Source organism: Solanum lycopersicum, chromosome 6, assembly GCF_036512215.1.
Source record: "Solanum lycopersicum chromosome 6, SLM_r2.1".
NCBI lineage: Eukaryota > Viridiplantae > Streptophyta > Magnoliopsida > Solanales > Solanaceae > Solanum > Solanum lycopersicum.
This window is the reverse complement of record NC_090805.1, coordinates 1,083,350-1,155,438: the sequence shown is the minus strand read 5'-3', so window position 1 is coordinate 1,155,438 and position 72,089 is coordinate 1,083,350. Positions and strand designations below refer to the sequence as shown.

The window sequence follows — 72,089 nt, the reverse complement described above, 5'->3', positions numbered from 1 at the left end:
GGATAGATTATAGAGATTGTCCATTCCAGCTACTTAAAGCAAGTTCAATGCTCCTGGCATGAGACACTAACTACAAAGATAACGAGGAGCATTTACTAGATTTGTCCACAGTGAAGCAGCAGATGATTCATTGACTCAAGCTACATTAGTATAAATGCTAATAAACTCAAGCAGTTGAAGTATAATTTATTACCACAAAATGCTTCAGGAAGCTCATTTATGCATTGAGGTTTCCATTTTTCCATAATCCTACGAGGAATGCTCATTGGATCTTCCTCAAATTCCTCTGTTCTGCTTCCTTCAAGGTGATCCATAATTGTCACCATGTTCTCTTTTGCAACAATTTCCATTGTTGGCTGGGCCCCAATCACACTGTATCGACCCTAGCATAATTAACTCATCAACAAACATAGCAAGGTGTAATCAAGCAAGTACATTTTTTGATTGTTCAGAGTTGTGCCAACACAGGTAGTGCAGGTAATGAGAATACAAACATCAATAACTCCCTATGTGCTCTTTGTAAATCTCACCACTCCCTCCTTCCTGAAGAGGACTTCAGTATCACTATTTTGGAACAAAAGAAGTTTCAAGATTTGGCAACTGAAACAATTTGAACTATTTTTAAATATATTAAGTTGTGAGTTATAGTACTTATACATGATTTCTGAATATATTAATTTCATTTCAAACCCATCATTCATTTAAAGTTGGAGCAATATAATTTCCTTTGACTATTCCAGCTTCAATCAAGGAACTAAATGGAGGTAGAACAAAGAGCTTACAACATTAGAAGCTTTCAAACCAGGCTCTACAGACTCGAACAAGAAGCTCGGAGCTTCCCTATCATCTTCCTTCACTAGACAGCGGTAAGCAAGGACCGGAGTTAAGTGATCGGAGAATATAGACCTGTAGAGGGGGATCAAATTCCCATGCTTGGCAGCCTCCTTGAACTTCACTGAGTCGTCCACTACACAAAGTAATCCATTTCAGAACCAGAAGGCAGCCAAAAGTTACCATCATGAAATTAATGTCCAGCAAATAAAGTAAGTGAATAGATATGCACTGTTGACAGTAGTGCAAACACAATAAATGCCCTCGACTCTGTCTATATATATTACTTCATATTTTTTTAATTCAACTCCTAAATGGGGCAGTCAAATCTTGAGGTAAGATCCTTTCTTGGTCGATTCCAAAAGTAAATGCACTCATTTAGAGGAGAGGGGTGGCAACTTTATATTCTATGCTGTCAATGATAAGTTCAAGTTGATTGCCACATAGGATCAAGAAACACATCGCTTATCTGTCCCCAAGGGCGGATCTACATGGAGTTCAGGGGTTCTGATAAAAATCACACTGTGTATATAGGATCAAATCTGTAGTTTATTAAAATATTTAACATTAACCCCCTCAACAAAGTAAGGGGCTTGGTTCAGCGGCTATGGGGGTTCAGAGCTTAATAGGCGTGTGGGTTCGAATCTGGCTAGTAACATTTTTTAATGTTTTAGCTTCAGCGTTAATTGTTTTCTCTAAATAAATGAAACGGCTTCTTCTTTGTTACAGTGCTAATCATGTTTTATTTTTATTTATTCATTAAGCTGATCATTAATTGCTTGATTAAATTAGTGATTGAAATCTGGTACAATGAAGAGCTAAGCTATATATCTTGGTTCCTTGCTTGTTTAATTCTTCTAAGTTCCAACTAACTTTTTACTTTACCATTCAATAGAAATCAAGTGTAGCCTCTCATATGTGATCTAACATGCTTATCAATCAGCACTATTTAGCATTCTTTTTAAACCCCCCTCAATGGAAATCCTGGATCCGCTACTCTCTGCACTAAAAAATCTTGAATCCACCTCTAAATTAAATGGAAGGAAGCCAAACTTTTCAGCAGTTGAAAGTAAAGTTTTTGTACATATTAATGCTAAAGTTCCAGAGAAGCAGAAAAGGCAATGACTTAAACTTTTGGATTCATTTCAAAATCAAATATATACAGTTAAGATTTATTTATTTATTTGAGAGAAAAAAACATTAATGCCGCATATATAGCTGAGTAAGCAATGCAGCAGAATCCAAACTAGCCGAATTAAAATGCTAGAACTATCTCTAGATTAAATAGACATAGAGGATACCAAATGAAGGTGGCGAAACTAATTCAATAACTGAGATTTCAACAAATTAAATATCTAGGTAAGTAACTACAGTCATAAATTCTGGATCCAACAACTGAATTAAACAAACACAAAGATTACCTAATGAAGGAGGAGAAATAGCAGCGGAGCATTTGAGAATCCGAAGTCGAGCAGCCGATACAGGGGACCTAGAGAAAGAGAGCGAAGTAGCCCTGTGACCGGAGAAAATGGAGGAGCGGTGACCGGTGCCGGAGATAACCGGTCGGTGATGAGATACGGCTAGGGTTTTCATGAGTGTTTACAGCATTTGAGCTTTGAAAAAATGGTGAAAGAAATGGAATTTGACGGTTATATGTTGCAGAGGTGGGTTGGGAATGCAGTATCAGTTTGTAGGTTTTAGATATTTGGTGAATTAAATGCGAATTTTTTTGGCAAATATAGATAGACCCCACCTACTAAATATTAGTCAAATGTACATATAATTATTCATTCACTCCGCTCCAAAAACCACATACGAGAGATAACCCGTATTAGGTAAGCCTGATGCGACGAGCTCGATCCAAAAGACATATCCCTTACTTTTGATGGCAAAGGATTTCGAACTTGAGACCTCTGACATAAAAGTCCCAAGCTCAAACCACTGAGTCACCCTGAAAATAAAAAAAAAAAATATTAAAGTGTTTGTCATTTCCTAAAATTACAAAATAATTAGAACACTCATTCGTAGTTTTAGAATGTGAAGAGTCCCATTGGAACAATATTTTCCTTCAATTGCAATAGCCATTTTTAATAATCCATCCCACAAATCGAGAAAAAAAAAATTGAAAGAAGAATTAAAATAGAACATTATTGTGAGAGAATTAAAGAAGAGACGTGGAATATTTGCTAATTCTTAGTTAGGGGAGAGTTATATAGATTTTTAGAAATGACTTCGAACGATAATTTTTTTGAAATTAAATTATTTATGTATAAATAACTTATACATTAAATTAAATTATATATATAATTATTTTTTAATATAATTTGTAGAATATTGTGACAACGATAACTCAAAATACATTAGACCTGATAAATATATGTACTGGAGTATCTAATTAAAGTAACTAATATATGATGATCACTATAATTAAAATATAAATAAATAATTTTCTACGAATAGTGGCTCAAAATGTAGAAATTGAAAACTGAAGTAATGTGGGTATACATCGAATTTATATAGGGTGAGCCGATCAAAAAAATACTACTAAGATTTTAATGTTGGGATTCAAATTTATATGGTAAAGAAATATATATGTAAAATTTTGTTTATTTGTCATGAGCCCATATTTACATGGCATATAAAATAATTTATTTTGTCATGTTAAATTTATTTTAATTTTGAGTGATTTTTAAAAGCTTTAAATTAAGTGATTTCATTGATATAAAATAAAGTTTAATGATTTTGTTAGATAATTTCTCATAAGATATTAACTCGTATTAAAGCTACTGTGATATATTAATTCAATCTTAAAGATTAATTTATTTTTCGATTGTTAAAGATGGTCCTCTTGTTATTTTGAGTTCTCATTGATTTTAATCTATGTAATATGATCATTTAACTATTTTTAGATGTATTTTCTAAAGTATTTTGCCTTTTTACTTTATACTCTTCTTCTTGATGTTATCATATGATTTGGTAGTGTAAATTGAGAACCCGTGAAGAACCAAAGCGTTTGATCACTTCTTATCCTCTATATTACGTTGATTTGATAAATTGTGAATAATTATTTACATTTATTACTAAAATGACCTTCAATTAAGTATTTTTTTAATTATTGTGTATAAATAAAAATTAAACCACATATTTAAATAATTTAAAAGTAATTTGTAATTTTGAGATGAAGACATTTCAAAATACATTAAACATAGTGAATATAGATAATTATAGAAACCATGCATAAAATTCATTTGTGTCGAATCAAGAGAGTCAGACATAGGTAAAATTTATAGTACATAGGATTCCGTAGTACATAATTGATTAGGATTTCTTAGTACATATGTTGGAAACATGATAGGAGAATGGATTTTCCCAAAGTAATGTTATATACATTAACAAGTTTTGTATTAAGAAGAGATATATCAAAAAATAGTTTTAAAATTATCGTGAATATATTCGCTTCATTTTATTTTACTTGACTCATATACTAAAAATATATGTTTCAATCTATTCGTCATTTTCATAAATCAAGAGATTTTATTATATATTTATCATACTATCCTTAGTGTTAAATATCTATAAAAGTAATAAAAATTGAATCTAAAACTTCAAAGCATCATTAATAAAATTAATTTAGTAAAATAAGCATTTTGTTATTAAAAAAAAATGGGTGCTCAAGTCAATAGGGCTATGTAAGAAAAAGATATGGAGTAATTAATTAACTTGTATTGGAGCTTATATAATATTTTCGGTATAAAATGCTAAAATTTATGTGAAAATTATGTTTTAGTTTACTTAGTTAAAAAAAATTGAAAAAAGACTCAACGTTAAATGACTTTTAAGTGCCAAAATAACTTTTAAAGTGGTTAAGAAAAACACTCTAAAAAAATTGTGTGATAATTTTTGAAATAGAGTTACTTTTATATAATAATAATAATAATAATTATAATTATAATAATAATAATAATTAATAATAATAATTACAACAACAACAACAATAACAATAACAACAACAATAATAACAATAATATTTATAAAAATATCGTATGTTAAATTCAGAATTAGATTAACACTCCAAGAATTTATCTTAAAATATCTTAATATGATAGGTATTTGATGGATGATAGAAGAAAAACAAAGAAAAAAACGAATGGTTTAGGAGATTGAAAAGATAGTTATATTTAAAACTAGTCAATTCAGTATTTCTTTGACTGTAAATTTTTGTATGTTTTAAAGATATTTTTAATCATTAATATTGTAATTTATAATATTTTTTGTATAAATTTTAAATATATAAATGATTATTTTTATATTTTTTAAAATTATTTTTAATCATTAATTTATAATATTTATCATTAAATTTTAATTCAAATTAAGTAATAAAGATGTTAAATTAATCAATTTTGATTCGGTTGGAGAAATAGCAAAAAGTTATGGCATTTATTAATATAAAAATTTGGAGGGAAAGCTTATTAAGGAAAATTTTATAAAATCCAAGAAGGTTATATAAGTCTTTTTAACAATTATGACAATTTTGTGGCCACATAATTATGTTTGACTTTTATTACAAATAAATAATATATATTTATCCATTAACTATGCTAGTCAATTATTGATATAGTTGATGAATGCAAGCTTCCATTTTTGAATGAGTCATGTAGACATCCTACAATAGATGTTTAGATCATGACATCAAGTTTGTAATATAGTCAAAAAAAAAAAGAAAAGAAAAATATATTGTATTGATATATATATATATATATATCTTCGTCCTATACACTTATAATTATACAATACAAATATTTTCTTATTTTGCCTTTCTTTCTTTCTCGCTTTATACAAACACAGATTATACAAAATACACTGTATAATTTATGTTTGTATAAAGCGAGAGAGTATATAAACGATTTATTTCGATTCAATTATATATAAATTCAAATTTTATACATATATACAAACACATAAAATTGAATTGAGAGGATGCCAACGATTTATACAAACGAGAGATTGACAGCAATTTATACAAATGGCCAGCGAAATTATACAAATCTGAAGAGAGCCAACGAATTATACAATTGTTTCTTTTGTATATAAGTATAGCGAAATAATGACTGTCTTTTGTATATATGTATAACGAAAATAGCATAGCAAAGTTTGCTATAGAATGCAATTATGCAAACTATAATTATAGCATACAAATATGATTTTTATGTTTGCTATATATAAAAAATTCCGAAGAAAGTTGGCCTACTATGCACCAATTATCTGCATCAATGAGACACATAAATTTCTATGATATCAACCATGATCTATAACATTCTTATTCCTAAAGTCTTTCATTTTCACTAGAATTCAAAAAGTCATGAATTCTAACTTTATGAGTTTTCTTGAAAGCAATGCTATCTTATGAAATCTTACTTCAAAAGTATGAAACTTATAACAAAATTTACCTGATTTTAAAGCATGAATTATAATTTATAAACTTCTAAGGTTTTTGCAATTTAGAAGTTTTATACATGGTCATTTAGTATATTCGTATGACATGCATTCTAGTTTAATCTTTATGTGACTTCATGAATTTAAAATTGTAATTTATCAAAAGTACTTTGTTTACGAGACTTATTATTCTTCTTACGTTTTTATTTAAATCATGCATCCCTCTCATGTTTAGATGCATGACCTAAAGCTTGTTCAGACTCTCAATCTATGGTGTAAGTTCAAGACGAGTAAAAAATTTAATATTAAAATTTTAAATTAAGTGTTCTTGAGAGCTTATAAAACTTCGAAGAAATATTACACTTTGAGTAAGTCTTGAGAGTTGATTCATGGTAACTTCCATGAACAATACATTTTACATTCAAAATTTGAGAGGTCCACAATCAATCATTTAAACTGTCATTATTTGGTAAATAGTGGTTATTGATCATTTTATTATATCATATGGAATACAAAGTTCAATAAAATGCTAATAATAAGGTAGTTAAATGTTTGCCACGTGTTAACTCCTCATTTAATTATTCCAGGATGAGCTCTCATCCATTTTCTTCTTTTTCCAACTTAGAGGTAAATAGCAAAACATGTTTCCATCCTATTTTTTGGTCAACTTTTGTTATTTAAATGATACACGTAATTGTTAAAAAAGAACAGTGATAAAAGTTGAAAATAAAAATTTGGTAATTGGCGAATTGGTAAGATTTGTAGCTCTTTTTTGACTTTGCTATTTTACCTATGTCATTAGTGATATAGGTATGATTTTCTCCTTCTATAAATAGAACATTCTTGATCATTTGTAGAACACACCAAGTTAAAGAGAGAGAGAAAAACCATTTTGAGAGTAAAGTGAGGTATTTTATAGACTATAGAAGAAAAATAGTCTGTGAAGAAAACTAGAGTGCGACCGATATTTTAGTAAGGTGAAAATCAAAAGAGTGTTGTTCATTTTGAGTGTATAGTAGTCAATTTGAGTATTCTATTCGTGACTATACAGTGTAAAGTTCTTTACTATAGTAATATCAGTTGCTCTTCTTGGCCCGTGATTTTTCCCTTATTTAGAAGGATTTCCACGCAAAATTCTTGATGTCATTATTTTTCCATTTTATTTCTATTACTTTTACCATATATATTTTTATGTTTGTTCGTCAATCTCCTAACAAAACAAGGCTCTTATAAATTGAAGCAAAAATTGGAAGTCAACAAAAGAAAAATAGGAGATCAAGTGGTAGTACAGTCAAAATTACAATTGTCATTCTCTTAAGTGTATGTTTAGTTTTAACCTCTTATGAGGACTCATTTCTTTATTTAAGTTATTATAACAATTCGCTCTGAAATTACAGTTTTTAGTTAACGATGAATTTATTATAATTATTTTTTCATTTGAATATGAAATTGATAACATAATTGAGTACATGCTATATATTAAAAAAAACACTAGTTTCTCATTGAAATTCTCAACTGAAAAATGTGTAGTGTCAATTTCTACTTATATTTTTGATTGAATCGGTTAAAAAAAAAGTAATGGTATTTTCATAGGAAAAATTAATGAATTTGGTTTAACTTGTTGTAGCTAAAGCTAAAGATTGAGAGGGAAAAACGAAGTAGGTCTTGTCACAATTATATTAAAGGGTGTTTGGGATTTGGTTTGAATTGATTTTTGTTTATTAGGTCAAAGGTCAATCAATCAAGTCTGTTTTCTAAAAATTTGAACCAAATTAAATCAAACATAATATTAATATATCGACATCTTTTTTGTAGGTTTTAATCATTTTAATTTGTTTATCTTATTTTTTATTTTGATCCATTTCAATAAGAAGGAATTTTTTTCTTTTTTGGCAACTTTTGTATTTTTGAAATAGCGTATTTAAAATCACAATATCAAAAAATATTTTGATACATTATATATATATTTAATTGAAAAGCACAAGATTAAAAAAAATATTATTTTTTAAACTCAGTGACAGCTAGAAACTAGACAAATAAATTAATGGGGAAGTTACATGAATTTCACTAGTTAATTACTTAGATACGCTTTGATTTGTAATATTACGTATTTTATCATATTTTTGTCTTTTCAGATACATTCAAATACGTTCAGATATATGTATCTCAAGATACATGTGATCAAATTTGTTCCAAGTACATTATATCCAAGTGGATTCACATGTATCTGGGACACATAACAAATCTCGTTTGCCTCTCTCAACTCTCTCTCGTCTTGCTCGCCACTCTCACATATATCTGATAGCTCAGATATATGCGAATCACACTAGATACATACATATACGTGTACCTAGTGTGTATCTAAAGTGATTCACTTATAGTTGGGATATATAGAATCTCGCTCGTCTCTATCTCTCTATTTTAGTGTATTTGGCAGCAAAAGAATTAGTGATAAGATATGTAGTACTTCAAACGTAATAGTAAATGTAATAGTGAAATATGTGTGATTATGTATTTTTTTTCCTAAATTAAAATGGGAAAATTGTATATAATAGCAAACTATTATTTCAAATTAAATGCTATAAATATAGTTTGATTAATTGTACCCCATAGCAAACTGTTCCTATTTCGTAAATCTCTCTTGCCATTCTCGTTCTCTCCTTATCCTCTCTCGCTTTTTATACAAAAGCAAATGTATAAAATGTGTTTCTGTTTATATAAAGCGAGAGAAAATTGTATATATACATATATTTACGTTCCCCTCTCTCCCCTCTCCCCTCTACCAGATCTCGCCGCTCACTCGCTTCTCTCACATTATACAAACACAAATGTATACATTGTATTTGTGTTTGTATAAAGCAAGAAAAAATTGTATATACAAATACAAATGCATATATTTTCGTCCTATACACTTATGATTATACAAATACGATTCATGCCCAGTTTTATTTTGTTTTTCTCTCTTTCTCGCTTTATACAAACACAGATTATACAAATGATCCTTTGTATGTGTATACCAAAGCAGATTATACAATTACTTTCTTTTTTATATGTATAGCGAAATTATACAACTGTTTTCTTTTGTATATGTATAACAAAATATATATATTTATATTTGTTATGGAGCGCAATCATGCAAACTATAATTATAACATATAAATATAATTTTTATATTTTGCTCTATGTGAAAGTTACTCAATTAAAAAAGAGGAAGTATAAAATTATGTTCTTTCAAGCCCAAAAATGTCTCAATAGTGGTCCTTGGGACATCAAACTAGTGATTGCAAGCATTTTGAAGTGTGTCCAAGCCCAAAAATGTCACAATAGTGGTGGTTTCATGAGAAAGAATGATCACACTAGAGATGGACTTGTGATAAAATTGTTTCTTCTATAATTTTCCTCCTCCTTAGTTGTGACTTGTGTGTATAGTAATATTATTCAAAATTATATGCAATTGAAGTATAATATTTGGGTCAAAATCATTTTCATCCCAACTTTACTTTAACACCCCCCTCCCTCCTATATGTTATTTTTTAAATGTCTATTCTACCTTTACTCATCTAAGTGAAAATTCGTGCCACCTTTAAATAGCCACAAGAAAATTACACCTTTTTTATTATATAATGACATGTTACCAAAAAAATAACGTATTTATATATAATATATTAATATAATATGAGTAATATATAACCGTGTATATGTGAATGTATAATTATGTGTCAGAGATGTATATGCATCCATATATACATATACACTGTTTATAAACATTGATATTGTTCATCTTCCTCAGTATATATATATATATATATATGATTCTCCTCTAAACAGTTCCCCAAATTTTAAAGATGAGTTACTCTTGATTATATCATTCACTCAAGCAAATTCACATTTACATCAAAATAAATTTTAAAATTTAACTTTCGAAATTCTTCAATAAATAATAAAATCATGTAATAAAAAGTTAAATAGAAACTCTTAAGTCAAAATCTTTAGATTTTGGTAGAGATATCAGCGAAGTGATAATAGTGATATTGGAAAAAAATAATAATTAATATCCAATTATGTGACTAGTACACTTCTTGGATTTTATTCTTGAAAAGAAATATCTTTTGACTTTTTTTTAATCATTAATTTTAGATATAGAAGATTGAAGTGAAATAATAAATAGCAATAGAACAACAAAAACAGGTCGAATGATCATTTTGAATAATATTAAATATTAGGTTATTTTGGATAAAAAGATTAAATTTAATAGACATTTTATTTATTTTTTTCTTAAATGGTATCCAATCAAATTGTGTGATATGAAAGGGAGTACTGTTTATGAATAGCAAAATTTAATATTTGCATGTACACATTTTAGCAATATTCTTAATATAAATATATTATTTAGAAAAAAAATAATTACTAGATTCAATCAAAATATATTGTATTCAGACGTCTAATTTTATCTTTTATTTATTGAACTATTTTAAAGTAGAGAGGTGACAACACCAAATTTTTGATGAATTTTAAACTACTCAGATTTTAAATGTGAAATGTAATTATTTTTTTGGGGCTGAAAGTCCACAAAATGTTAATAAATATAAGATGTAACTAATAATTTTAAATTTATTACTATAGGTTTGACTAAAAATCTTATAAGTCGAACTCAGCCAATTAAATTCATTCAAACTCCATAGTATATATTTTTTTCGTGTCAATTTTATGTAACGGTATTTGACTCAACACAAAATTTAAGAATAGAAAAAAATAAAAATTTTTGGGTTATAGATGTTTCTCTGATTACTATAAATTTATTATTAATAAATAAAAAATAGATATTTTAGAGTTCAATTATTACTCTAAATATAGAATTATGTTACTCTCTTTGTCCATTTATATTTGTCCACTATACTAAAAATAGATGTTCACTTTTACTTGTCGATCCAGTTTTTAAAAAAAGAATGTTTAAAAAATTAAGAGATAATTATCACTTAGTTCCTATTTTACCCTTATTATTAACTATAGTCATTTCTCCAATGAATTTTCAAAACATTAAATCCCCTCATTCACTTGAAGAGATCTTTAGATAGAATTGACATAATTATTATCGTGAGAATGGAGCTATCAAAAAAGACTATCCTCCTTATTGAGCTAAAATATAATATTTATGTCGTCCATAGAAAAAAAATAGTATTTGAAGCAAAATGCTATATATATATATATATATAATATAATATAATATAGTCAATCACTTCGAGGTTTTGAAAACAAAAAGTCATAGAGATTCAAGAAGTCTTGCTTTCACTATCGATCAACCTCTTCTTAGTAGTGCTTTACTAGATTAACACCTTAACTGGTTTGCTGTAATTATTCAAAGAATGATATTAGTAAAATTAACATTCTAATTTTTGCTCCTTATGAAATTTGTCAAATCAATATTGAACAAGTAAAGTCCACGTCATATAAATTGTGCGGAGGAAAGGAGTACTAATTTTTTTTATTTTTTTGAGCTTCCAACGAATGTTCTCATTGAAACACCTTAAAAAATATAAAACTTCTAACTGAAGATCTATTTGAAAATATTTCCGACAAGCAAATTTCCAAAGGATTGGCGGTTAATAAAGAGTAGGAAAATGGGACAAAAGAACACATAATGAGGACAAGGGGCAGACAAACATGAGTCTTGATCAACCTGAGTCTATGATGTAGACTCATCACCAAACCCGGCCCTATGGTCATCCAACACCTTCCCATCAAGGCAATGTAGACATGCTCAGTATACTAGCAGTCTGTACTACATAACCAAAGATAACCATGCATTTTTGACTATTTATGTAACACCTCCATGTGCCATGCTCCTCCCTATCTCCCATTTCTAAATACATAACTATAGTACTCCCTATGGTTCGGTGACTGGTTTGAAAATGAGTTAAGCAAGTATTGAATTTTATATAAGTAATATCATGTTTGGTATAGTTGATTAGAAGGTAAGATATTTGTATATAATATTAATATGATATTCGGTGTACTATTTAAAAATTCATATAACTGTATAAATTATAAGAGAATTTATGTATTATTTTATGTAGGATAAAAGATGGAATAGGTCATATATAAATAAATAAAATCTCCATAGCCAATAGATTTTGTCATAATTAGTCCATGTTTTATTAATACATGAATAGATCAAATCAACTATCAAACAACAAATGGTTGTTTTGTTATTCGATACAGACTTATAGTTATGCAATTTGATAATATATGAATTAGTTATGTAATATTTGATTATTTATATATTAATTATTTCATCTTTTATATAAAAGTAAGCGAGTAGCGATACCGTAGAATCCAACTAAGACTTTCATGGATTATCACATTCATTTTGATTGAGAAGTTCTTAACGACTCCTAAACCTTTCTTGCTTTTGAACATAGGTTGAAAGCAAGCTCAGAGAATACTTAAGTGAAAGTCAATGAAATCGATAATCAACTAGCGTAATTTTAGTATATTTAATTTAACATAGAAGCTAAAATACTACAAAACACGATAGATTGTTGATTTTAATACATAAATGATTTAACTTCTTAACCCCTAGTTAAATGATTCCTTAGTTGTTTGACGTGTACTAGTATGATTAATTTGAATTTGCGATCAAATAGAACTTGAATATTGATATATTCTTTAAAGAAATATTTTAACCATACATATGTAAAACAAGTTAAAAGTAATAGATATGTCTGCATTCAATGTCCATTAATTAGTTACATGTTTCTGACAAGTGACCATTCCCCATTTGCATCTACCACCAATGGACCAATCTATATCTACACTCTGCTTCTACTGATTTTGCTTCAGTATTTATTATTTGCTACAATAACCCATCGAGACAGTATAGTTACGGATTCAGAATTTTTAATAAAATTTTTAAAACAAATGCTAAGTTATATGTTACTAAAAGTTTAGTACATTTGTACATGTTGCCAAATCGTATTCGTTAATACTCACTTTAGTATATGGAAATACTAAAGTCGAGTATTTTGCTTATATGTAATTATACATTTTTAATGGTCAAATGGTAATTGTTTGTACGTTACAATGTGGCGGATCTAACACATATCATGTAGCCTGTAGGTCTAGTACACTCTCTTCGGATTCTATTTAATGAGATTTTACTGAGTATGTTATTGTTGTATTAATTTAAAGTCATTGTAGAAACTCATAAACTTCAAATCTTGAATCGTCTCTGTAGGTCTCGTACACTCTCTTCAGATTCTATTTAATGAGATTTCACTGAGTATGTTATTGTTATATTAATTTGAAGTCATTGTAGAAACTCATAAACTTCAAATCTTGAATTCATCTATATTTACGAGTCTTAAATTATTAACACGAGCAAAAAGCTCTTGAACACAATAACTTTAGTGAGTACTTAACAAACTACTACTACATAACAATAAAGCAAAAGTAATGAGTTGGAAAATTGGACACTAAAAAGTAGTTGCAAGAATATACCCAAATAGAACTTTCTTAATGCAGAAATTAGCATTCTAGTGACAACAATCATGACTTCCATTATTGGGGTTAGACATGGGAATTAACTTGCTGGTGCATACAATAATTAGTTAGAATGTGTATCAGGTCAACTTGTACATATTTCGATATAATTATCACACATATAAGTACGATTGTGTTGGGAAAAAGAGTAAAAGAAGCATGTGAATATATGCTTTGTTTGGGTCGAGAATATAGCTCAATTGGTAGTACTCCATCCTTACAAACTCATCGCAGTTATAGGTTAAATTAAACGACTAAGATCAAAATTCGATTAAAAGGGTACTCTCTCCGTTTCATTTTATGTGACAACATTTGACTCGACATGAAATTTAATAGTGACCTTGATAGTGGATATTGACTAGAAAGTCGTTCAAAATAATTATTCTATTCAAATCACACGTCTAATGTTAAAAATATAATCTACTTATAGATACAAAACCATACAAAAGTGGTCAATTAATATAAATAACACGATAAAACGCTTCTTATCAAGAGATTTTTTCCGATCTCTTATGACACTGAATTAGATCTAGGCAAAGAAGAAGACAAGTTGATGAATTGAATACAATCATCAATTGCCTCCGCTCTATGTGAGTCAATATTTAAGGTAGCGGTTGGCTTAGCAGAAATTGTTGCTCTCTCTGACGAATTAGTAACTTTCCTACAACTTCTCTTTGAAGAAGATACCATCTTCATAAGTGCAACCATTTTTCCTCCAAGTTGTTTGAAAATCTTAATAGGGGATAATTGGGATCTATTAGGCATCTTGAAGCTACAACTTGTTGTGGTGGTGGTACTCCTTGCATTATTTGTAGTACCATCAACAACACTCTTTGTAGAGTTTTGCTTTTGAAACTTGCTTGCTATCTTTGTATTCTTGGTCATCTCTGGCTTCACCACGCTCACTCCTTCACATCCTCTTGCCGACATCTCGAAATCAAAGATGATTTAACGCAAACTGACTCGAACACCACACAATTATATATATATTTTTAAGAAAATATACTAACTTTAGTATAAGTGGTGAGAGAAGTGATACCTTTGGAAGGTTACTAGAAATTGGAATGAAGTGAGAGGGTGAACATGATTTGTGCTTATATAGAGAACCAAGGGTACTAAAAACAAAGATAATTTAACGAAAACATACTTCAAACGCTATCGTTATCTAACGATAAAAAATAAAAAGATAGTAAGGGGAGGTGATTAGTGGAAGGCTATTATGAATTGGAATGAAGAAAGATAATTTACTTATATAGAAAAGAAAGGGTAGAAATCAAAGATAATTTAACGCAAACTAACTTAAACACTATTATCGTTATATAACTTCTTTTTTAAAAAAATATACTAATTTAATATAACATAGTGAGAAAAGTAATACCTTGAAAGATTATTGAAATGAGGAAAGAAAATGAAGATGATGTGTATTTATATAGAGAATAAACAGTAGAAAATGCAAACTAACTCGAACACTATTCTTATAATATTTTCAAAAAAGGGTGAACATGATTTGTGTTTATATAGAGAAAATCAAAAGGTTAGAAAAAAGTGATGATGAAAATTTGAGGGACAAAAAGGTTACTAGCTAGGCTCTCAAAACTTTGATGCATGTATAAAACAAATATACTATGGACAATGCTAGTGAATGGGAAAGTGACTTATCTTGTTTACCTATCTAAGATCCTGCCAGAAATATTAACTCTCATCAAATGGTTACACCAACTAAAGCAAAGTCGTAATATTATCTCAAAAATATTTATATAAAATTTAGTCGAACAGAATAAAGGTGAGAATAGGTATGTAGAATTGCCGGATATTAATAAATTATTCAGAATATTCATTTAGAGTATTCGAAAAATAAAAATATAATGCTTAAAATTTCAAAATAAATTTTGAATCCTCTAAATTATCGAATAAATATCTAATCTTGCGTTAAAAGGGATAGAAAGATAACAATGTAACTAGCAAATATGCCCTTTGTTTTTCTTATCATTTTTTGTCTCTTGTCAAATAGAAAGTAAATTGACAAGATGCTAATTGTCGTGTCCTTACATAGCCGGCTCTAAAGTTAGGCAACCGGAAGCTTGATCGGTTCGATTTGATTTTATATATTTATCATTTGATTTATTAATTTTTAATTATTGAATATGTTAAGTTAACAATCAAATAATAAGATATTATCTTGTATTTCATAAATTTATCAAATATTCATAAAGAGGTCAAATTCAAATCAGCTTATTTCGAAAAATACGTCATTAACGACCTTCAAATTACGAAGAGTAAGTCCAATTCATCCTAGTTCGGAAAATGTGTCACTAAAATGACTCAAATTATGAAGATCACCTAGTTCGATAAATACGCGACTAATGACCACCGAATTATGAAATTCAAGTCCAAATTATTCAAGTTCGGACAATACGCCACTAACGATCCTCGAATTACGGAAAAGCCTAAGAGATAGAAGAATCAAGGAAGGAATAAAATTGTATTCATGATCTTGATTAATAAAATTATGTTTCTTCATATTTTTAATTTAATTGATCTTGATTCTTAATAACTCAATTTCGATTCGACCAATAAAAAATGCTCATTTATATAATGTTTATAAAATAAAAATAGTAGCAAAAATATAGTGCAACACAAATTTATATACTGATCCTTTTATTTAATAATAAATTGCACAAATCTCTTTTGAAGACTCAAACGATAAATTATGAAAATAACATTAATTATCTATCTCTATCACAAATAATTAAAAAAGTATAATACAGATAGATTTTTTAATCAATAGAGAGGAACCTAAGAATATCACTCTTTCATTTTAAAAAATAAAAAAATATCAGTGTCTATATGCATTCATTGATTCACGTGGATTAATTATTAGCAGCGATTAAGTACTAAATGAACTATAAAAGCATAAGTTAATAATGAATTTCATAAGATTAAGCATAAATATACGTACTAAATGAACTATAAAAACATAAGTAAATAATGAATTTCTTAAAGAGTAAGCATAAATACATACTAAATGAACTATTAGAACACAAGTAAATAATACTCATCCGTTTAAAAAAGAATAATTTACTTTTTTATTTAAAATAAGTAACTTTTTTTTCTTTTTCTAGCAACACTTTGATTACAGCTCTCCGCGTGACACGTATAAGATCACAAAATTAAGAAACTTTTGATTAATTTGACATAACTTTAATTCAAGACCACAAAATTAAAAAATCTTCTTTATTTTCTTAAAAAAGTTCAGTCAAGTCAAATCAGATCACTATTTTAAAAACGAATGAAGTACTGAATAAGTAGTAAAATTTCCATTTATTTGCAAGCCCTCGACTTACTTGGAATTGAAGCGCAATAATTGTTTTTATATATTATTTTCTTTTTCCCTTATTAGAGGGATATCTTTCTATAATTATTTGTTTCATAAGACTCTCATTCCATTTTATTTGTCATTTTACGTTTTTCAAAAGTCAATTTGACTGATTTTAAAAAGTTAAATTAGATTGTATTAATTCGATGTTTAAAAAAATAGATATTTAAAACTATACGAAAAGTACTATAAATTACAATTTTTGCATATCAATATAATGAAAAAATACATCATAAAATATTAATCAATTTTTTTTTATATAATTTGACTCTAAAAAAAGATACTATGACAATTAAAAGTAAACAGAGATAGTACTTGATCCCACTAACTAATTTAGGATAAAATTAGTTAATTTTTTCTCATTTTATCTTATAATTAATATGACCTTTGAATATTTAAACGGTTTTTAAAGGTCTAAGAATTTTATTTTTTGAGGGACTAATTAATATAAATAAATACTCCCTCGATTTAAAAAAGAATGACCTCATTTTCTTGTTAGTTTATTTGAAAAAGAATAATTTTTTATTTTTATTTTTGATAAAATTTCAATGTTACCTTTTCACGTGACATGTTTAAGGCTACAAAATTGAAGAATAATTTTGTACATTTGACATAACATTAATTTAAACCAGAAGATTCAAATATTTTCTTATACTCCGTGTCAAGTCAATCTAAATCATTCTTTGTGAAATGGAGAAAGTAATAAAATTGATCAATCGAATGATTTCTTAATTATTATGTAAAATAAAAAATATTAATAATTAAAAACGTTTGAGTACTTTTAGATATTCCATACTAGTAAAGTTACGAGAAGGAAACAATTTCTCTATTTAGATTAATGATTATAGAGTCATCATTAAAGATTCTACCACCATATTTCCAACTAATTAATTTAGATTATTGAGTAATTATTAAAGCTCAAATGCTAACAGCGGCTAGTGCATGTAGCCTTTAAGTAGTAGCCCCAATGGACCACCATTGATATAATTTGATTTTACGCGGAACTAAAGTTATACATATGTGATTATAAATTATTTTATTAATAGTAAAATAAATATTTTAAAATTAAATTGTTATTGAATATAAAAGTACATTATTTTTTTAGATTGACGAATTTTTTTTTTATATAAATTGAAATAGAGAAAATATTAAACAATCTTGGGCTGATTCATCTATTATCTTATGCAAAACTAATTTTTTAAAAATACAAAATATATAATTTGATAAAAAGTGAAGTGTAATGGTGCCATGGGGTCAATTAGGAAAATAAATTAAGGGGGCTTGGTGGAAAATAGATATTAAAAAGAATGAGAAAAGGGCACCAAGAAAAAGATGGACAAAATGAGTCTTTAATCAAAGAATGATGAATATATATATATATATATATATATATATATATATATATATATATATATATATATGATCATGGTGCTCAAATTAGTTTGTTTGGTAGGTTAAATAACTTTGTCCATCAGATTCCAAAGCGACTTTGGATAGATTAGAAGAAATCATCAAATATTTTTATCTCTACTGATATTTAAACCTAAAACTTCATAATGTCAAACTCATTTCATCAATTACTATACCACACTTTTGTGTGTCGGACACTCGGACTTTGATTTGTATGACGAAACAAGGGAATTATTGATGGTTTCTCGAACTCTCTTTAAGTAATATCCTATTTATATCGAATTTTCAGAAAATGTATTACTTTTAAAAGATTCAACATCTACCTACTTAAAAGAGTTCGAGCAACACAAACTATCATAATAACGAATGTTTTGCATTATACTTTTTTAGTCTTGAACTCTATTGTTTTATCGACAAAAATGGTCCCTTAGATTTATAGTAAATTCAAAATAATCTCTTAAATTTATGTTTAAGCAATTTTAATTCTTTAAAGTTTATCAGAAGTAAGCATTACTATCAATCGAACATTTAAAACAATTTTTGGATGTAGAAGGAAACTGTGAGAGGAAAAAAGAATTAACTAAAAATCTGAAGACAATTCCATCAAAAATGAATAGAAAAATCATGTTTTATAATGCAAATTTTACACTGATTCGCGATGAAAAATTTGAGATTCACTCCATCCGTTACAAATGTTAACGCGCGAATAATGATCATTATGAATAGCCTAAAAATAGGAAAATGTTACCATTGGGTTGTATACGATAAAAATGTGAAATCAGAATTTAAAGTTTTATGAATTCAAGATTATAGTCTTTTTATTATTGAAATTCTAAATTAAGGACTTTTATATACTAAATGATTTTTGAAGATAATTATAATATTTCAACTTAATTTACGAAATTCGACCAAATCCATACCTTAATCTCTAACTCTGCCCTGTATTGCTACAAGATTAATTAGTATACTAATCCTGAAACCATCGACTCTAGATCCTGAATTCACTTTTAGTAATTACATATGCGACTTCCTTTCAATGTATATAAGGGGTATATAAATGTTTTCAGCTCGAGATATGTATACGAACATGGATAAAATTTAATTATATACATATAATAAGACATACTTACCCTAAACTTATCGACTCCAGATCTTAAATTCGTAATATTGATTTCAAAATATGAAGGTATATATGCAATTGAGTCATTCATATTACTGAATGTTTCAATAGTCCAACCAAAGCTAGACTAACCATGAGAAAATTGGTCAATTGTAAGTAACCAATCGCGTCTCAGAGGCATACACGAATATGCCTTACCAACAAGGGTCGTGATGGAGTGATAAATACCCCTTTACTACCAATCAAAGGTGTCGAATTCGAGCTCTGTTATGTACAGAGTGCGGGAATCTGTATTTAGTCAGGCCTCAATGCGGTACAGGACACCAAAAAAACAAACAATACAAGATGGTGTCTTGAATAGACAGTGAATAAACTGGTCCTGGCAAAGAGCAGGATCAGATTAATTTTGAATTTTCAACCATTTTGGAGAATCGCCATCCCTGTGCAAGCAAGAAAAAAGAAATTGCACGCTCCCTACGCAGGAATTATCCCGTTCAGGTTCAAAGGGACTTTCTCAGCCTGATCAGTCAGCATTTGAAGCTGACACAGACACCCCCGGTGCTTTCTCGTGTCAATAAAACTTAAAAGATATAAAAGACTGAACACAAGAAAATACGCGTTTTTCTCATTACTAACAAAGGAGAGTTTCATTGAACAAGGCTGTTGTCTCAGTTTATTTAACAGTACCAAACTAGATACTTACCTAACACTTGATAATGAGGCTCCTACTACCGCCTCCTTGACTGGCCGATGGAGTTGTGATCACTTCAGAAATCTGTGAGCCAGTTTTCGATCTTTACACATTCCTGAAATTGTATTCTTTAAGGTAAGTGAAAGGAGCTTTAATCGGAATACACAAAGACTCTGCATTATACGAGTGTCTTCAAAGGACTTGCAGAATGTAATACTCACCTTTGGCTCTTCAAAGAGTTGATGTAATTCTCTGGCAAGTAGATCTCACCGCCAACCTCACCGTGTTGTTCCCCACTAATGGTTTTTTTTGCAGCTTGAAACGCTGCACTCATAGCATCCATGCCCTGCTGAATGGCTTCCTCTGCATTTCCATAACCATGATTTTCAGCATACTTTCTTATATCTTCGGTTATTTTCATGGAGCAAAACTTAGGCCCGCACATAGAGCAGAAATGTGCCACTTTAGCCCCATCGGCTGGTAAAGTTTCGTCGTGAAAGGACATTGCAGTAACGGGGTCCAATGATAAAGCGAATTGGTCCATCCATCTGAACTCAAATCTTGCCTTGCTAAGTGCATCATCCCAGGCTTGAGATAGCGGGTGACCTTTTGCAAGATCAGCTGCATGAGCAGCTATCTTATATGATATTACACCTGTCTTCACGTCATCGCGATTAGGCAGACCAAGATGCTCTTTTGGAGTGACGTAACACAGAAGTGCAGTCCCGAGTGCTCCTATATTGGCTGCACCGATAGCTGAGGTGATATGATCATATCCGGGAGCTATATCAGTTGTCAATGGTCCAAGAGTGTAAAATGGTGCTTCATTACACCACTCTAGCTGTTTCTGCATGTTCTCGGGAATCTTATGCATTGGTACATGTCCAGGTCCTTCATTCATAACCTGAAATCAAACACAATGTTTGTCGTTAAAGCGTTACCAATTAGGCGGTAGCTCAAAACTGATATTCAGGAGACGAAATAGACAAACAAAAAGCTAATTACTGAAACAGAAATAGACAGCATTAGCGATTTACCTGTACATCCTTTTCCCAAGCTCGGCGAGTCAGCTCCCCTTGAGTCAAGAGCTCAGCAAACTGAGCGGTGTCATTTGCATCATAAATTGAACCAGGTCTCAGTCCATCACCAATTGATAACGATATATCGTACTGATTACAGATGTCAAGTATGTCATCCCAATGTTCATAAGCGAAATTCTCCTTGTGATAAGCTAAGCACCACTTTGCATGAATTGAGCCTCCACGAGAAACAATTCCGGTCATCCGTTTTGCTGTCAGTGGGATGTACCTGAGAAGGACTCCGGCATGGATTGTGAAGTAATCAACTCCTTGCTCAGCTTGTTCAATTAAGGTCTCCCTAAACACTTCCCAACTAAGATTCTCAGCAATCCCGTTTACTTTTTCTAGTGCTTGGTAAATTGGCACAGTGCCTACTGGTACAGCAGAATTACGCAAGATCCACTCACGAGTCTCGTGGATGTGACGACCAGTAGAGAGATCCATAATCGTATCTGCACCCCACATTGTTGCCCATTGAAGCTTGTGAACTTCTTCTTCAATCGAGCTTACAACAGCAGAGTTCCCGATGTTGGCATTGACTTTCACTAAGAACTTTCTTCCTACTATCATTGGCTCCAACTCAGGGTGCTTCTTGTTTGAAGGGATGATTGCACGGCCCCGAGCAACTTCTGACCTCACAAATTCCGGATCCATCTTCTCACGAGCAGCACAGTACACCATTTCCTCAGTTATGATTCCCTGCTTAGCATAGAACATTTGAGTATACCTTGGTCCTCCTAACTTCTCCCTCCTGTTAATCCACTCCGTGCGCAGCTTGGGAAGTCCTATTTAGATGCATAATCATTATGATATAAATAGATTATGTTCTAAATCATAATGTAAAAAATCACAACATGACATTTAGCTTAATGTTTCATTTGACATAAAGTACAAACAACTTTGACTCAAAAGGTTGTCTTTAGCAGAGTGAAAATAATATATGCAAGACTCGAACAGATGAAAAGAAAGAAAAAACAAATGTGGAAATTGATAGCTAATAATACAAAAGATAAACTACGAAGCATTAATCCCATATTAGTTATGTACTATAGGAATCCTCACTTCTATGTCCCTCCATTTAAATTCGTCGCAATCCAATGTTTAAAAGAATAAGGTTCTATAGCACTAAGAGGTTTCTATATTTGATTATTTCCCCTTAGTATATAATCTCTGAAAAGACTAAAGCGAATATTGTACTTATAGTAAACAAACCTACATGACTAAAACTTAAATTCAACTAATTGGTATCGCCTATATTGAATCATTTTAAGAGCTAATAATATTCCAGATCTTTTTAAAAGAAAACAATTTTATGAAATATGGATGAACATCCAAGATCAGATAATTCAACTTCCAAGAATCGCAAATAGAAATTTCATCGCAGGGGATGTTATCATCAAAAGGATAGATAACAGGCTTACCAACGCGCGGGTTAACACCCTGAGGACCACTGGTATCATAAGTGTCGAAATGTGGTTCATCCCCGGAAAGATGGATACGTCGAAATGGGACTTTGAGTACATGACCAGTTTCTTCATGCATAACTTCACTGCAAATTGCACATTCAACTAATAAGCATTTCGCGAACCAATGAGCTTAGAGATTTGAAATAAAGCATGTGTACTGCATTTCTTCTGTGAAGCTATACAATGAGATTTTAAACGTTTAGCCATTTCACTCGAGATATCAAAGAGATGTCTCAATAGTATACTAGTGTTACAAATTCCACATACTGAATCCTCAACAAATATTGTTATCTCGAAGAGCAAAGACATGATGGATTCTAGGCAGACCTGTATTCCTTGGAGCTTTTCGGAAAGCATTGTTCGAATGGTGGAAGGGGCAGGAAATCAGGAGCATTAGGATCAACAGTGTGCTTTGGCTTTGTCTTCTCTTTATTATCAGTACTGGGAGGATCAAAGGTAAGTGTTGCTCTCGGGCTTGAAAAAGAATTGAAACGCGTTTCCCTTCTCCCTGTAACCGCAACTTGCCCTGTCAAATCAAACCCTGGCAAGAAGGAACTTCTTGGAACATTTACTTGTGGATTATTGTTCCCTTTCTTGCATAGGAGTGATGTCAAAGCAGTTTGGACAGACGCCATCTTCCAATCAACGTCTAAGGATAACAAAGCCATTGTTTCACAAATTTTAATACTATAAGTTCATTCATATATAAGCAGAATGAGGGAAAAAAACACATTTTTAGAACAAATCAAGCTTGTAAAATGATACAACAAAAAGTGAGTGATGCTACTAGTTGAATATCACAAACCAAAACCGCAAACGAACCACCACGGAGACTTCAGAATTTGTAGCTAGATCATATGTTATAGCAAAAAGTACTTGCAATTTAACTTTTAACTTCTCATTTCGCCTAAACATGTTTTATATAGCTACATAAATGTTGTGACATATTTTGAACCAGGTATTTCAACAATCGTCCTATCCTAAACTCTGTTTCAAGTCAAATGGCACAACATAAAATGAAAGTAAGGGATCGATTTACTAGATTTGGTCACGTCGAATGATGACATTTTAGTTTTTAGGTAAAATATATTGATCATCAACACAAAGACTATGGTGGAACAATGACATTCTAATTTATTGGCTGTGTTTTGAAAGATCATTCCAAGTATCAAATGCGATATATAATCAACGGATTCAACTGAACTAATCATATTAACACAAAATATACGAAACACTAAAGTTTCAACAAATATTAACATCTGCACCTATGATTGCAAAAGTAAACTATCAAATTTAAATCATAGATCCACCTCAATCGAGTATTCATGTCTATCGACTATTCCACTAAGTACCAGGTAACTTTAATTTTATCACACAGGATTTACTTCTCTTTCACTGCTCGGGTTATCCTGAAGCTGCAAACCTGCCCCCTTCGACTGAACGACAGAATTCTTTCACCGCGCTCTACTTCCTAAGGGGGATGAGAAGGATGGCCAGTCATCTCTTCTTCGGGCCCTTCTTTTCGATAACGGGAGGCTATTCTTGAAAAGAATAGGTACGTTCAACTAGTTATTTGAACTATTCAATAAGAATAAGGATTTTCAATGCTAGAAATGCCCCCTATCTTAACTGTATCACGACTCATAGAATCTATTCCTACTTGGAGGTTGCGCTAGACCACCTTTTGACCAAAAGTGTTCATTTATTTTTGAAAAAATTATCTAAATACGCATCTTATTTTATCATAATCTCTAAAATTCTCAAATTGCCTCTCGCTAATAAATTCCTATATCCTTTCAAGTACATCCCTCCCCTCTCTGATACATCTGATTCCCTCTTTGATAAATACTTCTCCTTATGTCTGCTGATATATCCGAAAGTCTAATGCTTACGGGAAATGATAGAATTAACAAAAAAAAAGTTACTAGCTACGAGCAATTTTCGCGATGGAAGTAACGAATATACAGATCTAATAGAGAAAAAGGTATGCATAAATTTTCTTTTTATTTATCAGCTTAATCTGTGTTGCTCAGACTCTTCACGTAAATGTTATTGTGTTGCCTCATTTGTATCAGATCCAATGGATACACACTCGTAAACATTTTATATATATATTTTTGAAAGATTCGACACGCAATTAAGGGTTTTTAATAATTTAATAAGAATAAACGTACCTGAAGCAAATGAATTAGAGCTGTAAATGATGAGAAGAGGGAGAAAAATATGAGTGACGATATTGCCAATATCTCCTGGTTGTGCTTAATTTATAGGGATATTTTTTTCACTCCACTCAGCTTACTAATTGGGCCCCACCTCTACTTAGATTTTTTATAAACAAAATTAAGGTGACAAGTGCACCGGTCACTCAACTATTAATTTTTTTGGAAAAAAAAGGTCATCTAATGTTAATTTCAATTCAAAAGTCACTAAATTTATTTAATCATTTTTCTACTAAAAAATTATTTTTAACCAAAATTGAAAAAAATTAAAGGGAGATTTTCACATATAGCCATTAAAAAATAGCTTAATTATTCTACATAACTATCATTTGATAATTACAATTTGTAGCTATATGTTATAGGGAAGAGAGAGGCGAGTGAGACTAGGAGAGAAAGGAGAGAGGCGAGAGAGAGAGGGCAAAAACTGGGGGAGAGGTGAATTGTATATGTATATTAGTTAGATAATTGTATGTTATACATATGTATTTTTATATATGGCAAGCGAGATTGGGAGAGGGAGGAGAGAGGCGAGCGAGATTCAGAGAGAGAGGCAAGCGATATTGGGAGAGAGGCGAGCGAGAGAGGGTAGAGGGTGGGAGAGAGGTGAAGTATATATGTATATTGGTTAAATAATTATATATTATACATATGCATTTGTATAAATGACAAGCGAGATTGGGAGAGGGAGGAGAGAGGCGAGCCAGAGGGCAGAGAGTGGGAGAGAGGTGAGCCAGAGGGCAGAGAGTGGGAGAGAGGTGAATTATATATGTATATCGATTAGATATTGTATATTATACACATGCATTTGTATATTTTGACGAATTGTACATATACAAATGTGGTTAATTATACAAATTCGATGTCAATCCACGTAATTATTGTATAATGTTAGTCGTGAGTGATAATTATAGCAAACTGTAACTATGATAAATAATTAAGTAGTATAAGTTGATTTTTTTAAATTAAATACATATATTCATTTAAACCATTTAATAACCCGACCCTCTAAAAAAATATTTTAAACCCTTTATTTTATCATTATTCTCCTAAATTATGTTTACTGTCTCCTAAAAATATAATGCTTGTGAATATTTCAAAACTTGTTGAACTTCTAAGCTCTTCAATGACAAATTGTTCCATTTTTCTTTCTTTCTTTTCTTCCCACATAATTATATGGTTGATAGTTGATTTCCCTCATAGACAATCACTTTTTAGTTTTGATGAGATTGAAAATGATCTGATATGGTATTATCTTCGTCTATTTTTAAGTATCATGATTTTTTTTCTTTTTTTCTTAAAATTAAATGATAAGTATTTTGACTTATATTTATAATGAATTTTTTAATTATATTGATATATAAAAAATTATAATTATTTGTACTTTATTTATAGTTTTTGAATATCTGAATTTTTTATTTAATATATAAAATTGATATAATTTAATTTCTCTTTAAAAAATAGTAAAATTTTTCGAAAAGCACAACATAACAATTAAAAATGGACAGAAAAAAATATATTTTTTCATAAATTTTATTATTGGGCCACTAGTTGGATCCCACAGAGAATATAAATTACTCCATCCCTTTCGAAAAGATTGACCTAGTCTGACTTGAAACGGAGTTTAAAAAAAGAAAAAAAACTTTTTAATCTTGTGGTTCCAAATTAAAGTTACGTCAAAATATACAAAAATATTGTAATCCTAAACATGCCACGTGGAAGTTAAAGTTAAAGTATTGCCAAAAAAAGAAAGGAGTCATTCTTTTTTAAGCAAACTAAAAAGGAAATAAGACATTCTTTTTGAAACGAAGGGAGTATAATTTAAAATGCCAAGAAAGATTTTTCTGCCAATCTAATTCCCAATTTGCAATAGTGATTAGATACATCACAAAAATCGAGTGATTTTACTAATATAAAATAAAACAAAGCAACTTTTCTTCGTGATTTTTTTCGACTTGAGTGATCATTTGAGAAATTTCTAGAATTAACGGTAAATTTGGTATGGAGGGAATTTTTCACTTTTTTCATGTTCGGTTAGAATTTTTAAAAAATATCTCTTTTTAAGAAAATAAATTTCACACATCAATTACATTAATTGCGTTTTCGCATCCTCCAACACACATTATGTTCACGTTTAGAAGTGAGCAATCATGCATCTCACATCTTAGTAAAGGTAAAACTAGTTAGTATTCAAATGTTTGACACTTCCTTCTTTAATGATAACAATGTCTTGATCAGTATGTACACACTTCGACGATTCCATTATATTACTATTTACCTCCAATTCTATCGAAACTTAAACATATATAAAGAAAAAGTTGTAGAATTTTGACACTTTGCATTAGATATGAGTATGATGATAACATTATTTTAATGGTAGAAAATGACACTGGCCAAAAAGCTAAAGTTGATGAAAAAGATCAAAAGACTAGGTGCCAAAAATGATGTGATAAAAAAGATGGTGAAAATATTGAATAGGGCCATTAGGCCTAGTGTTAGTCTCTTTTGTAGTTTTCATTGAATAGACTATAGGCATTAGCTAATAATATCAGAAAGCAATAATTGTGATATTTTTTTGGGTGCCTAACAAAATATCATCAATAAGAAACTGTCACATCCACTCTTTGCACCATGGAGTAGATTAAATAAGTTTAAGAATTTCTAATTATATCATTTTATTAGTTTCATATTTAAATTATCGTGTTCCTAAATCACTATGAAATATCATGAATTCATACTAAATTATCCTCGGAAGGATTTGACACGTTGCGTGAAAAAAAGAAAGAAGATTAAGTGAATAGGTTCGAAACAACCCCCCTAAAAAATCATTATTTTACGAGTTTCATATCTAAACTAGAGACTAATGTTCACAGAATTCCCAAAACTACAATGAACTCATTGTGCTACGTGTACTCATTTTAAGACTTTTTCATCTCTCACGCGCCTCTTAACAAGTCATCCAAAATAGGGAGTTTTTACATATCTAAAGGACATTATAGTATAAGAGGGTCACATGAATATTTAATAATTTAGATATGAAATTTACAAAATAATGATAATTTACGGGGATTTTAACCTATTCACTCTTTGAACTATGCTATGCCACAATAGTGTTTTGTTCTTATGTTACAGCCAAAAGCCAATTGGACAGATGTTGCAACTTGTGATCATCAAAGAAACTGTAAATAAGGAAAATCCATACTCCCTCCTTTCATTTTGTGTAATTTATGGTAGCTTCCTCTTTAGGTCGTCAATGGATAAAAATTCGATCAAGTATAATTAGGTCAAGTAATATTCAATGATCTTATAGATTCATGTCATGTGTACTATATAATAACTAGTTTCAGAAACGTGCGTTGCACGTTTATCTCAAAATATTTATATAAATTTTGTTTTGTAAATGACATATTTTCTCCACTTCAAATTTATTGGTATTTACTAAAAAAATCATTGTTTTTACAATTGAAAGTTCATATATCATCCTAATAAAAAAAACGCAAATTCTTAATTATAAAATTGACTAAAAGTGCATAAATGGTTAATTTATGTACTAATATGATGATTTACTATTCAATATTTAGTTTATTAAATAAATTATAAAGTTGAAATTTAATGTAGGAATAGAATTGTAATCTAACTTTTTCCTAACATATACACACGATGATGTAATATTATATTCTTAGTTTACTTAATTAATTGTTAATTATGTTTTCTTTTTCTTTTGTATGTGAATGGTTCATAAGAATTTGGTATTATTGAAATTGTTTGAAAGACTAAAAGATTGCAATTTATTAAGCTCCTAAATCTTGTAACTCTTTATTTTTCTACTTTTTGATAATTAAAATTCAAGTTTCATAATGTTCTTTTTTGGCATAGACAAGATAAAGACAAAGACTTAAACTCAACAATTTTAAGATCCAATATGGATAAAACTATCACTGCTACATGAAATTAGATCCTTCATAATACTCTTCTCTTGAACTAATTAGAGAGTGCTATAATAATTATAACTCATGAGGGTTATTTAAAAAACAATTTCACAAATGAACTAAAATCAACATATTTATTTTGATTCCTACTTCACGCGAGTATTGAAATATTATTATTAGATAAAATGAAAGAAATTAGTGAAGTCATAACATTCTTGCAATTAACACAACTTCCAAATCTTCTTTAAATCAGAAACATCAAACATCTTAATAGAATAATACTCAAACGTAACTAACTAAATAAAAACAATAGGAGAAAAAAGAGGCATCAACTTAAATATTGAACAAACAAACACACACTTTTCATTTATTCATGACAATAACAAGATAAATAATGAAAAAGTAGAGGATATGTGGTATTGAAACTCCAGAAGAAAATCTCAATGAATTTACCATGCTTCACTGAAGTGACTATTTATAAAATTCTATAACTATAGTTGAAAGTTGAAAAGACCTTACAAATATTGAATTAATTTAGTAAGATGAAAAGTTATTTTAAAGTATTGAAAATGCTGAAATAAATGATAATTGCAAGCATATTAATTCACCTCTTTGTATACCCAAATACTTAATTGATTTTTATTAAAATTTAAATATGACATGCATGTGTACATTATGTAGTGTTGAATATGATGATTTTCTTCATTAATGATAGAATATTTAATTAATATTTTTATAATAATTTTATTTAGTGTAGGATAAAATGGTAATTCAACTTTTAACTTTTTTTGTTTCCTCTTATAATAATACTAGTTTCTGGACACGTGCTTTGCACGTTTGTTCCATTTGAACTTTTATAGATATGTTAGAACGACTAAAATGCTATGAAAACATATATGTGAACAACATGTAATGAATAATATAATACAAAAACCATAAATAAATCTTTAATAATATAATTAAAAAACACCAAATAAAGGGCATATTTTGATGTTTCAAATTAATTCTTTTTAAGCAACCTACTATAACTTTTGAACTTTGGTTAATAATTAGCAATATTTCAATAAAGTCCCAAGTGGCTAATTTGAGCTCAAATAAGTATTTAGACTTAAGACAATAAAACATTCATAGAAAACTAAATTAAGAAGTCTAATAGAGAAAAAATAAATAAAAGATAACAAAAAAGCTACATTGAAAAAGGCTAAATCATTATGTGTATAAACTTCACTTTAGTGCTATTTACCACGATGGATTTGTAACATGAAATTTTAAATTTTGATGTTAAAGATATAAAAAAAACATTCTACAGAAATAATAGGTAATGAAAGGACAAAGAATTGAAAAAATAGATGAATATGAAATCATAAATCTTTTAATTGATGTCTTCTCCCAAATTTCACATTAATAGGAAGTTGAATACCACATATTTTGACAAATCCGCAACATGACTCACATAGATAACGTAAACTATTTGAACATACATCAATTTGAGAGTATCTCAATCTTTAAAAATTAGCTTATCAATAAAGAAATAAATTAAATAAAAAATAAGATTAAAAGAGAAGTAAATATAAATTGTCAACAAACAAGATATCAAGCAGAATCATGCATGAATAATCATTAACTAAAGCTACTAAAATCTCAATACGAAGAAAGAGTTACTCCATCAATAACCATCAATTTATTGTACGTGTCTCTAAAATTTACATTAACAAAAGAAGTAAAATAATGTTTATTATGATAATTCGTAAGATGATACAATATGAATTAGAAAAAATGATATTCTTAGAAAAAATGAAATTCTACACAATGAAATTCATCTCATCAATATAATTGAGTCTTTTAAATTTAAAATTTAAATTAAAAAAATAACGTTAGAATAGAAATTAACACAAGAATAAAACAATATACGAGAATAAAATAATATACGAGAACATGACAAAATACAATATACAAATATAAGATTCCAAATAAATTCAAGAATTTCTTAAAATAATAAACCAGTTGAAAAATAGTCATTATCATGAAAGTAAGATACAAAATATCATTATCAAAATCTTATATAATATTATAATTTTCAAATAAAATAAAATAGTACCTGAAAATTTTGAAATAATCTCATCAAAAGAAAGTAATTGGTGAACAAAAAATATCCCTCCATTAGTTAGAGATTTATAGGAATTATGAAAGGTGACAATAATTTTACCTCTACAATTGATTTTGAGAGAGGAAAGACTATTAATGTCATAACTCATAAAGAGAAGATGAAAAGTTAGAATAATTTGTATAAGAAGACTTAATGAAATAATCATATCCAGACGTGGGGAGAGGGAGGGATATTTTTTCCCTAGTCAATTTAATATAATTTAATTTAAGCATAGTAATTATAGATAGAGAATAAAATATTAACTAAATTATTTAGACATTTAAAATCTCAAAAAAAAAGAGAAAAAATAAATATGAATGGATATATATATAGAGAGAGATTATTTATTTATTTATTTATTATTTTATACATATAAATTATAGAGAATAGATATTATTAATTAGATATTTTAATTAGGAATTAACCTAAGGGAGTGTAAAGGTCATCAACATTTTAATTAAAATGATACAATTTAATATTTAAATTAAACAATCAAATGATTTATAACATTTTAATTTATGGTAGGGGTAAAATCGTAATTTAACTTTCAATTTTTTTTGTTCATGCTTTTAGTAATATATGATTTATAGTTGAGATTCATTTATATACTCATCTTAAAAATAAATTTAAATTATATACTCATCTTAATAATACAAACAACAAAGCTGTCAACTATTTTTATTTTTTTAAAACTATCAAATAAAGCAATTCAATGTACCAAAGCTAATATTTTCAAGAAAAAAAATAATTAAAATTGGCGGATATGCAGATCGAGAGTTGACGATAAGACTCAGTTTGATAATGCAAATACTTTCAACCAGGTAGATTAAATTTTCTTTTTCAATCTTAATTTTTTTTAAAAAATATTAGCTTGGGTATACACTTAATTGCTTTGTTCGATAGTTTTAAAAAATAAAAATTGTTGACAACTTTATTGTTTTTATTATTAAAATGAGTACAAAACTTTAAATGAATCTCAACCATAAATAATCATATAATACACATGACATGAATCTATAAGGCTATTGAATGTTACTTGACCTAATTATACTTGATCGGACCTTTATCCCAGTTATTATAACTTGGAGTATGTATCTAATTTGTATAAATTCTTTTGTGTTTGTTTCTGTTCAAAGTAGAATATTAGTCCAATGTGAATGTATCCAAATGAATAAAAATGGAGAGAAAATAAAATGAGTGCTTAAAGTTAGATTACAATTTTTCTCTCATAGTTAATTAAAATAAAATACCTAATCTAATTGAAATAGTAGTAATTGTATTATTGAATGTAGACTAATGAAAGCGAAGGTTCAACAAATGCATATTGAAATAAATAGGTATAAAAAAGGATTTTTTGTTATAAAATCAAGCTCATGACAATATAAATATAAAGAGATGAAGACAAGAGAAGTAAGATGGAAGATAAGACTTTCTTCTTATTCAAGTGTATTTTATAAAAGGTGAATGATATCTCTATTTATAGAGTAGAAATATCACCCAAAGGCCACCATGATAAATGCTTAATTAATAAGTACATAGTTATCTATAAAGGTTCATGTCACCTTGGAAATGTAGATACATGATAGGATAAGTTCATGAAGAAAGCAAATGGACAATCCACACAATTCAATGGATTTATAACACTCCCCCTTGGATGTCCATAGATAATGTGCCTCGTTAAAACCTTACTAGGAAAAACCCCGTGGGAAAAAATTCTAGTGAAGGAAAAAGAGTACACATATCTTTTGATACGCACTATTTGTTGCCTCATTAAAAACCTTGCCAGGAAAACCCAGTGGGAAAAAAACCTCGGTCAAGGGAAAAAGAGTGCAACGCGTATTATACTTCCCCTGATTTAAACATCACTTAATTTTGATGTCTCCAATCTTCGTACATTGTGGTTAGTATATTCTTTTTTAAAGAAAAACCACACATTTCTTGAATATGGTGTGTCATTTATCTCAACCAAACGCACTTTCAACTTGCTTCATGGAGGACTTTTATTTCTGCATAGCAACATTTGTTTGCTTCATTGATCGCCAGGATATTATTGTGCCTCCACATGAATACACATAGCGTGGTTGAGATAGAGCTTTATACGGATCAGATAAATATTCTGCATTTGCGTAACCAATCAATTTTGTCTTGGATTCCTCGGAATAGAATAAACCCATAACTATGGTCCTTTGAGGATATTCAATCATGTGCTCAACACCATTTCAATGTCCTTTTATCAGGGAGAAACTGAATCTTGCCAGTAAATTTACTGCAAAACAAATATCTGGAATAATATTGTTAGTAAGATGCACTAGTGCCCTGATTGCACCAAGATAGAGTTTCATCACCAAGAAACTCTTCATCCTTCTTTTGAGATCAAACTGAATCATCATTTATGTCAAGTGATCTCATAATCATTGGGGTACTCAATGAATGTGATTTATCCATATTAAATTGCATCAAAACTTTTCAGTGTATGTGCACTGTTAAACAAATATTTCATTTGTCAAATTATCAATCTGTAGGTCAAGATAAAATTTTGTCTTACCAAAACCTTTTCATAAAAATACAAGGACAATTAGGGTCATTCTTTTGTATCCTTTTTCTTCCTTGACCATTTCAATCCATATAAGGATTCTTGAAGCTTTATTGAAAAAGTTTCTTTCAAACTCTTATATGCTTCAGACACCTCGATTGTTTCAAGGATTTTCATATAACCTTCATTCTCTAGCTAGACATTACAATTATTCATTACATGCATTCAAGTTTTTCATATGTTGCCAGATCAAAACAAACCTCATTTCATCCACCAAAGGAGAAAACATCTCCACTAATATCAGGATTTTTGCGATAAACCTTTATGCCCCAAGGCACAAACCGTATTTGATATCTTACGGTTATACTATCGCATAATAATTTATTTGTACCCCACTGACATTATACCTTGATTTATGGACTACCAGTCCAAAATGTCACTTTTCTAAGTGAAACAAAATATACTTGAATTGTGCATTTTACTTGGCCAACCATTTATCTGTTCACACTATATGACAGATTTGAATTCAAGATCCTCATCACAATTTATATCATTGAGCGCTACCTCATATCAAAGATACAGTCGACGGTTATTTGATATTGATTCCAACAAGACATAACTTATCGAGATCTATTCATTTTTCATTATTTCAGGTACCTGAACCTTTTTCAAGATTTTATGAAGTGTTATGTCAATGTGCTCCTTTATAGCACTTGCCTCATTATCATGAACATATTGATCATTTGCTCTTTCCTTCTTCAAGGAATTTTATATTTGGAATCAATTTGTCTATTATGCTTTCGGCGTATCATAGACTCTGTCCTTCAAGGACTTCACATTGGAGCATTTGCAGCTGAATTATATCATAGGGTCAGTGCATTCATCTGGCAACTGATTTGCAACATTATGCAACTGAATTATCCCTTGAACTTTAAGTTCATATATTTATTTAACGAGGATCTAGATAATTCATAATTAACCTCACACATAATTTTCAGCTGTCAATCATCTCTCCCCCTAATTTTAGAAAATCTAAAATTCATTCCAACCTTATTTGGAAGTTCATCTTTGTGCGTGGTGGAGCAATTAAAATCATAACCGCACATTCAACATTTTAGATGAAATTATATGGTTCCTGATCCTGAACCAATTTTAATGGGGAAACCTTGTTGGTTTGATGCATACATGTGTTGCTACATGTTAAATAAAATTATCTCATACCAAATCTTATTTGGGAGTTTTGTTCTCATAACCATGATTTAGCTATAATTGGAGGCATACAATTTCTGCTAAAATCAACCAGCATTATCAATATAATTTCATAGTTTGGAACTATGCTCTTAATTTTAACAATTTGAGCAAACAACCTTACAAAAACCAACTTGTAAGTTGACAACAAAATACATGTGACCATCGCATAGATGCATCAATCATATAGTTGCAAATGATCCACATGACAGGTGAACGGGCCCATATTCACCCTTTTATATGTTCCAAAAATTTTTAGGGGATTACAGTCCCGACCTTAGCTGGTACAATGATCATTTTATCAAGAGAACAAGCAACACAAGAGAATTCTTGAAGAATCTTTATTTCTTCATCATATAAATCACCTGAATTCTCAATCACATTTGCATTACATTTAATCGGAATGGTCAACCAGTCATGCCAACTGATCTTTATTTCAGTACACTTATAATTTACTTTTACATGTGATTTCATCAGCATGTACATGTTTGTATGGAACAAACAAGAGGAAAAGTGGGGTAATCTTTTACATAAACATTATAACCCTTTTCGGTTGTAGTGATTTATAGTCTCAATATTTATTTTCATTCATCCGAAACTTAAAAAGTTTCTTTTGAGACTTACTACAACCCCAATATTATTCCTCTGATAATAGCACAACTCGTTAGAGCTTGCAATTAATTTTATGTACTATTACATATTGCATGACACCATCCCTATGGTGAGCATCTCCTTCAAGGAGGAAATTATATTATTATTGTCATGGTCAAAATCATTACGAGCAAGACATCTTTCTTGCTTTACTTTTGTTGTACCATAGGTACACAACCAATGACAATTTGTATTGCCACACAATAATGACCACAATCCTTATAGGCAAGAACTATTTCTTTCTTTTGCCCTTTCGGTAGTTCATACCATAGTGACGTATAAAACGTACAATACAATTAGCCATTTCTGCCAAATAAAATTTATTTCCTCTCAAATCTCCCGTAGAGATGAGAAGTGACATGTATCATTTTTTCTCAAACCTTCCATAGAGGTGAGTTGTAACATATATCCAACCCATAATGATTTTATCATATCTGGACCCATTCTCATATAGAATGGTCGAGCATCCACCATACTCATCACAAGTCACATTCTCTTCAAGGAATGGACTAATTATTTATTTGTTTTTCATAAATTTGCATTATAAGCACATTGTCATGACTTTAAAATTCATCATATTTCCATGACACACCTCAACATCACTTTGAAAGATTAAGTGTACCATCACTTTATCTTCTTGTATCATGATAGAGGATTTATAAACTTGTCAAATTATTGGGTCGACAACATTCACAAGTCCAATGTCCTTTCATACCATTTTGATAATGAAAAATGCCTTCACATTTCGAAGGACTATTTGGAAAACCCATAGTGTTCTTCCTTTTATAATTACCACAATGATGACTATTATAATTCTGTCCTTCCACGCCTTTATTCATATCATTAATTATTTGTCATCTTTCAGACTAATCATTCACTGCTACCACATTCATATGATTGAATGGAGCAAATTCAATATGATGAATTTCAAGACATTTCATCAAAAATATAATATTTTTCTTAGTCATCATTTTATCATCGCTATGGTGCATTGGCTCAAACTCAATGTCTTACCCATATAAGGCGTGTTACGCCATAATTCTATGGTCTTGAACCCAATCACGGTGCATCAAAAATCTAATTGATGTCTTACCCTTTTGGTGCGATAGAACTTGAATCTATCGTCTTATCCTCAAATATTTTTCATTATGGTGCATCCGGACTTTAACCTGATGTCTTACCCTTTTGGTGCGATGAAACTTGAATCCATCGTCTTACCCTTAACCAACGGTATAATAAACCGAAGTACAACATGATTTATTCTTTGAGTCTTTCAAAACAATCTAAATAATATTCAAACTCATGCTATTAAAATTTTATTCTTCTTCAATTTAAGAAGTTTTGTATAGCATGTCATATTAAACCAATAATAATATATGTCTTCAGTTCATGATGATTGTTAGTGACTGAATACTATTATTATTCTAAATCATAAAAATATTCTAGAAATACATACCTGATTTTATGCATATAATACTTTGATCTTCATAACGAGATCAACCAAAATATGAGCTAAAGAAAAACAAGAACTCACTCTCAATTAGATAGAGACTCGTGCTGATAACGTGTTATAAAATCAAGCTCATGGCAATATAAATATAAAGAGATGAAGACAAGAGAAGTAAGATGGAAGATAAGACTTTCTTCTTATTCAAGTGTATTTTACAAAAGGTGAATGATATCTCTATTTATAGAGTAGAAATATCACCCAAAGGCCACCATGATAAATGCTCAATTAATAAGTACATAGTTATCTATAAAGGTTCATGTCACCTTGGAAATGTAGATACATGATAGGATAAGTTCATGAAGAAAGCAAATGGACAATCCACACAATTCAATGGATTTATAACATTCTTGAACTTATAAGAACTAATGAAAGCAAAGGTTCAACGAGGAGTGATTCAATCCTTTATTGACTTTGCTATATTTATCTATGTCATTAGTGATATATGTATGATTTTCTTCTTCTATAAATAGAGCATTCTTACTTATTTGTAAAACACACCAAGTTAGAGATAAAAAAAAAACATTTTGAGAGCAAAGTGAGGTACTCTATAGACTATAGAAGAAAAATAGTCTGTAAAGAAAAATAGAGTGCGAGCGATATTTTAGTAAGGTGAAACCAAAAGAGTGTTGTTTCTTTTGAGTGTGTATTAATCATTTTGAATATTGTATTCGTGACTACAAAGTGTAAAATTCTTTACTATAGTGATATCAGTTGCTCCTCTTGGCCCGTGATTTTTTTCTTATTTAGAAGGGTTTTCACGTAAAATTCTTGATGCCATTATTTTTTTATTTTATTTCCATTACTTTTTCCATATATATTTTTGTGTTTACCGTGTTTTTCCAACAAACTAGTATCAGAACCAATGTTTTATCTGAGTATGCTCTGTGGTTGCAGCACAGTCTGAACTGCCACATCAGAAAAGATTTAGTTTGATTTGCAATAACTATATTTTTGGGGAAAACGATGGAAGCCAACATAAGTAAAATAGTTACTTTGAATGGTGTTAATTATGCCATTAGAAAGGAGAAAATAAAAGATATGTTTTTTGTCAGAACTTTTACTAATCAGTATTTACCACTGTAAATCCTGATAATAAGACAGATGAAGAATAAAATCTGTTGCACAAACATGTTTGTGGATTCATTAGGCAATGAGTCGACGATAATGTGTTGAACCATATTCTTGGTGTCATTATTTTTTGATTACTTTTATTATATATATTTTTGTGTTTATCTGCGTTTTCCCAATAGTTAATAGTTATGTGTTATTCAGTTTAGATAATTGTAAGGATTCTCAAAGTTATGTAAATATGAAAAGAAATCTTATGTTGAGCATTTCAAATCTCATTTTCAACTTCCATATATCAAGCCAACAATCAAGATAAAATACACTCATGCGAAATTGAATTCCATAAGAGAGCAGACTGGTAACTAAATAACATACAAGAGAAGATTGGTAATGATTCCACCTAGTGCCGACTACTAACAAGTTGTAGTCTAATCTTTTTGAGTGCTGAAATAGCATCATTCATGCTAATTCTTTTTCATCAGGTCTCACTGAAGTGCACTTCAAAGCTAATTCCATGATAGATAACAAACATTGCATCTTTGCAGCGATTTGTTCATCTCCTGGCTGTACCAAATTAGAATCTACCACCTTGTGAAGTTCCCTCGGAAAGGAATCACTAATCCAACGTTGTATGCTCAAGTCTCCAGTAAATATCTCATCACTTGGTCTTGTTCGTGTGAACGTCTCCATCATCACGATGCCAAAACTATATGTTATTTGTAGTTTTGATGATTTGACAAACTTAGGGACCTCATAAAGGTACCGGGTCTTCTACTTGAGTATTGCAGGTGTATTGTTAGAAGTATTGCAGATGAAACAAAACTCAGGGACCTAATAGAGGTACCAGGCTCTCATGATGATGAGCCAGTCAACTGCCAGCTGGAGATGGTGCAGAAAGTAGGTGCACACTTCCCGATGGCGTCAGAAAGTGTGACCCTTCCAACCAATGGCAAAGAAGTTTAGGAAAGTGACTTGCCCATATAAAAGGCACTTTCCTGAACACTTTTCTCTAGTTTTTGCAACTTGATAAACACTTTTCAAGAACTCTTGCAAAGGCTAATACAAAGCAAAGGCAGAATCATTCCTAGGACAACAGCAATATCTGGAGCTTTTCGTCTAATTGTTTAGGAATTTATTCTCTTGTTCTTAAATTGTAAACCACTCCTAAATCTATAAAGGAATTGGTGTGTTGTGTTCAAAGTCTAGGTTGTCCAGGTGGGATAGCTTAGTGGGTAGATTGTTTTTCTACTTTGGCTTGTTGAGCAATAGAGGTCTATTGCTTAACGGTAAGATTGATAACTCTTTCTTACGTTTGGTGTAATCGTGTTTTGCTTTTGCTTTTGAAGATTAGTGAAAACGATTGAAAATCCCGTGAGACAGGTCGTGGTTTTACTCCCTTAAGCAAGGAGGTTTCCACGTAAAATCATTGTGTTGATTTTACTGCATTTAATTTTCTGGTAATTTTCTGAAGTAAAGTAAAGGACCTGGTCCATTACTCGTTAAGTGAAGGCATACATTCTATCAAGTTGTATCAGAGCAGGCACTACCTATTTGGTTAACACCAAGGAGGTGATTTTGTTCTATGAATGGCAGCTCCACTTAACCTCGAAGAAGGTCAGTCATCACACAGACCTCCTCGTTTCAATGGACACTTCTACAGTTGGTGGAAAGTTAGAATGCACAACTATCTCATGGCTGAAGATAGCGAGTTATGGGATATTATACTAGATGGACCCTTTGTTCTAATGATGGAAGTAAAAGATGGAGAAAGGACCATTACTGTTCCAAAGCCCAGGCAGAAATATGATGATGCTGACAGGAAAAAGATTGAAAAGGGTTTCAAAGCTAAAACTCTTCTGGTCTGTGGGATAGGACCTGATGAGTACAACAGAGTGTCAGCCTGTGAGTTTGCTAAAGAAATTTGGGATTGCTTGTTGACTGCATATGAAGGAACTGAACAAGTCAAAGAATCCAAGATTGATATGCTCACCTCACGATATGAGAACTTCAAAATGAAGGAAGGAGAAACTATACATGACATGTTCACCAAGTTTTCTTCTATTACAAATGAGCTGCGAAGTTTGGGTGAACCTATAAGCATGACCAAACAAGTCAGGAAAGTGCTTCGAATTCTTCCAAAGTCTTGGGAGAGTAAAGTTGATGCCATTACTGAAGCTTAGACTTGAAGGTGCTGACCATGGATGCCTTGATTGACAATCTTAAAACACATGAGATGAATCGAAACTATGATTTGTCAAAAAGGGAAATCAAGAAGGACAAATCATTGATGTTGAAGTATAAATCAGATGAAGATTCAAGTGATGATGATGATATGGCATATCTCATCAGTAGATTTCAAAAGATTGTGAGAAAGAACAAAATGTATAAAAGAGGAACAAATGGGACTCGAAATGCTGCTCAAGGAGATACTTTCTACAAGTGTGGAAAATCTGGACACTTCATCAGAGAGTGTCCTTTGCTCAAGACTGAAAACAAGGAACATCAAAAACACAGGGGTGACAAAGAAAACAAAAGGGACATGGTACTTGGAAACAGAGATCGTAAAGCTGCTGCTGATATGGTTGTCAGAAGTGCTCTTGCTGCACGGGGGGATTCTTCAAGTGATTCAGAAGATCCTGATGAGCCAAAAGATGTGTCTATGGTTGCTGTGCATGAGGAGGAAATTGTCTTCAATGAAATATTTGCTCTCATGGCACACACAGAAAATGAAGAAGAGGACAATCAGGTAACTCTTCTTGACATGAAAATTGACTTGGATAAATATTCTCTTAAGAAATTAAGAACCTTGGCAAAAGTCATGCTAGATTCTGTGATAGATTTAACATCTGAAAGAGATGCCATGAATGCTGAACTTGAAATTTTAACTGAAAACAAAGTTCAATTTGAAGAGACAATGGCAAGAATGGTGTCTCTAGAGTTTAAAAATTCTGAACTTAAGCATCAGTTGTGTCAGTTTACTGAAGAAGCTGAAAAGCTGAATGGAAAGCCAAACAGTTTGCAAGCAGAAATTCAAGAAAATTTGAAAAACTCCGAGACAAATCTCAGATTGTCACTTGAAAAGAATAACAAATTAGAACAGGATGTTGTGAAACTTAAGGAGGAACTTGAAAAATCTCTTAAGTGGACCAAATCCTCAAAACTGCTGTCAAATGTGACAAATCAGAGTAATTTCAATAAGAAAGGACTAGGAAGTCTGAACATAAATCCTCCTTATAATCCTCACAGTAAGTATGTGTTTGTGTCTGACAATCTGTTGTGTCTGCATTGTGGTAAGAATGGACATTTGAAGAATGAGTGTGTTAGCTGGAAAAACTCTTGTGAAAGATACTCTAATTATACTGAAAGACAGAATGTACCAAATGAGAAACCTGGTCCTAAAGAACCTGTCTCAACTCACACATTTTCAAAGAACAAATCTGTTCCTGCTCCTAGGTCCTTTGTTAGAAAGATTCAAAGTCTACCATATTGGACCAAGTACAATCTGATCACTCCTTTGTCTGCCTACTGGGAACTCAAACTGAAATGGGTTCCCAAGCTTAACAAGTGATTTTTGGTGCAGTTGAGTGAGAGGGGCAGCAGTCAATGTTGGTATATGGATAGTGGCTGCTCTAAACATATGACTGGTGATGTAAAGAACTTCCTCTCACTCAAGACCCTCCAAGGTGGAGGTGTCTAATTTGGTGATGGCAAGAAGGGGTACATTTTGGGAGTTGGCAAAGTAGGAAGATCTCTTGAAGATTCAATTGACAATGTTTACCATGTGGATGGGTTGAAGTAGAGCTTGCTAAGTGTGTCACAGATCTGTGACAAAGGAAATGAGGTCAAATTTACTTCTGAAAAATGCACTGTGGTGAGTTTAACTACAAACAAGGTAATTCTCACTGCACACAGAAGTAAAAATATGTATGTGGCAAACTTGGAAATCTCTCATGGAGATGACTTAACATGTCTCAGTGCTCAAAATGGAAATGCTGATCTCTGGCATCGTAGGCTGGGACATGTGAGTTCATCTTTATTAAATAAGTTGATTTCAAAGGACCTGGTCCGAGGGTTGCCCAAAATGAAGTTTGCTGAAAATAAAATATGTGAAGCTTGTGTTAAAGGATAGCAAATCAGATCATCATTCAAGCCCAAGAATCAGGTAACATCATCAAGAATCTTAGAGCTGCTTCACATGGACCTTTGTGGACCCTTGAAGATTCAAAGCAGAAATGGCAAGAAGTACATCTTGGTGATTGTTGATGACAATTCAAGATACACCTGGACGAGATTTTTGAGATCAAAGGCAGATACAGCTGATGAGCTGGTGGTGTTCTTTAAAATGATTCAAACCAAATTGAATCAAGTTGTTTGCAGCATTAGATCTGATCATAGTATAGAGTTTGAAAACTCAACATTGGATAGATTCTGTATGGAAAATGGTACAACCCACAACTTTTCTGCTCCAAGAACTCCTCAACAAAATGGAGTGGTGGAGAGAAAGAACAGAACCTTGGTGAACATTGCCAGAACTATGATTATTGAATCAAATCTTCCTCAAAGTTTCTGGGCTGAAGCTGTTAACACAGTATGTCATGTTACCAACAGGTGTCTAAAAAGAGCTGTGCTGAACAAGACTCCATATGAACTGCTCAAAAATAGGAAGCCAATGCTGAACTATCTTAGAGCTTTTGGATGCAGATGTTTTGTGCTGAATAATGGGAAGGATGATCTGGGAAAATTTGATCCCAGAAGTGATGAAGGAGTATTTGTTGGATATTCTTCATCCAGCAAAGCCTACAGAATATTCAATAAACAAACACAATGCATTGAAGAGAGCATTCATGTTGTGTTTGATGAAAATGGAAGCTTGAAGAATGATGGATCAAATGATGATGATGATGTACTCAGAATGCTAACATCCAAGAAGATTGAAGGTGCTGAAACTGATGCAGATCAACAACTAAATAATGATTGTGATGATCAGAATCACAGTCCACCTGAAGAGGATGCTGAGGTTGAACAGGATGATAGGGTACCTGGTACTACTCAAAACTCCAGCCAGAGTACATTAGACTCCCAGAAGATGATGTCACTCCTGATGAAGAAGATCATGATGATCTGCCAAATCAGTCTGCTGCAAGGTCAGGATGGAAGCACAGTTCATCACACCCTCTTGATAATCTCATTTCTCCCTTGAATTCTGGGATTCAAACTAGATCAAAAACAAGAAATCTAGTTGCATTCTCAGCATTCATATCATCCATTGAGCCTAAGAATGTCAAAGAAGCATTAAGTGATGCAGACTGGATTAATTCTATGCAAGAAGAACTTCATCAATTTGAAAGAAGTAAGGTATGGTACCTGGTTCCTCGACCTGAAGGCAGAACAATAATAGGAACCAGGTGGGTATTTTGAAACAAACTTGATGAAAATGGAGTTATTACTAGAAATAAATCCAGGCTGGTTGTGCAAGGATACAATCAAGAAGAAGGAATTGACTATGATGAGACATTTGCACCTGTTGCCAGAATTGAAGCTATTAGAATCTTAATAGCTTTTGCTGCTTTTATGGGGATCAAGCTGTATCAAATGGATGTGAAGAGTGCATTTCTGAATGGAGATCTCAAAGAGGAGGTGTATGTCAAGCAACCTCCTGGTTTCGAAGATGCAGAGCTACCAAATCATGTGTTCAGATTGAATAAAGCATTATATGGTTTGAAACAAGCTCCAAGAGCTTGGTATGAAAGATTGTCAAAGTTTCTGCTGAAGAATGATTTCAAAAGAGGCAAGATAGGCAATACTTTGTTCTTACTAAAAAGAGAACAAGAATTGCTTATCATTCAAGTTTATGTGGATGACATAATTTTTGGAGCTACTTCAGAACATCTCTGTGAAGAATTCTCATCATTAATGGGAAAGGAGTTTGAAATGAGTATGATGGGTGAGTTGACATTCTTTCTGGGGCTGCAAATCAAGCAATCATCAAATGGAACTTCAATATGCCAGGAGAAGTACATCAAAGAGCTGTTGAAGAAATTCAATATGTTTGATTCCAAACCTATTGACACTCCTATGGGAACAAATTCCAAGATGATAGTAGAAGAATCTGATCCCCTTGTGAATCAGACAATGTACAGAGGAATCATTGGCTCCTTGCTATATCTGACTGCTAGCAGGCCTGATATTGTTTATAGTGTTGGAATGTGTGCCATGTTTCAAGCATGTCCTCGTGATTCACATCTGAAGGCTGCAAAACGCATTCTCAGATACCTGAAGAAAACAGGGGACCTGGTTCTCTTTTATCCTGCAGGTGATACTTTTGATCTGGTTGGCTTTGCAGATGCTGATTTTGCAGGTTATCAAGTTGACAGGAAAAGCACTTCTGGAATGGCTCATTTCCTTGGATCATCACTTGTCTCTTGGGGCACTAGAAAGCAGAACTCTGTAGCTCTCTCAACTGCTGAAGCTGAATACGTAGCTGCTGCAGCTTGTTGTTCTCAATTGCTGTGGATCAGGCAACACTTAGAAGATTTTGGGATCCACATCAGAGCAATTCCTCTAATGTGTGACAACACTAGTGCTGTGAGTATGAGAAAAAACCAGTTCATCATAAGAGAACAAAGCACATTGATGTTAGACATCATTTTTTGAGAGATCATGTTGAGAAAGGTAATATTGTGCTTACATACTGTCCAACGGAGGAACAGATTGCAGACATCTTCACCAAGGCTCTGAGCAAGGATCAATTTGAGAAAAATAGATTAAAGTTGGGAATGTTGATCTCCAAGTGATGCTTTTAGCTTCCAACAGTAGAACTCCCTTGATGGTTAGAATTGCAGTGCAGGTATCCTTTGTGTGAATCTTAAATATTTGAACAAGATCAATCTGTGTATCTTTTGTAGGTATACTCTCAATAGGGACCTGCTCAGCAAAAGAAGAGGCTAGAACAATTAAGGAATGAAGTTAAACTCTATCATGGTACCTGGTGCCTGTCCAGGTTAGCATTTATACATTAAATTTAAACTAAAATTTTGACCGTTGAAAAAGCCACGTGTCAGTCATCGGTTACTCTGACCGATAAGTCCAATCGTTTCTCCCTCAAACGACGCATCTACTCAAGGACCTGGCACCTTTTCACTTCGTTTAAAAAGGGGTCTTTTCTTCTTGAAACTCTCATCCGTCTCTTAAACTTTATCTCTCTCCTCTATCACTAAACTTCTCACATTCAAAGGCAAATTTGTCTTCTACTTCTTTCTGTTCCTTTAACGACCCCTTCTAGTATCACAAACATGTCTTCTTCTTCTTCATCTTCTTCTAAGAAAATGTTGGATGCCCTTAGTGAGATTGAGCCTCTAGCATTCTACTCTCCAACAACTGCTCAAGCCAGACTTCCTCCCCCATCCAGTCCTCCTCAAAATACTCCGGATAACCCTTTCTTCTCCATCGACCTAAACACTGCTACAATACCTGGTCCATGTGAAGACATGTTGCCTGACAACATGTTTGAGGGAGATCTACCAGAACACAGGGCTTCAGGGTCTAATATCCTGGCAGCGAGTGAGGAACTCGTGATTGAGAGCCTGGAAATAATGAGAGAAGAGGCCAGAGCAGAACATACTGACGCCCTGGATGAAGAAGAGGTAAGGCCTTCTCGACCCATCTTCGATAAAACCCCCGATTTAGGGCGGTACTCTTCTTCCTCTTCATCTGAATCTGCAAGTGAGGAAGAACCATTAAAATGGAAGATGTAGAGTCGCAAAGGAAAGGAGAAGGTCATGGAGGAGCCTCCTAAGAGACGACCTAATACAAGGTCTGCTGCACAAAAATTGATGGTCGATGCCTTGAAGGCAAGCGCACGATCTGCTGCTGCAGTCAGAAGTGCACGAACCTTCAAAGTATCAAATTTTAAGATACCTAAAGAAAAACTGGTTGAGTTATATGGAGAAGAGGTTGAAAAGAAAAATAACAAGAAGAAGTCAGATAAGAAAAGGGAAAGGGTTGCAAAGAAGGTTGAAAAGTCACAGTCAAAAGGGAAGAAATCTGAAAGGAAGAGGAAGCAGACACAGGAACCTGGTCCTCAAGCCAGGAAAGTTTAGAATGTCAACTTACAGGAGGTAGTTGACAGTCTGAGGAAACAAGCAGTTCTCGCTGGAAGAGTGTTTGATATGGGGATTATTACTCTTCCGGGCATGGACTCTCTGCATGACATGGTGGAGATCCAGTCTTGGCTGCACCTGTTCAACAAAAAATCCCCCATCCTCCATGAAGAAGAGGTTCTTGAATTCTATTACAATGTTCAATTTCTGGAAGATGGGAGTCTCCTCACACGTGTGAACAATGTTGCTATTTCTTTGAATGAGGAGGTGTTGGGCAAAATCCTCTGATTTCTAAGACTCCCACAACCAAGGTTGCTGGGATCTATAAGAAAATTATGAAGAGTGACTATCAGCTGGTCTTCGAGTTTGTCAACAAAGTGATTCTCCCTCGCACTGAAAAGAGAACACTTGCTACTGCTGCTGACTTGTACGTCATGGAGATGCTGTGCAGCTTTGAGGCTCTGTGCCTTCCTAGTCTCATGATTGAACACATTCACAAAACAGTTATTGAGAGGAAAGGAGTACATGGAATGGGGTATGGATACTTTCTCACTAAAGTATTCAAGCACTTTCAGATTCCTCTTGGTGTTGGCAAGGTGGGGACAGTTAAACAAACTATCTCTGAGCATACCTTGTTTGAATGTGAATGTATTGAAGGCAGAGTCTTACCAAAAAGCAAGATGGCTCAACTTCTTGAGGACCTGGATCAGCTTAAACATGAGACTGAAGAACTCACTGTGCGGTTGAGTAGTAAAGAGGCTGAAATTGTTGTACTCAAAGCAGAGCTGCTTACTGCACAAAGTGAGGGACCCGGTTCTTCAGTTGTACAAGCACTGGAGAAAGAGAACAATGAGTTGAAGGCGACGATAACTGCCCTGCAGGAAAAGGCCATCAAGGATAATGATGCTGCTAATGCACGACTCACTCTTGTTATCCAGTCTCTATCCAAAACTCCCCTCTCTTCCTAAACTGTGAATCTATCCTTCCCTGTGTCTCTTTTGTTGTGTGGCTAATCATCGTGTTAATGGATTTTTAGTTTGTTTTTAATGTATTTATGTTATAATGGCATGTTGGTTACTTTATTCCTTTGCTGTTCTTCCTATGTTCTTTTGTGAATGCTTTTCCTCCACTGTTTGGTTGCTGATTCGCTCTGATCTTGTTCGGTATTTATGTTGACTCAATGGTTTACTGCATATCTTTTTTATGATGCCAAAAGGGGGAAGTAAACTGTAAGTAGCTAAATAAGGGGGAACATACTTTAAGGGGGAATATACAGTAAGGGGGAATACACAGTCAGGGGGAACGATTTTGGAATCATTGTTTGTCATCATCAAAAAGGGGGAAAATGTTATTTGTAGTTTTGATGATTTGACAAACTTAGGGACCTCATAAAGGTACCGAGTTTTCTACTTGAGTATTGCAGGTGTATTGTTAGAAGTATTGCAGATGAAACAAAACTCAGGGACCTAATAGAGGTACCAGGCTCTTATGATGATGAGCCAGTCAACTGCCAGCTGGAGATGGTGCAGAAAGTAGGTGCACACTTCTCGATGGCGTCAGAAAGTGTGACCCTTCCAACCAATGGCAAAGAAGTTTAGGAAAGTGACTTGCCCATATAAAAGGCACTTTCCTAAACACTTTTCTCTAGTTTTTGCAACTTGATAAACACTTTTCAAGAACTCTTGCAAAGGCTAATACAAAGCAAAGGCAAAATCATTCCTAGGACAACAGCAATATCTGGAGCTTTTCATCTAGTTGTTTAGGAATTTATTCTCTTGTTCTTAAATTGTAAACCACTCCTAAATCTATAAAGGAATTGGTGTGTTGTGTTCAAAGTCTAGGTTGTCCAGGTGGGATAGCATAGTGGTAGATTGTTTTTCTACTTTGGCTTGTTGAGAAATAGAGGTCTATTGCTTAACGGTAAGATTGATAACTCTTTCTTACGTTAGGTGTAATCGTGTTTCGCTTTTGCTTTTGAAGATTAGTGAAAACGATTGAAAATCCTGTGGGACAGGTCGTGGTTTTACTCCCTTAAGCAAGGAGGTTTCCACGTAAAATCATTGTGTTGATTTTACTGCATTTAACTTTCTGGTAATTTTCTGAAGTAAAGTAAGGGACCTGGTCCATTACTCGTTAAGTGAAGGCATACATTCTATCACTATAAACATCACAACTCGTGGATACTATTCCATCTTGTCCATACTCTGCAATCATGGTAGAAAATGATCATAAATCAATTTATACCTAGGGGAAATAATTGTTTTGAGTATTTAAAGTGATACGAGAAAACTTAAAGTATACCTGGAGCAATATATCCAATGGTTGCAACTGTCCTTGTTTGAACAAAAGCCTCCCCTGCACCTAACATTTTTGCAATGCCAAAATCACTTACATGACCAACCATTTCTTCATCTAACAAGACATTACTTGGCTTCAAGTCACAATGCACCACAGGCGTTGAATAGCCATTGTGGAGATAATCCATTGCAGATGCAACATCTATCATTATATCCAATCTCTGCAATAAGTTCAAGAACAAATTGTGAGAGTATAACCATTTATCAAGTGTCCCGTTGGGCAAGTATTCCAACACTAGGGCCTTGAAATCAAGATTGGAGCAGCTGGTGATGACTTTAGTCAGATTTCTGTGGCGAAGGTTCCGAAGTACCTCACATTCTGTGTCAAAGCTTTTGAATGCACCCTCCAATTGCACATGGAATACCTTTGCTGCAAATGATACCATCCTTAAGTATCCCTTTATAAACCCTGCTGAAACTCCCATTACCAAGCAAGTTGGCTTCGTTGAATCCTTCAGTTGCCTGTTCAAGTTCGTAATATGAAATTCTTTCATGCCCTTTTACGAGGGACACATCCTTTTGAGTAGCATTCTTCTTTGTGTTTCTCAATCTTAACACCACAATTCCACCAGTCAACGTGAAGAGTGATCCAATCCCTAATAAAATATATAAAGCCGTAAGCACTCGTTTTCTTTTGGATTTCTTTGTAGATTTGGTTGGGCATGGTTTTACGTTAAATCGGGAGTCACCACAAAGTGCATCATCGGACAAGAAAGACTTATTGGTTACATTTGCAAAGGGACCATCAGTGGGAATTTCTCCACTGAGTTCATTGAAAGAGAAATTTAGGTATTTGAGATACACAAGAGCTTCTAATGACTTTGGAATTTGACCACTAAGATTATTATAGGACAAATCCAAGTATTCCAAAGACAACATTTTGCCAAATGATTCTGGAATAGGCCCCTCTAATCTATTATGTGTAAGAGAAAGATGAATCAGTTTTGTTATGCGGAATTTGATATAATACGAGAAAATATAAACGCGAAAAACAAGACAACAGATTTACGTGGTTCACCAATAAATTGGCTACGTCCACGGGAAGAGGGGGAGCAGTTTTATTATGGAGAGGCAAGAACAGAATTACAGAATAGGCTTTGCCATAGCGTCTATATATAGTTCTAAGCTACGCCCTAACAGGCTTGGGCACAAAATACAGAATTGACAGATAATTAAGGGCCCAATTCAAGGAATTCAACAAATCTCCACCTTGACTTGAATTCTCCAAACAGATTCTTCAGACGCACTATGATAGTGCCAGGCCTCCCCCTCTTCCTCAGAATTGCCCCGCAGGGCAATTAACAACTTCTGATGTTGAGCAAGTCCAAACAATGTTGAAACTTGTTCTGTGGAACCGGCTTTGTGAACATATCAGCAGGATTATCAGCAATTCCTACTTTCTTCACCTTGATTCTCTTCTCACTTCTCAGAAAATGATACCTCACGTCAATATGCTTGGTTTTCTTATGATGAACTTGATCCTTGGCTAGACAAATTGCGCTCAAACTGTCACAATACACCGTAGCCTGATCATGATGCAGACCAAGATCACTAACCAGCCCTTTCAGCCAAATCCCTTCTTTTGCAGCCTCTGTCAAGGCCATGTACTCCGCTTCCGTAGTAGACAAAGTCACTGTAGGTTGCAAAGTTGTCTTCCAACTGACGACAGATCCTCCAAGGGTAAACACATAGCCAGTCATCGATCTTCTTGTGTCAACATCTCCAACATAGTCAGAATCAGAATAGCCAGTAACCAAGCACTGAGTATCACCTCCATAAATGAGACCAACGTCAGATGTACCTCTAAGGTACCGGAAAATTCTCTTCACAGCCTGCCAATGTTCTCTCCCTGGTTGTCCCATGAATCTGCGCACTACACTGACTGCATGTGCTAAATCTGGCCTTGTACAGACCATAGCATACATCAAACTTCCTACGGCACTGGCATAAGGGACTCGTGACATATACTCCTTCTCTTTTTCTGACTATGGAGCGAACATGGCAGTGAGATGGATATTGGCAGCACTGGGGTATCAATAGGCTTAGATGAAGACATGCCAAACCTCGCCAAGACCTTCTGAATGTAGCTTCTCTGTGACAAGAAAAGTTTCCTTCTCTCTCTGTCTCTAATGATCTCCATCCCTAGAATCTTCCGAGCGGCTCCCAAATCCTTCATCTCAAACTCAGCACTAAGTAAACCCTTCAGCTTCTGAATGTCATACTTCTTCTTTGCAGCTATCATCATATCATCTACATAAAGCACTAGATAGATGAATGAATCATCCTTGAGCCTATTGTAGTAGACACAACAATCATATGAGCTCCGAGTATAGCCCAACTTCACCATATAGCTGTCAAACCTTTTGTACCACTGCCTTGAAGACTGCTTAAGTCCATATAAGGACTTCTTCAACTTGCAGACGTGATTTTCCTTCACTAGAACTTGGAAACCATCCGGCTGAGTCATGTATATCTCTTCCTCCAACTCTCCATGTAGAAACGCTGTCTTCACATCAAGTTGTTCAAGCTCCAGATTCTGATGTGTAACTATCGCTAGTAACACTCGGATGGAAGTATGTCTGACCACTGGTGAGAAGATCTCATTGTAGTCCACTCCCTCTCTTTGGTTGAAACCTCTGGCAACAACCCTGGCTTTATACTTGACTCCTTCTGCTGGTGATATCCCTTCCTTCTTCTTGAAAACCCATTTGCAAGTAATAATCTTTTTTCCCGAAGGCTGTATGACCAAATCCCATGTCTGATTCTTGTGTAGGGACTCCATCTCATCTCCCATAGCAGCAAACCATTTTTCCGAATCAGGACTTAAAATGGCTTCTTTTAAGTAGATGGCTCAGATGTATCTACCTCTTTAGCAACCTGCAGTGCATAACCCACCATGTCCTCAAAACCATACCTCGTAGGTGGCCGAACTCCAACCCTCCTTGGCCGATCTTGAGCTATACTATGATGGATATCTGATGGCATAGATTTTGGAATATCAGTTTCTGTCTGTGGCTCTTGATCCTCCTCTTCAGGTTCTTTCAAATCGCTCTCGTTCTGAATGACTTGAAACTCCACCTGTTTATCAAGACTCCCAGTTTCTAACGTAGTTGTAGGCTTCACAGTGGTTCTAAGCAGAGAACTTTCATCAAAGACAATGTTCCTGCTCATAATAACCCTCTTTTCTGCTGGAGACCAGATTCTGAAACCTTTCACTCCATCTCCGTAGCCCACAAATACTCCCTTTTTGGCTCTTGGTTCTAACTTACCTTCACTAACGTGATAGTAAGCCGTACAACCAAAAGCTTTCAGATTTGAATAATCAGCAACTTTTCCTGACCACATCTCCATAGGTGTCTTGCACTGTATGCCTGTATGTGGTCCGCGGTTAACCAAGTAGCAAGCTGTACTAACCGCTTCTGCCCAGAATCTTCTATCTAGCCCAGCATTAGAGAGCATGCACCTTGCTCTCTTCAGAAGTGTTTGATTCATCCGCTCAGCTACACCGTTGTGCTGTGGTGTATTTCTGACTGTACGATGTCGAGCAATCCCTTCACCCTTACAGAATTGATCAAATTCAGACCAGCAGAATTCCAGCCCATTATCAGTTCGCAACCTTTTGATCTTCTTCCCTGTTTGATTTTCCATCAAAATTTTCCACTCCTTGAACTTCTGAAAAGCTTCACTTTTATGCTTCATCATGTACACCCAAGTCATCCTTGAGTAGTCATCAATAATGGACACAAAAAATCTGCAGCCTCCCAAAGACTCAACATGGCATGGACCCCAGCAATCAGAATGGATATAATCAAGTGTGCCTTTTGTTCTGTGAATGGACTTTGGAAACTTGTTGCGATGTAGTTTTCCAAAGACACAATGTTCACAAAACTCTAGTCTCTTAACCTTATGACCATCAAGAAGATCCTCCTTTGACAGAATTTGCATCCCTCTTTCACCCATATGACCAAGTCTCATGTGCCATAACTTAGTCATATCCTCCTGGTTAACTTCTGACGATGCAACATGGGCTAAACCTGTAACCGTGGAACCTTGTAGAAAATACAAAGTACCACGCATGACACCTTTTAGAATCAGATTTGAACCCTTCCAGACCCGCAAGACTCCATCTTTTCCTGACCAGCTGAATCCCTTGCTGTCCAAAAGACTGAGAGATATCAGATTTTTCGTCATCAATGGAATGTGCCTGACCTCATTCAATGTGCAGAAGCTACCATCATGTGTCCTTATCTTGATCGAGCTTGTCCCAACCACCTTGCAGACAGAACTGTTGGCCATCGAGATGCTGCCTCCGTCTACCTGCTCATAAGTCGTGAACCACTCTCTCCTAGGACAGATGTGATAGGATGCCCCAGAATCGAGAACCCACACATCTGAATGATGAGTGTGCTCATCCGCAACTAGGGAAATGTCTTCTTCAGAATTGGTGTCTTCTTCAGCAACAGCAGCAGAAACTGATTGTTTTTCCGATTGCTTCTTCTTCTTTGGACAATCAAATTTCCAATGTCCCTTCTCCTTGCAGTAATTACAAACATCATCCGGCTTTGCACCCTTCGACATTGGCTTATTTTTCTTTCCGCCGTTTTTTCTTCCCTTTCCGCTACTAGTGAACAGACCGGAAGGCTGTATGTTTGTACTTGTGCCGTTAGCCTTATGCCGTAATTCCCTGCTATGAAGGGCCGATCTGACTTCTTCCAGCGACACAGTATCTTTCCCAACAATGAACGATTGAACAAAATTCTCAAACGACATTGGGAGAGATACTAACAGAATCAGGGCAGCATCTTCATCCTCGATCTTGACATCGATATTACGCAATTCTAATAACAAAGTATTCAATTGCTCTAAATGTTCCCTGAGTTGTGTACCTTCAGCCATTCGTAAACCGAATAGACGTTGTTTCAGAAGCAGCTTGTTGGTTAGAGATTTTGTCATGTACAAACTCTCCAGCTTCAACCACAGACCAGCAGCAGTCTCTTCATCCGAGACCTCCGTGATGATGTCATCCGCGAGACACAACATGATCGTCGAGTGCGCCTTTTCCTCCAGAATTGCCATCTCAGGAGTAACGACGACGTTCTTGTCTTTCGACAATGGCGCCCAGAAGCCTTGCTGTTTCAACAAAGCCCGCATCTTGATCTGCCATAAACTAAAACTGTTCCTCCCTGTGAATTTGTCGATTTTCACGTTCAAAGCAGACATCTCGAAATTCTCCAAGAACACCGATTAACCGAGAGGCTCTGTTACCAATTTGTTATGCGGAATTTGATATAATACGAAAAAATATAAACGCGAAAAACAAGACAACAGATTTACGTGGTTTACCAATAAATTGACTACGTCCACGGGATGAGGGGGAGCAGTTTTATTATGGAGAGGCAAGAATAGAATTACAGAATAGGGTTTGCCATAGCGTCTATATATAGTGCTAAGCTACGCCCTAACAGGCTTGGGCCCAAAATACAGAATTGACAGATAATTAAGGGCCCAATTCAAGGCATTCAACAAATTTATCTAGGCCCCCTAGAGTACTAGGAATCTTACCAGAAAAATAATTATTTGACAGATCAATCAGTGTTGCAGCCTTCAAGTTTCCGCTCTCTAGCGGAATTTCCCCACTCAATAAATTGGATGAAATATTGAATGTTATGAGATCTTGAAGGCTCCCTAAGTTTGCAGGTAATCTTGAATTCAGCCTGTTGTAAGCTAGATTAAGATACCTCAAACTCGTAACATTCCCTAAGCATGAGGGCACTGAACCAGAAAAATGATTTCCTGACAAGTCTAATGCGCCAAGATTCATTAAACTGCATAAAGCATTTGGTATGGTTCCTTCTATCTTGTTGCTTGTTAGGTAAAATTCTTGTAGGTTCAACATGTCTTGAACAGTATTTGGAATATGTCCAGTCAACTTATTGTCATACAAACTCATATATATCACACCAGTAAGATTACCAATTTCTGTAGGAATGATGCCCTTTAGCTTACAACCATTTCCTTCAAAATTTTGCAGAGAGTTTGAGAAATTACCAACAGACACTGATAAAGCCCCATCCAATGCATTCTCACTAAACAGGAGTACTCTTAGTTTTCTACAGTTTGTTAATGATGTAAGGAAACTCAACGATGAATCGCTGATAAAATTATTACTCTGCAAGTTAAGAATCTGAAGGTATTGTAAGTTACCAAGTGATTTAGGAATGGGACCTGTGAAACTGTTGCTGGAGAGGTCTAACATTGTGAGTCTCGAAGAATTTGTGATTGAATCAGAGATATAACCACTCAGATTATTTTCTCCACAAAAGAATTCTTGTAAGTTGGGCATTCGATGACCTAAATCTGAAGGTAGAGTACCTGAAAGCTTGTTTATTGAAAAATCTAGACTCTGCAGAGTTGACATGTTGGAAATGCTGCAAGGGACAGAGCCAGTAAGCTCATTCTGTGATAATACCAATACTTGAAGTTTATTAAGATTAGCGAGCTCCATTGGTATCTCTCCTGTCAATTTTGGGGAAATATATGAGTATAATTTTGGCAGAAAAGAGAAAAGGAAGAAGATTTTACACTACCTTCCAAATGCAGATCCATAAGAAATAATCCTGTAAGAGTTGTTAAGTTGGCTAGCTCTCTTGGTACAGTTCCAGCAAACTCATTTTCAGACAATTCCAATATTTGAAGCTTTCTGCATTTCTCCAGGTTTGGTGGAATAACTCCATCTAGGGAGTTTCTACCGAGGTGAAGTCCTTCCAAGTCTGGAATATGATCACATATCGTTTTTGGAAGCTTTCCAGTAAGATTATTGTCCGTAAGAGCAATGAATCGCATTGTAGTAATGTTAAATATTGATGGTGGTATAGAGCCAGTAAGCTGATTATATTGCAGGTTTAGGAAAAACAAGTAACGAAGATCACCAAGTTCTCGAGGGATCTCTCCTTCCAGAAAATTACTCTGTATTGACAACACTTGCAGTTTTGTCAGATTGGAAAGGGAGGATGGAATTTTCCCCGAAAATTGGTTATTCGATAGGTACAGAAAGCGTAGGTTTGGTAACAAACTTAAAAATGATGGAATGGCTCCGGTGAAGTTATTGTTTTTAGTATTAAAGAATTTCAACCTCTGCAAACGAGCCAATTCTTGAGGCAAATCTCCATGGAAAGTGTTGTTACTGATGTCAAGGGAAGAAAGAAATGAGAGGTTCCCGAGGTGTGGAGGAATGGTACCATGAAGTTGCATGCTTGAAATGTCTAAAGCAGTGACTCGATGGTGACGGGAGCTGCAAGTGATTCCAATCCAGCTGCAAACGGGGACGGAAGAAGACCAGTTTGTTGCTATGATATTGTTAGAAATGTGTGATTTAAGTGCAAGAAGAGCAGCTTCATCACTGCTAATATTAGGAACAGTAGCATGTAAAATATTGTTATGTAGTAGAATGAAAAAGAGAAGAATGAAACTTCTGTCCATAATTAAGCCAACAAGAATAGATAATGCAAAGGAATGACATTAGAAGATGTATTTAATGATATTATCAAATTCAAACTCAGTCAATATTTAGGAAGTGCAAACATAATACAATTTGTACGTGGAGTGTTTTTTGGTTCAGATTAATGTTTAATTCAACAAGTTGTATGTATTAGTCAAAGTCTCACAGCACTCAAAAGTCTCTGTATGTTTTTATTTTTCTTTTATGTGGAAGAGAGTGAATTGAATTAAAGAAAGATAAGATTATTTTTTTTATAGATTTTTTTTGTACCTAAAAAAATATGTATCTTAGAGAAGTCTCTCCACACTTAACACCATGGAGTAGATTAAATAAGTTTAAGAATTTCTAATTATATTATTTTATGAGTTTCATATTCAAATTATCGTGTTCCCAAATCACCATGAAATATCATGAATTCATACTAAATTATCCCTGGAGGAATTTGACACGTTGCGTGAAAAAAAGAAAGAAGATTAAGTGAATAGGTTCGAAACAACCCCCCACCCCCCTTCAAAAAAAATTATTATTTTACGAGTTTCATATCTAAACTATAGACTAATGTTCACAAAACACCCAAAACTACAATGAACTTATTGTGCTACGTGTACTCATTTTTAGACTTTTTCATCTCTCACGCGCCTTTTAGCAAGTCATCCAAAATAGGGAGTTTTTACTAATCTAAAGTAGTCTAAGCGGGTCATATGAATATTTAATAGTTTAGATATGAAACTCACAAAATAACGACATTTTACAGGGATTTTAACCTATTTACTCTTTGAACTATGCTATGCCACAATAGTATTTTGTTCTTATGTTACAGCCAAAAGCCAATTGGACAGATGTTGCAACTTGTGATCATCAAAGAAACTGTAAATAAGGAAAAGTCATACTCCCTCCTTTCATTTTGTGTAATTTATGGTAGTTTCCTCTTTAGTTCGTCACGAATAGGAATAAAGATTCGATCAAGTATAATTAGATCAAGTAATATTCAATGGTCTTATATATTCATGTGTACTATATAATAATTTATAACGATAGGCTCGTTTTTGTTTCTTGGCATTGCAAAGGAATAAGAGGAACGATGAGTATAGGTGTGGGCTAGCGGGTTTGGGCTGGGTCATCTTAATGAATTTGGGCCACAAATTTTGTCATCTGATGGTCCAAATATGGACTATAAAGTCTATTAGGAGAGTTTCAAAGGGAAATGAGAGGAATTATTAAGTCAACTAATTAATTACTCGAGATTCTCAACTTTAACAATATAAAATAATTAACTTGATTCAAAATAAAAAGGATTAATTACCTGAATGGATTCCTTTTAAAATATAATTATTTATTTAAAATATAATCTTTAATTATTATCATTTATAGCAACTTTTTTAATTTTTTTTTTCTGTCTCGCTCTTTCTTTCTTTCTCCGTCTCTCTTTTTCTTTCTTTCTCCTTTACTGTTTCTCGCTTTCTTTTTTTTTTCTTTTTCTTTTTTCTTTCTTTTGTCCTTTCTTTCTTGCTTTTTTTTTTTTGCTCTTTCTCCCCTCTCTTGCTATTGCTTTTATTCCTTTTTTTTTTAGAATAGTCAATAATTTTAGATTGAATAAAACTTGTATCAATAGATAATTAGACAAGTAATATAATCGTAACAAATGAAGAGACATAAAAACTGTAAAATGATTTAAACTTTAATTAAAATGTATTACAAACATATTAAAGTTGAATTATTAGAAGAGAAGTAATATAATCGTAACAAATGAAGAGGCATAAGAAACTGCAAAATGAATTAAACTTGAATTAAAAATATATTACAGACAAACTAAAGTTGAATTATTAGAAAAGAATTAAATATGAATGCAGAATGTAGAAAACAAAAGAGCATTCTTTGATCTGCATGTAAACTGAATAAAACTGGTATCAATAATCGTAACAAATCAATTGATTAATCGCAAAGTGAATTAAAAATACAAAATTGTATTACACAAATATTAAAGTTAAGGTAGAAGAGAGAATTAAGCATGAATAAAAAAATGTAATAAATAAAATATTAGACAATGATTTATAGAGTGAATTAAACTTATATTTATAATGGATTAAATAAGTATCCAATAGGAACAAATAAATGAATAAAAAACTGCAAATGAATTAAATTTGTATTAAAATTGTATCAAACGGTATGAAATTTGAATAAGAAGAGAGAATTAAGAATGAATGGAAAATGTAACTATGACTGACAAGACAATGATTTGTAGAGTGTATTAAACTTGTATCAATAATGAATTAAACAAGTATCCAATAGTAACAAATAAATCAAAAGGCCGTGAAATGAATTAAGTTTGCATTAAAATAGTATTACACAGTATTTAAAGTTGAATTAGAAAAGAGAATTAAGAATAAATGAAAAACGTAACTAACGAAAGATATGACAATGATCAATAAATTGATAAGTTATATTAATAATGGATTAAACAAGTATCCAATAGTGACAAATCAATCAAAAAACTTCAAAATGAATTAAATTTGCATTAAAATTGTATTATCTAATTCAACTTTAATACAGTTGCAAGACCGTTTCAATGTTATATTTAATTCATTTCAATCTAATATTTCTCCTAAACTCAATTTTAAACTTAACCAAACCTTCTTAAAATTGAGATATAAACTCCAAACGACATTTTCAATCATTTGTAGGAACTACCTATTCAAACTTATCACAAATTTATAAAATTCAAATAATAAATCCAAAATTTGAAGCTTTATAATGACCATCAATGGTGAACTCTTACTTCTGTAATTTTAAAGATTGAAAATTTCTGCTTAAAAACATAATTTTATACAAATTTCATCTTGTTTTTTAATAAAAATAGTGACATGAAAAAAATTGATTTGAGAAATATAATTATTTAGATAAAAAATTTAAAGAAAAGAACAAGAATTAAAAAAAAATCAGAAGAGGAAGATAAATAACACACCACTGAAAGAGACAAAAAATTAAAAGAGTAAAAAAAGAAGAATAAAGAGGCGAAGAAGCAGAAGAGTAAAAAAAAAGAAAAAAAGAAAGAGTCAAATAAGCAGAAGAATAGGAAAAATGGTTAAGAAAGAGGCAAAGACCGTACAATTTTCTTAATTCCAAAAAAAATGTTATATTTAGTTAGAAAACTTATGTTGATATAAATGGTAAATATTTTTATAATATAGCATATTTATGTGATTTAATAACCGTAACTTAAACTAAACTAACTTAATAAAATACTTATTAAAAAAATTGAAATCTTCTTGAGATGATTTTCAGAATATTTATAAAATAAATTAATTATATACAAAATTATATATTACTTAAAAATTATAAAAGAGGTGAAAACTACTTAACTTGAAAAATATTTTGAATTTTATAAAGTCAGTCATTTTAAATCGTTTGAAATTTAAGAAACTAGAAAGTCAATTCCTTTCGTGGACGGTCAAAATTGAATGTCAACATAGATATTCATTCTCTAATATTAATAACCAGTGTGGTGAAATTAGTAAAATTACAAAAAATTTTAATGAAACTATTTATAACCAACACAAAATTGTCTTATTTGGACTAGTGAATTCCAAATAATAAAGGTTAATAACCAAAGTGACAACTAAACCATCATAAAGTCACATAATTTTAAGATGATATTGTAAAGCATTCTTTGATTATCTGCCTTGACCTTGCTTTGTGCCTTTGGTCTTTGGCTCAACAATAAGATAATTAAATGTAATATATTGGAAAGTGAATATTTTTGAGATAATTAAATGTAATATATTGGAAAGTGAATATTTTTGATTTACTGATTGCTTTGCTTTTTTGCAGAAAAGGAGATATTATTGTTTTTTTCCACTTCCCTTTTTATAAGAGTTTTTGACCAAAATGAGCTATTTTTAAAATCAATTCACCAAAATAATACGTTTTTAATTTTTTTTACAAAACTAGTATAAACGTACTTCATGGTAACGTTTTAGGATATTTTCATTATAAAAATTCAACGGACAAAAAGTTAATAGGTTGGCGACGTTAAACGCATAAACGTAACTGTGAGTAACATTTTAGGTGTAAAACGTTACTCAAGAGTACGTTTTTGGAGAATCCAATCACGGGCCACTGACTCCAATCCTGCAAAGGCGGAGTCAAATCATTCAACTGTAAAACGTTACTATGAGTAACGTTTTACACCTAAAATGTTACTTTGACTCCCGTTTCTTAGATTTGATTGATTGATAGTTGAAGGAATGGGGACGGATAAAATTATTATTATTATTATTATTATTATTATTATTATGATTATTATTATTATTTGTTATTATTATTATTATTATTATTATTAATTCTTATTTTTCATAATTGTATCAAACTCGGTAACATTCATATTGATACAAATATTATAAGAAATAGAGTATTTATATTAATTGTATTTACACTAAATCAGACAAATTTAATCTAAAGAGTTACTAATTTTTTGTGTACGCAAGTACGGTTGCGGCTCATACATTGCTAACTTACAATGGCAGTTCCTATATTAGAAATTTTTAATTTTTTTCCTAAATATGATAGAGATATTAAAACCTCCAATGGAGTTGATGTTGGTCTACGGAAAGTGGAATATACACAGCTTTACCCCAATTTTTTGAAGATAGAAAAGCTATTTCAGAACACACTCGTTCAAATAAAGCATCCCAAAGACTACCAATAGCTATTTGGAAAAAAATATATCTTTTCTATTCCTTTAGACAACCGCAAAATATGATATAAGAAACTTACCACTTAAGCCAGAACTACAAACAAACAGTGAGATGTTTTCTTGACGTCCATCAACTTGGAAACATTTTCAAGCACAAATATATTATACTCTAAAAGCAATGATCAGAGAAATAATAAGAGCGCATTTAGGAACGTTAAATGTACATTCAGAAACTCTTCATTTTCTTTCAACAAAAGTTTCATAATTTCTTTACACACTCAACTGTTAACTGGGTCAATTTGACCTTTGCTATAACACTTTCTGCATATCTGCCCAAATATCAGATGAAGTTTACACAATGTCCTATAGAGAAAGATAGATAAAGCTTGAAATGAAATCTTTCGATCGTTTATATCAACAATGACTCCTCTGTAAGTATGGTTAAGAGGGAGTACTTCACTTTCATTCTTATCCTACTATCTTCTACACACAGCTTTGCACCAGTCCTTCAACTATCAATCAATCAAATCTAAGAAACGGGAGTCAAAGTAACATTTTAGGTGTAAAACGTTACTCATAGTAACGTTTTACAGTTGAATGATTTGACTCCGCCTTTGCAGGATTGGAGTCAGTGGCCCGTGATTGCATTCTCCAAAAACGTACTCTTGAGTAACGTTTTACACCTAAAACGTTACTCACAGTTACGTTTATGCGTTTAACGTCGTCAACCATGAAGTACATTTATACTAGTTTTGTGGAAAAAATTAAAAACGTATTATTTTGGTAAATTGGTTTTAAAAATAGCTCATTTTGGTCAAAAACTCCTTTTTATAATGAAAGACTCTTGAAAGCAATTGAGTCTATTTAAATGTTATTTTATTCTACCTTTTATTTTCTTCCTTTAACTTCTTGTTCAAGTAAAAAAAGTTTTTTCAATTTTGAAACATAAAAGAATAATATCATAACTTATAGTTATTAGTTATATATAACATTTTCACATAATAATATTATTATTATTCACCTTTATCGTTCTAATTTATATTTCATTTCTAGATTATATCTCTCATACATATATACTTTCTCCGTCCGAAATTGTTTGTTTAATTGCGCTTTTCGAAAGTCAATTAGACTAATTTTTAAAGTTAAATTGGATCACATTAATTTGATATTTTAAACAAAAAATTAGATATTCTTTTTATTAGCGTACCTATTTAATATCTACAACTAGTTATATATCAGATTAGATGACTGATAAGTGTCAAAGATAGACTTTCCACGACATATGAAAGAAAGTAGTCAATATATTGAATGAAGGGAGGGAGCCTTAATTAGATAAGGTTGTTGGAGAAAAAAACTTTGAAATGTTACAATAATTTCGATAAAAAATAGAATATATTTTGTATCGTTTTTCCTATTTTAAAATATGCAAATTAAATCTAATATATTTTCATAGGATTTAATATTTATAACTCTAAAAAGTTTTACTCGCACGTGGTACAAAACTAGTGTTATAAATAGGATAACGCAACATTATAGTTATCATTAAATTTGATATCTATATTAATTATGGGCAGAAGTTCCACTCTCCTCTTTTTTCTTATAATTTTCATTCTACTATTACTACATGCCAATGCTAATAATATTAGCACTGATGAAGCTGCTCTTCTTGCACTTAAATCACACATTTCTAACAACATCATAGCAACAAACTGGTCTTCTTCTGTCCCCGTTTGCAGCTGGATTGGAATCACTTGCAGCTCCCGACACCATCGAGTCACTGCATTAGACATCTCTAGCATGCAACTTCATGGTACCATTCCTCCATCCATTGGAAACCTCTCATTTCTTTCTTCCCTCGACATCAGTAACAACACTTTCCATGGAGATTTGCCAGTAGAGTTGGCTCGTTTGCAGAGGTTGAAATTGATTGATGTCTCAGACAATAACTTCACCGGTCCCATTCCATCATTTTTAAGTTTGTTACCGAACCTACACTCTCTAATCCTCTTGAGAAACCAATTTTCCGGAGAAATTCCATCTTCCCTTTCCAATCTAACAAAGCTGCAAGAGTTAGTCTTGGATAGAAATTTTCTTGAAGGAGAGATCCCTCGAGAAATCGATGATCTTCGTTACTTGACTATCCTAGACCTGCAATTTAATCATCTTAGTGGCTATATACCATAATCAATCTTTAACATTACTAAAATGCAAGTGATTGCTCTTACCGGCAACAATCTTACTGGAATGCTTCCAAAAACGATATGTGATCATCTTCCAGACTTGGAAGGACTTTACCTCGGTAGAAACTCTCTAGATGGAGTTATTCCACCGAACCTGGAAAAATGCAGAAAGCTTCAAATATTGGAATTGTCTGAAAATGAGTTTGCTGGAACTGTACCAAGAGAACTAGCCAACTTAACAACTCTTACAGAATTAGCAATGTCAGCTCTGCATTTGGAAGGTAGTATTAAAAAAAAACTTCCTTTTCTCTTTTCCGCCAAACTTGTACTCATATATTTACCCAATATTGACAGGAGTGATACCAATGGAGCTAGCTAATCTTAAGAATCTTCAGGGGTTGGGATTAGCTAGAAATGAATTTACTGGTTCTGTCCCTGAAAGCATTTTCAACATATCAGCACTGCAGACTATAGATTTTGGACAGAACAAGTTTTCAGGTACTCTACCTTCAGATTTAGGTCGTGGAATACCCAACATTGAAGTATTCCTTTGTGGAGGAAATAATTTGAGTGGTTTTATCTCTGCTTCAATCTCTAATTCATCGAAACTTAAACTACTTGACCTCTCCAACAACAGTTTTACAGGTCTCATTCCTAAATCACTTGGTAACTTACAATACCTTGAGTATCTGAACTTGGGGATCAATAATTTTATCAGTGATCCATCATTGAGTTTCCTGACATCATTAACAAACTGTAGGAAACTACGCGTACTGGAGTTAGGTGATAGTCCGTTGGATGGTGTATTGCCTGCATCTGTTGGTAATTTCTCAAACTCCTTGCAAAATTTTGAAGCATATAGTTGTAAACTGAAGGGTGTCATTCCTCGAGAAATTGGTAATCTTACTGGACTGACAAGGATGAGTCTGTTTAACAATACATTAACTGGACATATTCCAAATACTGTACATGGCATGTCGATCCTTCAAGAACTTTACTTATTGAACAACAAGATAGAAGGAACCATACCAGATGTTGTCTGTAATTTAAAGAGACTTGGTGCATTACTCTTGTCAAAAAATCATTTTTCTGGTTCGGTACCCTTCTGCTTAGGGAACATTACTAGTTTGAGGATACTTCATCTATATAACAACAAGCTGGATTCTACATTACCTTCAAACTTGGGGAACCTTCAAGATCTCATAGAATTAGATGTTTCATTCAATTTATTTAGTGGGGAAATTCCAATGGAGAGTGGAAACTTGAAGGCTGCAACACACATTGATTTGTCAAATAATTGTTTTTCTGGTAAGATGCCTAGTACTCTAGGGGGTCTAGATAAATTGATTCATCTTTCTCTAACACATAATAGATTAGAGGGGCCTATTCCTGAATCATTTGGCAAAATGTTGTCTTTGGAATACTTGGATTTGTCCTATAATAATATTAGTGGTCAAATTCCAAAGTCATTAGAAGCTCTTGTGTATCTCAAATACCTAAATTTCTCTTTCAATGAACTCAGTGGAGAAATTCCCACTGGTGGTCCCTTTGCAAATGTAACCAGTAAGTCTTTCTTGTCCGATGATGCACTTTGTGGTGACTCCCGATTTAACGTAAAACCATGCCTAACCAAATCGACAAAGAAGTCCAAAAGAAAACGAGTGCTTACGGCTTTATATATTCTATTAGGGATTGGATCACTCTTCACGTTGACTGTTGGAATTGTGGTGTTAAGATTGAGAAACACAAAGAAGAATGCTACTCAAAAGGATGTGTCCCTCGTAAAAGGGCATGAAAGAATTTCATATTACGAACTTGAACAGGCAACTGAAGGGTTCAACGAAGCCAACTTGCTTGGTAATGGGAGTTTCAGCAGGGTTTATAAAGGGATACTTAAGGATGGTATCATTTTTGCAGCAAAGGTATTCAATGTGCAATTGGAGGGTGCATTCAAAAGCTTTGACACAGAATGTGAGGTACTCCGGAACCTTCGCCACAGAAATCTGACCAAAGTCATCACCAGCTGCTCCAATCTTTATTTCAAGGCCCTAGTGTTGGAATACATGCCCAATGGGACACTTGATAAATGGTTATACTCTCACAATTTGTTCTTGAACTTATTGCAGAGATTGGATATAATGATAGATGTTGCATCTGCAATGGATTATCTCCACAATGGCTATTCAACGCCTGTGGTGCATTGTGACTTGAAGCCAAGTAATGTCTTGTTAGATGAAGAAATGGTTGCTCATGTAAGTGATTTTGGCATTGCAAAAATGTTAGGTGCAGGGGAGGCTTTTGTTCAAACAAGGACAGTTGCAACCATTGGATATATTGCTCCAGGTATATTTCAACTTTTTAAAGTTCTCATATCATGTAAATACTCAAAACAGTTAGGTATAAATTGATTTGTGATCATTTTCGACCATGATTGCAGAGTATGGACAAGATGGCATAGTATCCACGAGTTGTGATGTTTATAGTTTTGGCATCGTGATGATGGAGACGTTCACACGAACAAGACCAAGTGATGAGATATTTACTGGAGACTTGAGCATACAGCGTTGGGTTAATGATTCCTTTCCGGGTGAAATTCACAAGGTGGTGGATTCGAATTTGGTACAGCCAGGAGATGAACAAATCGCTGCAAAGATGCAATGTTTGTTATCTATCATGGAATTAGCTTTGAAGTGCACTTTAGTGAGACCTGATGAAAGAATTAGCATGAATGATGCTCTTTCAGCACTCAAAAAGATTAGACGACAGCTTGTTAGTAGTCGGCACTAGGTGGAATCATTACCAATCTTCTGTTGTATGTTATTTAGTTACCAGTCTGCTCTCTTATGGAATTTAGTTTCGCGCTAGGTGTATTTTGTGTTGGTTGTTGGCTTGATATATGGAAGTTGAGAATGAGATTTAAAATGCTCAACACAAGATTTTCTTTTCGTATTTACATAACTTTGAGAATCCTTCCAATTATGTACATAACATGACAACTACTTGTGCAACAACTGATGCCTAGGTTTTGGGAAACTCTTTTTCTCCCACCACAAGTCAGAAAGTTCACCATGAGGAGGGCAGGTCACTTTCAGGAAGTTGCAGCAACTGAGTATTTTCATTAAAAACTTTTATTTCTTTTAATTGACTATTGTGCCTCTTTTATGGATAATAATATAAGTTGCTTTTTTCCCCCATGCGATGATTTTTTTGCGATAACTTTGTGACATTTTTATTTTTTTTTATATGCATTTTTCATATGTTTGATCAGTTGATTTCTATATTTTGCATAAGTATATCTGATGTTTTATAATCTAATGTAATTTTTCATCAGTTATATTTAAGAATACCGCGCATAGCGCTGACAATTTCACTAGTTCATTAATAATTTAAAATTGTGCAAGAGCCTTTAAAAATGTCAAGTAAAAATTCAAGAATCCTTTCTTGTCTTTTTATAGCTATTTATTTCAATATGCATTCTTTGAACCTTTTCTTTCATTAGTCTACATTTAATTATTCAATGCAACTCTCTTCCTATTCTCCAAACTATTTATTTCTCCTAATTAATTAGCCTACATTTAATTATTCAACTCCTCCTATTATATGATATTATATACTTACTTAATATACTCTCTCGGTCTCATATCATATGTCACTTTTTCATTTGTATTTGCATTAAGAAATAAAGTAATGTTACCCTTATACCCCTATTTAATGTTTGCTTATGATAACTCTTTACTAAATGATGAAATGTTAGATTTCAAAAATATAAATGCATTTGGATGACTATTTAAATTTTATAGTTTATTTTTTAAGCCAATTTTTTTCACCAATTGATCCAAAAAAAATTAAAATCAAGTTTTTTTCTCACCTCAATTTTCCTATATATTTTATGTAAAATGTTTTTTAAATATAAATTTTTAAAGCAAACATAACAACATTAGAGATGATTCATATAATTGCAACCTTCTTTTTATCATTTGTGTTCATATTTTTTTTCTTTTCGATAAATAAAAAATGAAAACTTAAATGACGACAACGTAAACGAAGAGTCATCAGAATTAGTTCATGTTTAACTATATTAGAGATGATTCATGTAGGAGTAAACTCCATTTTCATCTTTTATTTTTCCCTTTTAATTTGTTTGTTGATACTTTTTTTCCAAAATCGGATTTTATAGAATAGTAGTGAATAAAGAAAACGAAAAAGGGTCATATTTGTCCTTGTACTCTCAGAAAAGGGTTATATTTGTCCTTCATTATACTTTTTAATATATTTGCCCTTACGGATCTTAAGGTACATATTTGTTGTTACGACCCGATTTTGAAAACTAAAAGTTTCGAAAGAGATTTCAACTTTGACCAATTTTGTTAAGTTTTTGGAAAAAATATTTATAATTTGGGAGTCGCCACTTATTTTTGAGAAAAAAATAAAAAACCATTTAAAAGGAAATTTTTTGAAAGAAAACATTTTAAATAAAATCAGAGTTTTGGGTAAGGGTTCAAATAATTTTCTAAGAAAGGACGCTAACTCGCGGCATCTTAGAGAATCCGCTAACTCACGGTTGACGGACGAATTTTAGAAACTTGGCTATTTTTGTAAAAAATTTAAATTTCTTGAATAAAATATCTTATTTTTTTATTTTTTATTTTTTGAAAAGTGAAAAGTCTTTTGATACTTGTACATATTTGTATTATCCCAAATAATAAAATAGTCCAAATATTAAAGTGCCAAAAAGTAAAATTCTAACTTAACAATTTATCTGAGTCAAGTTTTTAAGTCGAATAATTAACACAATCACTTAAACGTGGATTTGAAAGCTAAATACTAACTATGAAGGAATAGAAATAAGTCCCAAGTTAGTCTTGAAGCTTAGTTATCTAACTTAAAAGAGATTTTGAAAATTTTGATACTTTAAGTAAACAACTAACAAAATAAAAGAGTTATTTAAGAACTCCCAAGTATTCATCTAAGTTAGATAAAATAAATGTTAGAAGTTAGAAGCAAATATCACAAAATCACAATATATAATGAGAAAAAAATGTTAATGAAACTTCAACATTAAGCCCAATTGCTGCCGCTGCTGCCCGGATTTGAACTTTTTAAGTCTGGAAATTCCCAGTTCTAGCATTTAGAAAAATTATAAAAATTTCCTATCAGATAAATCTCTCTCCTCTGTCAGATACATCACTATCTCCTCTCGAATACATACATATCCTCTCTTGAATACATCTTCATCCCCTCCTGAATGCATCTCTATCGTCTCTTGGATACATCTCTCTCCTCTCGGGTACATCCTTTTTCCCTCTCAAATATAGCTCTCTCCTCTCAGATTCATCCGTGAGTTATGCGTCTACAAGTTTCCTGAATAGCAATGTATCATGATCAATATATCCGCATATCTGCTAATAAATCTAATTTTTTTGTAATTTGAAAAAGAGTGGAGATATAATGTAATTAACTCTCAAAACTATGAAAATTTGTGACATATTTTTCTCTATAATCAATTTAAAAAGAATGATGTATTAATATATTCAAAACATTTTGACTTTAAAATATAAATTTTATTCTTTGTAAGAAGATTTATAGCCATATGAACATCTATGGTTTGTTTTAGACCACGAGTTTTAAAATTATTTTTTTAAAAAAAACTCATTTTAAGTCAAATAAACATTAAATAAATCGAAATGGAGTGAGTATAGACTTTCGTTAAGTTTTTTTTTCAAAACTATTTTTCTTTTTAATAAAGTTTAAAATGAAAATGTTAAACCTTTTTCACAATTTTGTTTTACAGTTTTTTTTAATCAATATCTAGTCGATAATAACCAAAATTTTTATATAAATAAGGTAATAAAGTAACTTAATTCTGAAATTCAAGTATTGATATTAATTGAGAAAATATTTATTTATAAATTGTAAAGTATTCATAATTTAATATTTAATATGCTTATTACTCTCGACGAATGACACTAATTTATCATAATTCAAGATTGTAAGAAGTAGAAAACAAGACTAAAAGGTGCAATTCACTATTATATGAAGGTCAATTCGTAGTTATTTATTGTGGAAGTTTCTTAAGTATATGATATATAATTCTATGACAAATTGATTTTTTATACTATTTCAAAATTTATCCCGTTAATTGATTATGTAAATTCTTAAACTACAATCATGCGGCCGTTATTTATCAATTCTTACATCATCAACTTTATATTCTTTTTTTTTATCTCTATAGAATTGTGCTATTTTTGTTTTCTTATTTAAGTCACAAATTTTAAAGATAAAATAAATATTATGTTGGAGCTAAAATAGGTTAAATAAAATTATATGAAGTTTAAAAAACATTATATATAATTAAAAAGGAAATTACATACATGGAATTAAGATAAAATAAATATTATTTTGGAGATAAAATCGATTAAATAAAATTATATGAATACTTATGTTTAAAAACATTATATATAATTAAAAAGGAAATTACATGCATGGAAGATTGTAGGATTACACTAAATATGTTGTAATAGTAATAAACATAGATGAACGATTTGAATTGTCAAGAGTATAAAGGTATAAATATTTTTCATATTATTATTATATTCAAACAAATACAAATTGATTTTTAAAAATAAAATAAAATGAGTTTGTGGGCCACACATGAAACAAGACTTTTTTGACTCTTGAAAAGAAAATTTGGATTCTTCTAGAAGACTATTTTGACAATTAATTATATAATTGTAAATTTAGAACTTTACTCATAATAATGTTTAAAATTATTAAATTGTCATTGGTCGTCCTCATCATGGCTCTTCTATATAATAGAAAACAAATAACCGTATATATGTATAAAGGAAAGACTAGCTTAATGAATCCTCTTTTATTACTAACTATGAAGTCTACATTTTAGTCTAGAATCACATGAATGAAACACGAAGAAAACAAAGACATGAAATTGAAAGATTACCGAAAAATATCTTGGAAAATCAGTGAAGAGACAAACCAACAACTCATGCCATTTTCAAAATCGAAGCAACAACCCTTAACAAAGACTTGAACTAACATTCGATATTTGTATGAATCAGTTGTGTAAATATATAATTGAATTTTTATCATTATAGGAACAAGCAAAGGGTTAGGGCCGAAATGAACATTAATATTTAAGACCAAATCAGGCGATAAATATTAACAGAACACCAAAAGATCTAGGAAATTTTCAACTATACAAAAATAAATAAAACAATAGGAACAAGATAAATATTATTAACTATTAAAAGGTCAAATCGAAGTCTAACACATGACTACTAGAACAAAGCTAAGAACATATAATAAACAGAAAGCATAGAAGAGCTGAGAATTAAATAAAACAAAGCTAAGAAAGAATTTACGTGATTCTAGGCAGTGAATCGAAACTACGAGTTTGACGGAACAGAGACGATTCCACCTCTTCAACTCGAAAAACCACAAAACGTTTTAAAATTTTCTTCAACTCGAAAAATCACAACACGTTTTAAAATTTTGAACTATGAAACTAAGAATTCTCAAAAAATTTTGGGTACTCTTTGATCTCCGAAAATCCTCTCCTCTGAACAGTGAGAAGAAGGCTTATTTATAGGGCCTAAAATCTCTGAAATCTGAAAGATTTTCGATGTGGGATTTTGAGAAATTTCAAAACCCCTTAACAAATAAGGATTGACAATTGGTTAGTGTACAAATTCGTACCATTCCTCAAACGGAAAAGATGATTTTCAAAATATTTATAAAATTATGTTAATTACATACCAAATTATATATATAAAACATATATATATTACTTAAATATTATATATATGTTAAAACTATTTAAAATATCTTTAAAATATTTTAAATTTTATTTGAAAATTAAGAAACTCGAAATTTAATTCTAATCATGGGGATCAAAATTGGGTGTCAACATTTGTCTTTGAACTGTTAATTCTCATGTCTCCACTTTTATCGTCGTATGTGGCATCTACATGGTGACAACATGGCATGTTCACATAGATATTTATACTTATTTCACTTAAAAAAATCAATTCAATACTTCATTCCAATCTAGTCATGGAATTTCAAATAAAAAACAAAGAAAAAGAAAAAGAAAAAAGTGAGAAAAATTGATATTCCAATGAAAAAGCCGAAGTAATATTTTCACTGATAAGATTTTTGAACTGAAGGCAGCTCATACAACTTATAAAAAAGATCAGATGAGAATTTTAACTCTACAGACTATTCTTGATAAAGAAAAAATTGAAAATGCTGAAATTATTCGTTGATTGACAAAATTATCGCCACATGTTTCATTCTTCTCCTCACTTTTCAAGGTTAATGCCTCTGACTTTATTTTACTCAATCCTGTGTTTTTTTTATTGGTGCTCAATAATTTTTGCTTAATTCAGTATGACTTCGATCTTATATAAAACAATTATTTGGCAGTTTAATGGAGCGATTATTTATTGCTTTAATGACTCGTGCTCTTACTCTCTATAATACATTATTATGTTGCATGGAGTCGTTATCTGATTGTCTTGGTGATAGCCAGTGTCACAAATAGTTTAACTAATCAATCTATCTCATATACTATAGGATTGACATAGTTTTTCAATGATGCCAAAAGGGGGAAGATAAGAGTTGTGCAGTGTTTATATTTCATTCACTAACTTGCTTCATGTTAGTATTTCATGCTTCAATGTCTACAGATGATTTTTTTTGAATGCACAAAGAAAAGAAGTTTGTCATCATCAAAAAGGGAAAACTTGTTGAGATTTATGCAGTTTTAATGATTGACAAATAAAGATGAAATACTTGAGTCAACATGATCCAGATGTACACTGTCAGTAAGATAAATAAAGACAAGAGTGCAGAAAAAAAGAAATGAATAATGCTAATTTCATGAGAAAGCCCAAGGAAGTAAGCAGTTGATCAATTGAAGAGAAAGAATCAATGAGTTTGATTTGAAGAATGAGTCTAACGAGGCAAGAAGTTTTAATTAAAGAAGGAATCTCACTTA

General features: G+C 32.1%; 7 protein-coding genes, 1 long non-coding RNA gene and 1 pseudogene across 10 annotated transcripts in view; 3 read left to right on the top strand and 6 right to left on the bottom strand.

The window, feature by feature from the left end:
* Positions 1-2,932, bottom strand: part of LOC101265030 (anthranilate synthase alpha subunit 1, chloroplastic) — a 7,794-nt gene extending 4,862 nt beyond the window's left edge. The window contains exons 1-3 of one of the 2 annotated variants that reach the window (XM_069298966.1): positions 2,253-2,932; positions 783-967; positions 194-372 (exon numbers count right to left, since the gene is read on the bottom strand). In XM_069298966.1, coding sequence (XP_069155067.1) covers positions 194-372; positions 783-787 — 184 coding nt within the window. In that variant the 5' untranslated portion in view covers positions 788-967; positions 2,253-2,932. Of the gene's footprint in view, positions 1-193; positions 384-782; positions 968-2,252 lie in introns of both variants that reach the window. The other variant, XM_004240351.5, reaches the window with a different exon arrangement.
* Positions 2,933-14,313: 11,381 nt separating this feature from the next.
* Positions 14,314-14,733, bottom strand: LOC104647802 (josephin-like protein). Its single transcript, XM_010323612.1, has one exon. The coding sequence runs from the start codon at positions 14,731-14,733 to the stop codon at positions 14,314-14,316; it is 420 nt and encodes a 139-aa protein (XP_010321914.1).
* A 4,932-nt stretch (positions 14,734-19,665) lies between these two features.
* THIC (thiamine biosynthesis protein ThiC) lies at positions 19,666-25,250 on the bottom strand. 2 transcript variants are annotated; one of them, XR_741789.4, is made up of 7 exons: positions 25,120-25,250; positions 23,273-23,594; positions 22,901-23,028; positions 21,438-22,264; positions 20,622-21,304; positions 20,413-20,515; positions 19,666-20,249 (listed from the first exon to the last, which is right to left on the bottom strand). XR_741789.4 is itself a non-coding variant. In NM_001317405.1 (6 exons), the coding sequence occupies exons 2-6, from the start codon at positions 23,578-23,580 to the stop codon at positions 20,506-20,508; spliced, it is 1,956 nt and encodes a 651-aa protein (NP_001304334.1). In that variant the 5' UTR covers positions 23,581-23,594; positions 25,120-25,182; the 3' UTR covers positions 20,309-20,505. The 2 variants fall into 2 exon arrangements, 1 of the variants encoding a protein (NP_001304334.1); NM_001317405.1 differs by lacking the exon at positions 19,666-20,249 and having other exon boundaries at positions 20,309-20,515; positions 25,120-25,182.
* A 14,687-nt stretch (positions 25,251-39,937) lies between these two features.
* LOC138349066 (uncharacterized) lies at positions 39,938-40,426 on the top strand. The gene has a single exon (XM_069298905.1). It carries the CDS (start codon positions 39,938-39,940, stop codon positions 40,424-40,426), a length of 489 nt encoding a protein of 162 aa, XP_069155006.1.
* A 7,998-nt stretch (positions 40,427-48,424) lies between these two features.
* LOC101259940 (probable LRR receptor-like serine/threonine-protein kinase At3g47570) lies at positions 48,425-49,657 on the bottom strand (annotated as a pseudogene).
* Positions 49,658-52,355: 2,698 nt separating this feature from the next.
* Positions 52,356-56,314, bottom strand: LOC109118721 (LRR receptor-like serine/threonine-protein kinase FLS2). Its single transcript, XM_026031388.2, has 2 exons — positions 55,290-56,314; positions 52,356-55,218 (listed from the first exon to the last, which is right to left on the bottom strand). Exons 1-2 carry the CDS (start codon positions 56,179-56,181, stop codon positions 54,200-54,202), a joined length of 1,911 nt encoding a protein of 636 aa, XP_025887173.1. The 5' UTR covers positions 56,182-56,314; the 3' UTR covers positions 52,356-54,199.
* A 6,145-nt stretch (positions 56,315-62,459) lies between these two features.
* LOC109120437 (probable LRR receptor-like serine/threonine-protein kinase At3g47570) lies at positions 62,460-63,077 on the top strand. Its single transcript, XM_019214239.1, has one exon. It carries the CDS (start codon positions 62,460-62,462, stop codon positions 63,075-63,077), a length of 618 nt encoding a protein of 205 aa, XP_019069784.1.
* A 21-nt stretch (positions 63,078-63,098) lies between these two features.
* LOC101259639 (probable LRR receptor-like serine/threonine-protein kinase At3g47570) lies at positions 63,099-66,000 on the top strand. Its single transcript, XM_026031365.2, has 3 exons — positions 63,099-63,354; positions 63,428-65,416; positions 65,511-66,000. The coding sequence occupies exons 1-3, from the start codon at positions 63,099-63,101 to the stop codon at positions 65,858-65,860; spliced, it is 2,595 nt and encodes an 864-aa protein (XP_025887150.1). The 3' UTR covers positions 65,861-66,000.
* Positions 66,001-67,965: 1,965 nt separating this feature from the next.
* On the bottom strand, positions 67,966-70,663 carry LOC109120496 (uncharacterized). The gene is made up of 2 exons (XR_002027906.3): positions 70,453-70,663; positions 67,966-68,434 (listed from the first exon to the last, which is right to left on the bottom strand). It is a non-coding gene; the product is annotated as an uncharacterized lncRNA (long non-coding RNA).
* Positions 70,664-72,089: the final 1,426 nt, after the last annotated feature.

Bases quoted from the DNA above. Each gene is read 5' to 3' on its own strand.
- LOC104647802 (XM_010323612.1), bottom strand. From the start codon at position 14,733: ATGTCGGCAAGAGGATGTGAAGGAGTGAGCGTGGTGAAGCCAGAGATG.
- THIC (NM_001317405.1), bottom strand. From the start codon at position 23,580: ATGGCGTCTGTCCAAACTGCTTTGACATCACTCCTATGCAAGAAAGGG. The intron at 23,029-23,272 runs GTCTGCCTAGAA...TGCAATTTGCAG, and splicing joins AAAAGCTCCAAGGAATACAG to TGAAGTTATGCATGAAGAAA. The intron at 21,305-21,437 runs GTAAATCGCTAA...GTTTGATTTCAG, and splicing joins CTTGGGAAAAGGATGTACAG to GTTATGAATGAAGGACCTGG.
- LOC138349066 (XM_069298905.1), top strand. From the start codon at position 39,938: ATGGCTGAAGATAGCGAGTTATGGGATATTATACTAGATGGACCCTTT.
- LOC109118721 (XM_026031388.2), bottom strand. From the start codon at position 56,181: ATGGACAGAAGTTTCATTCTTCTCTTTTTCATTCTACTACATAACAAT. The intron at 55,219-55,289 runs GTAGTGTAAAAT...CAAAATTGACAG, and splicing joins TATGGATCTGCATTTGGAAG to GAGAGATACCAATGGAGCTC.
- LOC109120437 (XM_019214239.1), top strand. From the start codon at position 62,460: ATGGGCAGAAGTTCCACTCTCCTCTTTTTTCTTATAATTTTCATTCTA.
- LOC101259639 (XM_026031365.2), top strand. From the start codon at position 63,099: ATGCAAGTGATTGCTCTTACCGGCAACAATCTTACTGGAATGCTTCCA. The intron at 63,355-63,427 runs GTAGTATTAAAA...CAATATTGACAG, and splicing joins GTCAGCTCTGCATTTGGAAG to GAGTGATACCAATGGAGCTA. The intron at 65,417-65,510 runs GTATATTTCAAC...CCATGATTGCAG, and splicing joins CATTGGATATATTGCTCCAG to AGTATGGACAAGATGGCATA.